This window comes from Manacus candei, unplaced genomic scaffold (assembly GCF_025592945.1).
Source record: "Manacus candei isolate 608988 ecotype Guabito, Panama unplaced genomic scaffold, ASM2559294v1 h1tg000150l, whole genome shotgun sequence".
Lineage (NCBI taxonomy): Eukaryota > Metazoa > Chordata > Aves > Passeriformes > Pipridae > Manacus > Manacus candei.
The window spans coordinates 66,995-139,083 of NW_026138198.1; the positions used below are offsets into that span (position 1 = coordinate 66,995).

At 46.8% G+C, this 72,089-nt stretch overlaps 1 long non-coding RNA gene across 1 annotated transcript; it reads left to right on the forward strand.

Annotated features, from left to right (window-relative positions):
• The first annotated feature begins 36,369 nt into the window (after positions 1 to 36,369).
• On the forward strand, positions 36,370 to 51,202 carry LOC127463138 (uncharacterized). Its single transcript, XR_007900673.1, has 3 exons — positions 36,370 to 36,689; positions 50,942 to 50,987; positions 51,108 to 51,202. It is a non-coding gene; the product is annotated as an uncharacterized LOC127463138 (long non-coding RNA).
• Positions 51,203 to 72,089: the final 20,887 nt, after the last annotated feature.

A 72,089-nucleotide genomic window follows, 5' to 3' on the forward strand; every position in this document is an offset into this window, starting at 1 on the left:
GGCCTGAAGCTGTTTCAGGGGAGGTTTAGGTTGGATATCAGGAAAAGGCTCTTCCCCTAGAGGGTGGTCGGGCACTGAACAGGCTCCCCAGGGCAGTGAGTATGGCCCCAAGGCTGCCAGAGCTCCAGGAGGGTTTAGAGGATCCTCTGGGGCACATGGTGTGACTCCTGGGGATAGTCCTGTGCAGGGCCAGGAGCTGGACTTGATGATCCTTGTGGGTCCCTTCCAACTCAGCATATTCTCTGATTCTGTATCCTTATCAATCAAAAGAATAATAGGCCATTGCAACTCACACAGTGGAGCAGAGCAGTCATACTGCCTACATGAGTCATTTCTAGTTGGTAATAGAGACTTTCTAGTTTCCCTTTCCACTGCTTGGATTGTAACAACACAAAAAATATTAAGAAATAAAGTAATTAAAGATAGAACAAAAAGATAAGCTTGAGAAAGAACAAAAGCAACTTTTTTTTTTCTATTTGTGCACATGCAGTTCCCCTCCCTCAGGTCTTGTCACAGTGTCCAGGATGAAGACCATGGGGATTACAGCCCAGATGTGCACAGGTATCAGAAGAACATAAAGGTCCCCATGAGTTCAGCACCAGTTGGGACCAGTATAAATTAATGCATCCTGGAGGAGATCAAGGTATGTATGTCCCTGATTGCTCCAGTTCTCTCTAGATGCTGTGGAATTGCTGGTGCCCTGCCTGGGAAGGGAACTCCAGGGCAGGGATATCACTCACAGGAAGTTCAGCTGAACCTGGAGGCATCACAGACAAGTTGAAGTCCAAGTGGGGAATATGATTGAAGCGAGCAACTTTCTTAGTGGGTTGGGGTCTCCATTAAAATCTGAATATATGTGTCTTCTCAGCTGTACTGCCCTCCTGAGGGCTGCAAGGGTGGGTTGGCTTCCACCCACAATTTAATCATCATATCCTTTTCAGGGTCTTTTCCAGGTCTAGGATTGCATTAGGTTTACAGGACCACCCACCACCACCTCCCCTTCAACTTGCTCCCATGGGGTACTTTTGCTCATCACACTCCTTTTGCCTTAGCAGGAGCAGGAGAACTTGGAGATGCCACAGCTCTGGAAACACAGACCACACAAACCCCATCTTTCAACCCTGAAGAGAAAGATGCACCAAGGAAGACTAAAGGAAGCCTTTTTGAGTGCTGAAGGTGGGAATGACATACACATGGGGACCCTGCTGGACCTTCCCCTGAGCCAGTGCCACCTTCCCAGGTGCTTCCTCAAGCCACAGGTGTCAAACATGGTATCTGGTAAAAGAAATTACCTTTTTTTCTGAATAACTTCTGGACAAGGTCACCATTTTTGAAACGGTGCATTTTTCTTCAAAGGACATTGGAAACCCGCTGATCTGTATTTTTATTTCCCCCCCCCCCTCCGTTTTCATTTTTTTCCTCTCATTCTCTTTTTTATTTCAGTTTTCTTTTTCCACTTCCAATGTCTGGATCCTCCAGTCCTCCCATTAAGTGGAAACGTTCCTTTGAGTGGGAAGCTGCAGGGATGTGTCTGGGTGAAGCCTCCCAGGGACGTCTGGCCCCGAGCTCGGTGGGAACAGACTCTCAGTCACTCAGAGCAGACTTTTTTTTTTTGTGTGGCAGTCACTGAAAAGTGCCTGGTATCTGCCTGTGCTGTTTCAAATGTAAGTCATTCAAAACATTCCCCGTGTTTTTTTTTTTTTTTTTTTTTTGCTCATAAAACTGCTGAAGTACATCCTGTACAGTGAACAAATTACTCAGCTTTAAGCAGATACTTATGCTAATTATCCATGGGAAACTGTTTCTGCCATTGTAGTTTTTCATCTGCTGGCATAATATTCGAAAGGTTTTATGTGGCGTTAACTATCAGCAGTAAAATCCCCCGAAAGTAACATGAGAAGGAAGAATCTGCTCTGCATACATTTATTTTCTTTAAATGTTCTTGATTTGCCATCTATGAGATGAAAGTGTTTACACTCAGCACTCCCTCCCCATCACTACAGCAGCGTCCTCCCCCTGCCTGCTCTTCCTTCAGTTTATTTACCAAAGAATATTCATATTTTGTAAATCCCAGGTATTTATTCCCTTGATTATTTTGGCATGGTGCATTTTGAGGATGTTTGCTTTGTTTTAAGCAAATCCTTTTTCTGCCTTTGAAAAGCAGAGCACTAGTAAAAACAAAGGCAACGGCAATATTTGTTAATGTAAGTCCACGCTCCTAAAATATTTATTCTTTTTTCATATGAAGAAGATTAAATGCTTGCAAAATTCTACAGACACATGCACATATTTGACCCAGAAGGACATCTCTTGGGATTTGTAACAGCAAATGTGTGTTGAACAAAACGTCTTGGCCCTGCACAAACTTACTTTGTGTTCTAAAAGCCAAAAACTTCATTTTAGCATGACCTTAGAAGAATAGTGATACTTTTAGTATTTCCTGGTATTTGGTGCAAGGAATGTTTTTATTTGAATGCAGATGTCATTTGGTTTACAGGAAGGATTTGGTAACATGTCCATGCCAGTACTGCACTTATCCCAAATTTCCTGCTATGGAGGAAGAACATATGTCAAAGCTCACTGTTTGTTAAATTGAAAAGATTCAGTACACCAGAAGCTTCTCTTCTAAACATTGTGACTTTGTGCAATTTACAGAATGTTCTATCTCCATTAAACAATAAACCCTTGACCTCTGGAGCTGGCTTTCAGGATCCTGCTATTTGAGAAGGTAGACATAATGGATGGCAATAATAAATGAAAAGTTCAAGAGGTTAAGAAAAACTGTTTAATTATTTCTCTAGAGCGTGGGCTGCAGAAGAATTGCATATCTGCCTTCTCTCTTGCAGAAACCCTGCAAGGAATGACTCCGGCAGTGCAGCTCGGGCAGGGTATAAAGCAGGTTGCTGGCCCTCAGCTGTGTTTATGAACAAACAGTCTCTGGATACTCTTCCATCCCTGAACCTTTCAGCTTTCTGTGAGTTAACTCCCTGCCAGCAGCGAGCCTGTGCCAGCCCCACAAACCTCAGCATCTGTTTTGCAAGGATCTTTTATTTGTTAGCATGTGAAAGCTATTGCTCATGTGTGCTTCCCAGCTGTGGTGGACTTGGGCTTGGTATCTTTAAAGAAATCTTTGCTTTATTTGGTTGTTAAACCCAGACACACACAAAGCAGCGTGTTCTCCCCCCCCCCCCATTATGTGAGCCTGTAATGCAACCTCTGCTAACAGGTCACCCTTCCCTGCCTTTCCTCTCTGGTAAAGTGAATTCAGGACAAACTTCATTATGACAAGAAAATCGGGAGGCTTTTCCTTCCTTTCCTTGAAGGGGCAGCTTTCTTTTTCACGCTCCTGTTTGGTTTCTGTCACAGTGTTTGCTGCATTCGATTACTACGGGCTTTATCATGGGACTGAAAGCCCTGAGCTAAAATCATCATCATCCAGTTATGCAAGTCACTGTACAAACACTCAGCGAGAGAAAGGCTGCTCCAAAAACAGCCACAGCAGGGCAAGGGGTGAGGGAGACACAGACCAGAGTCAAGCTCAAGCACACCCAGGGCAGAGCCCCAGAAAGGAGCTCTTGAGGTCCACCAGCCCTTGTCCACCTGCTGATGAACATTTCCTTCTCTTGGACATAGAATCACAGAATCCTAGAGTGGTTTGGGTGGGAAGGGACCTTAAAGCTCATTCAGTTCCACCCTCCTGCCATGTGCAGGGACATCTTCTACTAGATTTGGTTGCTCCAAGCCCTGTCCAACCTCACCTTGAACACTTCCAGGGATGGGGCAGCCACAGCTTCTCTGGGCAACCTGTGCCAGGGCCTCACCACCCTCACGGGGAAGGATTTTTTCTATGCCTCCTGTTGTGGTGCCTCTTGGAAGGTCTTCCTTGTACCTGGAGTGTGTCAGGGCACAGGTATGGGTTGGATGCAGTGGTAGGGTCACCCAAGGAGGAGTTGGACCCTCTCTGTCACTGGGACACAGAGCCCTGTCCTGCAGTGGGAGAGCCACCCTGGTGAATTTCCCCCACCTGATTCCAAATTTCCCCCACCTGATTCTGCTTTGGGATCAAGTTTACCATGCAAGATGTGGTTAGTGACATGATTTAGTGGTGGGCTCGGAACTACTGGGTTAAGTGTTGGATTCAATGACCTTAAAGATCTTTTCCAACCTAAATGATTCTATGATTCTATGCTTGGCCCCCTTTTTTATGTGTCTTGTGTGGCTCGAGGCTTCCTATGAGGGTGCTCTGGAAAAGGAAAGTCATCATTTAATGCTGGGGCCAGAAGATGAAGCAGACACTCCTTTGGGGTAAATCAGCTTGTATACATGATCTCCAAGATCCCAGATCAGTCTGTGTTGGCTAGAGAGTTGGCCAAGGGCTTTTTATGACAGCTTTTGAAAGGGTTTTAATAGCTTTTCACACTCACTTTCTCCATCTAAGTGCCTTGATCTGCAACTTATACTACCAGGAGTAATTTTCCCAACATGGGCCTGATGTAAGAAGAATGGCTTGACTGGGTTCTTCCTAAATAATGCCCCCCAAATCAGCTTTCCCTCTCTGCCTACTGTGTTGGATATGAAAGCATCCCAAACACAAGGCCCTGGTGTCCCCACAGCTCCGTCAAGAGGGTGGGAAACACGATATCAGGTTGTGACCCTGATTGGACCCTCTCTGTTTAAATAAACAGCCCAGGTTTCACGTAATGTTGTACTCCATCATAAACCCTGGAACAGCAACAGTGTGGGAACCACTCATGTGACTTCTGTGGGATAAGTCAACAAACAGAAGGAGCATTGGGCATTGGTGGCTCGTGCTGCAGGTTGGGTGGGACGTGATCTCAGTCTGACACCACGTGAGCAAAAGCGCTTTCCAGAGCCACCACCTGTAAAGCACAGAACAAAAAAAGCTTGGGATGGGAAATTCTTCAGGCCCAAAGTAAGTTCTAAGAAGAAGTACATGTGAACATCATTTGCAAGGATAAATATATGGTAAAATGGTCTAATGCTTATTGTGGAAACAGAGGGGATCATTCCCAAAATGTGTTTACCAGCAGTCTCCTTCTGCACCGCTGAAGTTGTGATGCAGCCTCCTGCCCAGGTTTGGGTTCTTTCCACAAGTGAGATGATTTTGGTCCATTAGCCATAGAGAGGCTGCAGCCATGGCCTGTAGATCATGGGAAAAACTCGAAAAAGTCCACGGAGTTCAGAGGTGTAGTGAAGTGAGAACATAGTCTGTGTTCTCACACAGTTTCTGCCACATCCTGGCAGAATCACCAAAGCAGAGGGATTTCTCCTCTCAGTCACAGTCCAGGAGTACGTGACATTTTCCTCACACTGGCTACTTCTACAAGGAGAAGGCCGTGGGATTTTGAGGTCAGTCTTCCTTGGTAAATTCCCCATCAGCTAATGACTAAAGTAACGATTCCCCACCCTGTCCCCTCCCTTCCCCTCATGGGTGTGGTGGGAGAACAGTCTCATTTCCACTCAAGAAGGTGTAAGGAGGAGCTTTGGCTCCTGGTAAAAGCTGTCCCTGCTTGACCTGGATGCCGGCAGTATCTGGCCCTTTGGCCTGGGGAGGTTCAAGGAAACTGAATGGGATCATGACCAGGTCCCTCCCTTGGATGCTGCTGGCCACACAAACTGGCAAGCCTCAGGCTGGGAAGCCTTCACTGCATCCTTCTCTGGGCACACTGAGTGTGTCTTGGCTCCAGGACAGCTCCACATCCAGCCGGCATCCTGCCAGTACCCGTCCAACCACAGCACAGTGCAGGCTTTGGGCCATGTTCAAACCACTCACTGCAGCCCCAGAGAGAGCTTCAGGCACCTGGGCTTGCAAATGACCCAAAGCCTTTCCACCTTTCCTTGTGGGTGATGTGTTCCATATCCACATTGCTCCTCTCTGGAGCGCCTTCGAGTGTCCCCACCTTTTCTGGAGCTGATTTGGCCTCATTATGTGATGTTCCTCTTCTATTTAAACACAAAACCCCAGCCAAAAAAAGGTTCTTCCTCATGGCGATGTCAGCAACTGCAGGCTCCCTGTCTCCAGATTTCCTTAGGCAGCTTTCCCACCATCACAGGCTGACAGGTACAAGCAAAACGAAGGGAGCAACTGGAGAAAGCCCTGAAGTCACTGGTCCATCCTGTAAGCAAATGGCACATATGAAGTCCCCTCTCGGGAGATTTTTATTTTACTTCCTTTTGGGGGAGGACATCCTGAAGTACACAAGGCACATGGCTGGGGCGGGATATGACTAATCCCCATGGGGTATTTTTGCTTCACACGGTGTGCCAGCAACGATGTCTCACTTCTGCAAAGCCACCCTTCATCCCCAGGCAGGGCAGACACAGACCCACCACCCTCATGGTTTTCTCTGCGTACCACTGAGGGGGGTAGTTTCTAAGGAATAGGTGGCACCATATCTTGGCAATTTGGTGACAGAGCAAACCAACCATGATGGCAAATTTTCTGCTCCTGTGAGTGCACAGAGAGATGACTGCTGGAGTCACCCCCTCCCCTGGAATTGTCCCTCATCATCTTTGCACAGCAGCATCAGGAGGGAGTTTTGGTGTCTTGCAGGTCTGCCAGAGGAACGAGGGGGACCTCATACAAACCTCTTAGGGACACCCTGGCCAGGAGAAAGCCAATGAAAATAATGACTCACTTGACCCCTCACAAGACAGCCAGCACCCAAAGTTTTCCACGCAGTTAAAAAACACCACGCACTGGCCTTGAATCATGTTGGCCATGCCAGACTCCCACCTGTTTATGTGGAAAACTTTATGCACCCAAAGCATTAAGTTTTTCAACATAATGTGTTGGGTGGATCAAGGTTTCCATGTGCTCCAGAGCTGTCAAAAACCAGTGCCTTAGTCAACACAGGACGATACAAGGAGGGCACAGAAAGTTTGAGTCTTCAGGAACTCATTTACAGTGGCTCTCTCATTCCTTAGGCACTCAAAGATCTCTCACCTCCTGCCCTTCAGTGCACAGAGTGCAGATTCAAACCAGCTCTGGAGGATGAAAGAAAAGCCCCACTCCTGCACTGATTTGCAGCTGTGCCCTGGGGGAGAGGCTGGACAGAGGTACCCCCTCAGAACTGAAATTGAGAGGATGGTGGGTACAAAACATGGCACATGTGACAAAATGGAGAGTGGACTTAGGTAACACTTTTGACTTTAGGATCTAAAAACAGAAGAGCAGGTGATCAGAAAGCCTCATTTGGAAAGAAGGTTGGACTTTGCACAAAATGTTTGCAGCAAAGGATAAAATATCCTCTCTCAGGAGAATTGCCCTTGTCCAGGACTAGTGCTGGCTGGTTTTAATCTAGGATGAGAGGCTTGTCTGAAGAAACTGAGAAAGGCACCTGGGCAAAGGCAACAGCTCTCCCAGGTGCTCTGGAGCCCATGAACACGGGACACGGTGCAACTTCCCAGCCAGCTCTTGGGCAAGGGTGTGGAGTGTCCTGATCCCAGATTTCCTTGCTGCTATTTGAATACTTGGCCCATGTTCTATCCCCTGAAAGCAGGGAGAATATAGCATTTCTTTTCCCTTTGTAGCAGCTTTTTATATATTTTTCCTTCAACCATGGAACTACAGAACTTCAGCCTGGGAGGGTCTCATCAGGTCTGTGGCTTGGACAGAGTCAGCATTGAAGTCAGATTAGTTTGCTCAGGATTTTTCCAGTCACATCTAGAGAACCTCCAGGTTTTCACTCTCTGGATTCCTGGCTGGTATTAAGTCCCCTTTTGAACTTTCACTTCTCAGGCTGAACAAGGTCTGATCCTTCTGCATTTCCTTATAGGGCATGTTCTGGTCCATCTTGGTGGCCAACTCCTAAACTCAGCCCAGTTTATCAGCATTTCCTTTGTACTGGGGAACCCAAGTCTAGACACTGCATCTCAGACAAGATCTAATGAGCCCCTGGGAAATGGGAATAATCACGGCCTCTCATCTGCTCGCTGTGCTCCTGGTGTACATTTCTCACATGTCACAATTTGCTATGGGTGTCTCAGCAAGCACTTAGGAAACCTCCTGGCCAGAATCACTTCCAATAGCAGAGTGCAGTCGCATTTCCCAAGCCCAGAGCAAGAAAACATCAAATAGTGATAATAAATAGCGATGTTATTTGGCTGAAAAAATACACGCCCCAATTCCTGTGATGAATTCTCTTGCTGGAGAAGCCACGCTGCGAAGGGCCGGGTGTCCTGGGGACAGTCACACTGAAGCAACGCAATTCTTCCTTGCTGAGTTCTCTTCTTGGAGGCTGCTGAGCTGAACTCTAAGCTGATGGAGGTCCTGGGGCTGCAGCGGTGAGTGACAGCTTTGTTAAGCTGTGATTGATGACTTTGCTACCAAATTCTGATTAATATTTCCTTCCAAACCCTCCTTGCCCTTGCAATATGCTGTCCATTAGCCCCTGCCAATATCTGCCTAGAATAACCTCCTGGCTGTGATAGGAGTTGTGTGATTATAGTTATCTAAGCGTGTGAATAATTGGGAGGTTATGCCATATTACATGCTTCATCAAGTCCTCTATTCAAGACTCAGGGAAACATTTGAAGTTCAACACTATGTCTCAATTATGCCTGAATTTCTGGCAAGGGAAAAAAAAACCACGTCCCATTAACGAAGCTGTCAAAAACACATTCTGCTTTAAATTTCCTGGGACAATTGGACAATGAAACTTGCTCACTCAATAAAGAGCTGCCTTCTCCTCACAGCATTAACAGACTCTTGAATTTATTGGATTTCTTTCTTGCTTAGGCTCTGAAATGAGATCTTGATAAAAAGGAGTTGTGCAGTAAATGAGTAAGTTCTGTAAACAATAAATTCTGTGCTGAAACATTTATCTCCAAACAGTCTATATGGAAAGCAGTGTTGTTCTGGTGGGGTATGGAATGAGTTTGTTCTGTGGTGATATTTGTAAATTATAAAAGAAATAAAGTAGGCCTGTTGTTGCAGTTCTGGTGCAATATGCTTGTTACTGAAAGTGAGACTTTATTCTCAAGTGTGCTCTGGAGGGCACAGCTTTGGCCTGGGACTCTGCCCCAGGCAGCTTTACACTTTAGGAACTTAATGGGGGACAAACCTATATGTATTCCAACAAGTTCCTTTGAAATTTCAGGAGCAAAGAGCAAAGGGTTATTACAAAGTTATAGTTGTCAGCACTGGACACCATCACAGGCTCTCCAAAGGAGAGCTGGAATTCTGGCTAGGAAGCCAGACTTCCAGCTGTTTTTTTCTCCCAGTGCTCACAGTCCTGTCTGCTGGCAGCTCCTGTGTGCTCTGCCAGGACAAGGGAAACTGGTACAAGCTGAGGTTCAGAGTGAGCAGATGCAGACTGAGAGCTGGATGGAGAGGTGTCCAAGAAGAGGTAGGAGGGGTAGGAAGTAGAAGGACAGCCATAACCATCACCTCTTCAGCTTGTTCTACCCCTATTTCCAGTGACAGACTGGTTTGGGACTGGGAAGTCACCACAGAGCTCGTTGTGGCAGAGGAAAATGGCATCATCAGACAACCTCCTTTTTTATTAAAGACAGCATTGAGGACTTTTTCCTTGCACAGTTTCTCCAAGAAGAGGAGGCCATCTGTATACCAGCTTCCTGCCAGTACATCAGGGTTGTGATTCTGTGCAGGGGAATTTTGTGTGCTGCTCCATCACAACAGAGACCGGGCAGGGACCTGTTCATGGCCATTCCTGTAAAGTAACACAGATGTTCTGTATAAAGTAGCACAGAACATCAGTGGTGCCAGAGTAGGAGTGGTGGGTTGTGCTTTATGCTCTTGCTCCATGTGTGCTGAGCAGGGGCCATCAGTCGTGGTAGCTCCCTAGTTCATGGCTGTGGAGGGATGGCTGTGCAATGCCAGGTCACCCATGAGATGGTGACAGAGCCACGCCTTGGGTTGCCCAGTGCATCAGGCAGCCCTGCTCCCCGGAATGGCACGACCAGGGACTTCTCCTCACAGCTGTTTTTTCCTGCTCTCGTGGTGGGAAAGCAGTCTGGCAGGCTCAGTGGCAAGGTGCACAACCATGAAGTCACTTTGGTGGGGACAGTAGCCATGTAGGTGGCAGTTGTTCCCCACCTTCCCTCCGCTTTGGGTCCTTCCCTTCCTCTCTTGGGGTGCTCCCTGTTGCAAATCCCACAGGGAACACCCCTTCTCCGGGCTGGCCATGCTGTGGCCATAGTGGTTCTTGCCATGCAAGCATGTGGGGAAAGACAAGGCAGGGAAAGGCTGTAGGAAAGTCATAGCAAGGTGAATGTATGAACACAGACCAAGTGTATTTATCTTTCCCGAAATATTGCAAAATACATCCAGACTTGGCCCACAGTGAAAGCACAAGCAGTGAAGAAATCTAAAGCGTGCAGATGCATTGCATACCAGCGTGGAAAAGTGACAGCAAGACAGGGCCAAAGCAGGCCAACCACACTCCCCTGGGAGTCTAGGAAATAAGTGAATCAAACAGGGCTTGGGGCCAAAACAGGCCAAAAAAAGGATCCCTTTAGGAATCCAGGAAATAGAATGAATCAAAGTGTGTTTGGGGCTGATACAGGCCAACCACAATCCCTCTGGAGTCCAGAAAATGAGTGTAAGTATTGTCCAGGCCAAGACAGGCTATTAAGCTTTCCCCCACCACAGGACAAGTCAGTTGTGAACTGAAGAAAGTGGGGCCATTCTGCTTTGCTATGAACAGGATCCCAAACTACATGTCAGCAGCCTTCTGCTTGCCCAGTTCCTCTTCTGATGCCTGGTGCCCCAGGATGCACAGCTGGTGCTTTGGGGTTGAGTCCCCTCCTGGCCAGGACTCTCCCTCTGTAAATTCTCTTTAGCTTTCCACAGTCCCTTTAATTGTACAGTCATCAAAGTTTCATATACTCTTTATAGTTTCATAGAATAAAGGTTCAAAGACTATTTTATTATAGAATATTTTATGATTTCATAGAATATTTTCTTTTTATAAAGCTTCATAGAATCATTAAAGTTGGAAAAGACCTCCAAGTTTATCAAGTCCAGCCTTTGACCCATCAACACTTTGTCAACCAGACCAGAACACTGAGTGCCTTGGACATCTCCAGGGATGGGGACTCCACCACCTCCCTGGGCAGCACATTCCAATGCCTGACCACCCTTTCTCTGAAGAAATTCTTCCGGATGTCCAACCCGAACCTCCCTTGGCACAGCTCAAGGCTGTGTCCTCTCATCCCATCAGCAGCATCCAGTGGTCCTGTGACCCTCGTTTTGCCTTTTCTGGGGTGTCCTGCATTTGGGCATCTCCAAATGAGGATTTTTTTTTTAAATATTTTTTTTCTCCTGGCAAAGAGTCACAGCCACAAACCATGGGGGGCCTCAGTGCCTTCCCTCAGAAGTTGTCACCGCTATCACTGAGGGGTCACAAAGGGAGTAAAACAAGAGGCCACTTCATCCATGAAGCAAATGGTGGGTAAATGGAGAATAAATCAAGGAAGGTACTGACAGTCTGCAGTCAGGCCCGGGGATTTACTGCTGCAGAAGTTTTATTAATAGAACTGTGGGTATATAGAAGGACTGTCTGTGACGGGCTGTGGCATAATTTAATGATCAGCAATGACAGAAAGCTGAGATAAGGATAACTGCAGTATCCGTATTAGCAATGTTTCCTCTCTGTGGTGGCTTAGCTCCCTCTGAAGGGCCACCAGAGATGAAGTAAATCATGGTTAACCTCACCTTGGGTGTCCCTGGTTCTGTGCCCCTCCATTAAAGCAGATTACTCCTTACTAGTGAGAAAAGCTTTAGATCCCAGCACCCACCTGAGGGTCACAGGCAGTGAATTGTCCCTTGGGCTGAAGAAGAGAGGGAGGAGGTCCACCAGGACAAACACCTCAGCACGGCCTTCAGAGGGAGAGATGACACCAGCCCAGGGCTGCAGCTCTGGAGAGTGGAGTGAAAAGAGACAAACACTGACAGTCAACATCTAAAATGGGGTTTTAAAGTAAGTGGCCTAATCTTAGTCACCCCTGAAGTCCATAAACAGCTCAGGCAATGACATGAGGAGTCTCCTGTGAGATGCTTGTTGTTAAAAATGCCACCATCACTTGCACTGGTTTTGCCAACCTCCAGAACAAAGAGGTTCCTTTGGTTCACAACATCCTTTACCTTCTTAAAAGGAACTGAGAACACAAATCTGGCACCACAGTGGTTACTCTCAGCCTTTTAGCTTTGGGTCAAATTGCTACTGAGTAGGGGAATTTCTGTAGTAGGACACAGAGATGGAAGCAGCAGCACAAATGTCCACTCTGTCCCAACCTTAGTTTATTAGTGTCTCTTCTCCTGATAGACTCACTGAACCAAAGTACAAAAGTCATTTCCCTCCCTGTCTCTCTGATGCTGCAGTAAGTGAATTGACCTGGAGCCTGTAACACAGCCTGTTAAAATAAGTTTCTGGAATTAACCTGAATTTCCTGGATTAAAAATGCAAATGCATCCAATGCAGCAAAATCACTGCAAATTCCTTTTTATTTGGTTGAGTGGTAGACACTCCCCAAAGTCTTCCCGGGGAAAGTCGAAAACCATGTGCGTGTTGTAATTAGATCTAAATGATTATGAAATTTTGGGAAATTGGTGTTTATGACACCTACTGAGGTGCACTTCCTCCTCCTGCTGAGAGACGACAACGCAGGAAAAAGACCAAGCCTAACTTGTCTGACCTCCCTCTGACCTACGACAGAATCACTCAAGACAATTTAACTTGAAAAAGTGATGGGCTCCCGGTTGTTTGTTGAACTGAAAAAACCACAAAAAACCATTTCACTTCCAAGTATTAATTTTCATTATTTTGCATCTTACTTTGGGGGAAAATTCAGAGTTATTTTGAAACCACAGGTGATATGACCCACTAAAAGCTGGGATTTAAGCATTGGTTTTTATGCAGCAGATGGATAAACTATCAGTCACTCGCCTGTAGGTGGAAAAATCTTTGCTTAAACCATTAACACTCCCTGGTGTAATACTACCTGTGTTAAGCAAAGGGAAATCTGTTTTCTTACTGTGATTTGATATTGGGAAATAACAGGAGGAGATAAGCTCTATAACAGCACTGGAAACGTGTCTGTGGTAATAAATGAGTCACGCAGCAAAGCTGTCCTTGCTGCACAGCCCACGTTGGCATAAGTCTGGCTCTTTCACAGGGGGCCTGGGGGCAAGACAGCCCTGGGACAGGTTGCAGACAGAAGGAAGAAAGGGAGAAGGCATTATATCTCATCATGTGGGCTTCCAACATCCCTCCCGCCATTTTCCCCACGATCCACGGAGGGATGCCCCAGTTAACGCAGCGACAGCGGAATTACATCTGGCTGCGGCTCTTGCACCCGCAGGTGCTCTCCCACATCACTACAAACAGCTCTGCTTCACAGCAGAAATTTTGTCCTTAGCTGCTCCCGTTCGTTTCCGCACGCTCCAAGTGTCCAGATCCAAGAGGGGGGATGGCTTCCAAGGCGAGGAAGCACAGATGTTGGGAAATCCAGGAAGGAGGCTCATCTAAGTATTTAAATATGCGGCTGCTTAAGTGTGTGGCTTACCCGTGGAAACTTGTGCTTCTGATAGGCCCCATCCAAGAGTCACTGAAGGCAAGGGAAAGGTGTCCCTGGAGTCAGATGAGGTGAAGCTGTACTTGCAGGAATAAGCGTTTATGCTCCCTTGAAATGAGGACCCTTAAAAAGCTGTTGCCCATCCATCCATCCATCCATCACGTGGCACTTGACTTCCACGTTGGTCCCAAGTTATTGGGTTCCATGATCCAAACACGTGCCTGTTTCAATGCTACTGGCTAATCTCACTGTTATTTTCTGGAAGAGATCTCTGTCTAGTAGCTAAGAGAAGGTTGGGGGGGTGTGGTGTGTGGGCTTCTCTTGTGAAGCTGCTCATGTGGACACAAACAGCAGAAGTTTCCATGAATGATGATGATGATGATGATGATAATGATTTTGGCCAAGGCTTCAATCCTTCCCACTCTGTGAAAGCCTGTGTAGTCCTGCCCTGGACATTTTATCTACTAGAGTGTCCACTGGCTATTTTCTATCTTATTCCTAGCTAACAAAGGTAAGGCTCCTTTTTACCTCTTCCAAGTCATGGGGAGGGGAGGACATGTAGAAAGGTCTTTATCATCTCTTGCCTCTTGACAAGTCTTCAGCAAAGACTGCAGAGGTCTGGAATAGCTTCTTAGAGCACCATGTAGTGATTTAAAACATAATTCCATCCACAAATTTAACAAGCTCCTTCTTGAATCTGAAAAGGAGCCTTTTGCCCTTGGTAACCCACAAGAAAATCATTCTGGCGTTGTATCTTTACAGAAAGAGAGAGAGAGGGGCCTCCCAGTCTCCTGTGGAAGCAGGACTAAACTTTTGAAGACTTCATTCACCTGCAGAGGTGAATGAAAAGACAGAAGGTTCTTTGACACTCCAGGTGGCCTTGGTATTCCTGGTGCTGTAGTTGGAAAGGCCAGAGGTTACACGCGTGTGGAAGGGTTCTACCCATCATTTCCCATGAGACCCCAAGCCTCTGCCCACCTCAGGCAAGATTCCTCCCTAAGATACACCTTGGAACCTCATGTCCAGGCCAGCTGTGATTTCTGGGCCAAGGCACAGTTTCCTCTTGTGTATGAAAACATTTCTTTTTCCCTCACCACTGAAACCCTCAGGTTTAGGATTTCTTCCAGCCTTTGTGGCCACCCAGGTACACAAAAGCCTGACTCCATGAGCAGCTAGTGGCCATGTGGATGTTCACCTTGTAGAACACCATGGGCTTTGAAGTGTTTTGTGCTGCAGGTCCCCACCAGTGCTGGTGACTCCAACCCATCACTGGGCACGCCAAGTGCCTGTGTCCCACGGGGCAGCCCAGGGTTTCACAGTTCAAGGAATGACCCAGTTCAGAGACCTTAATGCTCTGTGTGGTTAAGCACTCTCTCAGTCCTCACCAAACACTGGGGAAGACGTGCTTGCACTAGTGGGTACATTATTTCCTGAACGAGTGTGTATTTTTGCATTTCCTTTCTTTCCTTTTTCTCTTTTGCTCTTTTTCAACCGTGAAGGCCAAATCCACAACTGACATAAATCAGACATGCAGAGCCCAGACCAGTTTGTCCCAGATGAAGATCCTTGAGAGATTTAGGATCTCTGCTTCTCATTTGTGCAGGTTCTCAAAGTTCCTGACACAAAAACATTTTCCCAGACCTTTCTTGTGCAAGCAGGTGAATCCAGAGTTTTTGTGAGCCATCTGTCTCTACCATCCTTGTTTTTGATGCCATAAGTTGTTTATACGGTGAAACAGGGGCTGTAGAGAGCATTCTGACTCTCATCTCAGTGTGACATGTATGCTGTGCCTCTTGGAGGCTTTTTCTGAAACAGCCTACAAGTGTGAAGTCTTTTCTCTATTTCCCCCCTTTCCTCTTCTCTTCATCTGCTCCTGTTTTCAATCACAGACTGCCCAGGCAGCGTAGTGGTCAGGCTTAAAGACTTGCTAGAACTGGATTCAAGATTTATGAGAACTAGATGTAACCAGGCCTCTCCCAGAGGTTTGGGAAGAACAGCTGGAGTCTGGCACTTTCCATCATGACAAGGACTATTAAAAACTAAGAGCTGAACTGCAAAAAGCCGGGGGGCGGGGAGGGAATGTTTAGGCTTAAAATGCACAACAAGCGCCTGCAGTATCCAGTCCGTCTGCACAGGGGCCAATTCTGACAGCAAACGCCTCTCGCAGCTGCTGAGACTTGGGCTTATTTTAGAAACCACTTTAGAAACAAGAGGTTAAAAGAGAAGAGGGAGGGCGTGGGGGGTTTCAGGCTGCCTGTGTGCGATCCCCGGGTGCAGAGCCCTGACTGGCGGTTCCCATCCCGCACTGCCTGGAGGCCCTTTCGGCCGGGCCACCCCACCCAGGGCTGATGTAATGGATGTAATGCACCCCGGCCGGCTGTGTTTGTCGAGATCACCAAGGCGTGCGTGTGTCCGGCCTGCCCAAGCCAGGGCTGCAAAGCTGCTCCACGCGAGGAGGAGGAGGAGGAGGGAGGGAGGGGATGTCGGTGGTGCGGGGAAATTTGAAGGCTCTGAGCTCCTCCTGCCTGAGGGCTGCGTGTCCTTGGCACTCCCAGCCTGTCCTTACCCTCCATGCTCTCCATCCTTGTAGGGCCATCTCATTGTACAACCTGCCCCATGCCCAAGGACTGCTCAAGGGTCAGCCCCAGTTGGGGAAGGGCCTTGAGGGGAAACCGTGTGAGGAGCAGCTGAGGGCACTTGGTGTGTTCAGCTGGAGAAGAGGAGACTGAGGGGACACCCCACTGCAGTTACAACTTCCTTGTGAGGGGAAGAGGAGGGGCAGGCACTGAGCTCTGCTCTGTGGTGACCAGTGGCAGGACCCAAGGGAATGGCCTGAAGTTATATCAGGGGAGGTTTAGGTTGGATATTAGGAAAACATTCTTCCCCCAGAGGTTGGTTGAGTGCTGGAACAGGCTCCCCAGGGCAGTGGTCACAGCACCAAGCCTGACAGAGCTCAGGAAGTGTTTGGATGATCCCCTGGGGCACATGGTGTGACTCTTGTCTCTGTGTAGGGTCAGGAGTTGGACTCGATGATCCTTGGGAGTCCCTTCCTTCCAGCTCAGCATATTCTGTGATACTGATTCTGTGACTCATGGGCCTTAAACTGCTGTTACCTGGTTTGAAAACAGAAGTAGAATGGAAAACCTGGAAGGGAAATGGTGTCACTGCTGGAAAACTGTGAGGACCACTGGTGTTAAGTCTCCATGGCAGGTGCCTTGTGCCTTCACTGATGGCAAGGGGGGGATGTGTCAGCACAGCCAGACTGATCATATTAATTATTTATTTTCTAACCAGCACAACACAGATGACTATTTCAGACCTGAATTGCCCACTGACAGAGGTGTCAGTGTTGATTCATAAGAGATTCCACACCCCTTTCTCCTGTCTCCCATTTAAATACCTACAGCTTTGTGGGATGACTCCATATGAGGATGCTAGCAAAAAAAAGCAAGTTGGATTTACCTGCATTTCTACCTGCCTCTGATCAAGGCTGTTCCATGCTATAAAATAATATGTTTCTAATTTGCAAAGAAAAGAAACAGCCTCTCTTTATCTGCTTTGCTTGTCCTGCTCCACAGCTTTATCTGACAGAGAGCCACCAACAGTGAGACATCCCGATGTGGCCAAGATGAGGGGATCTGTGCCTTCTTTTTCTCTGGGGGTTTCACCTCCTATTTCAATGGGAATTCTAGTGGTTCTGGCTAGAGGAACACCCACCTTCATCCATTTATTTTGTTTCGTGCCAAATCGTGTTTCAAAGCTCTCTGTTAGTCCCAGACAGACGTCACAAACACCCAAAAGACTTCACAGGCTGACCTTGACATCTGTCTGGCTATCCATACCATCTATGGAGCATCCCTCTCTGTTGTTCTGCAATACTAATTGACATCCCACACCACCTCCTTGGATCCTTTTATCCCAAAACACAGGTACCATGAAGTCCATGACAGACTGGAGCTCCTGTTGGTGTGGAAAGCTCTGCTAGAGAGATGTGCTGCACAAACAGTTGAGTGTGTTACATTTCCAGGTATTTTCCATACAGGACCTTTCATGTCAGGCCACACACATCATTCCTTCTACCTGCTGAAGACATCCCAAGGGGAGGTTTTAATTCTCAAGCAGAGCCTCACGCTCTGGGGTCCAAAGCCAGCTAAGTAGGCACTTGTGCATTTAGGGCTGTGTGTCCCCCTTGTCCACTTGAGTGGGATCAGACATTTGGCTTGGCACAAACGTTGGTGGAGACAGGAAGGTCAAACCAACCTGCAGTTAATATCTAAGAAAACCAACCATGTGAAACATGGAAAACATGCTGATTCAAAAAAAAAAAAGGCAAAATAATCCAGGAATAGTCATGATGGCATCCTCAGAAGCTTCTTCAAGATGTCCCAGATGAGAAGAGGTTTGTGGTGGTTCACTTTGGTGTCAGAAGAAGATGTTAGTAAGCTTTTCCCCTGGTCACCTCAAGCTCCATGAAACAGGGTAGGAGCTCGTTACCTCCTTCCAGTCTGCATATCCAAAGCAAGAAAAGCAAGGCATCCAAAAGAGAGGGGACTTAAAAGGTAGCAGGAATACAAAAGCAAAACTAAATGAACCATAAATCACCACCTCCCAACCTCATATTAAAAAAATAGGGATAGTTGCACAGAAGACACCCTCAAGCAGGGGCTGGATGGTAGAAGAAAGGGAATTCAGCCTGCAAACGCCAAATAAATTAAAAAGACAAATCAAACTGCCACTCTCTAATGAGCGGCAAGACTGGCTCCCAGCTTGTCTCAGCTGAAGCCAGGTTGCCTCGGGAAAGTCTGGTGGATCTTTTGTGCACAAAGGCACCCATTTGACCCAGCAAATGTCCAGACATGGTGGTGGCATGGGCCCATCCTCCTTGGGGATGGCAGCACAGCTGCCTCTCCGCAGAGAGGTCATTTGGGATCCACATCTAGCAGCACAGGGTAGTCACAGACCAGGTTTCTCCTCACCCTAAATTAAGCTGAACTTGCTTTAGTACCCCTACCCAGGAAAGGTATCTCTGGTGAAAGCCACTTTCTCACCTCTCCAGAAAATATCAGTTTAGGAGTTTAAATTCCTCTTCCTACCCTGGGCTGCTCCCATCTTGGCAATGCTGGTCCGAGAGACTGAGACCACAACAGCATCTCCCAAAACAGAAAGAGAACAATACACATACCTGTATTTCTGAAATATACCTTTTCCTTTACAAAATATCCCTGCTCTGGGAGATTTTCTGATATCTTTTCAACACAGCTCTTCATAGAATGTGAAATAGAGCAAAGGGGCAAAGGTTGGTAAACAGTGGGAACATGATCATTATGAAGTTTTTTAAAAATGTTTGTTTCTGGTTGCTTTTTTTGCCCTCACCCTTTTTTTTTTTTTTAATGTTAATCAACATCTTTCCTTCAATTTTTCATTGTCTCTTAGCAACTGGACAGTTTTGATCACAGGCAGCTTGGATAAGGAGATAGAAAGTGATTTGGCAAACACGACATTCCAAAAAGGTGACCTTTTTCTGCTCTGAATTTTCAGTCTGGGCAAATCTCTTGGGAAAAATTACATCCAACACTGACCCCCAACTGTCCCATAATGCAACAACATGCAGGCAACAACCTTCCATTAGAAACCTCAATGCATTTATTGTTTCCCCTGCTCTTTAGGACTGCCCTCTGCTATGCACTGTGTGATGTGGAGCAGGAAGAGGGTCTCTGAGAGCTCATAACATCTGCAGAAGAGTGGGCACAGGTGTGTAACTGCTTCACACTTGTTCCTGCTCCGTGTGAGACATACAAGCAGGATTTGGGCCTCTGGAATTTCCCAGAAGTGGGATGTTATCGTACCAGGACTGCAGGCTCACAGCTCTGCCAAGACACAATAAAAAAGAGCTGTTTCATGGTGGAGGAATATGAGGAGCACATGTTTGGTCAAGCTGGTGGGCAACGTTGTTCCTTCACCTCCCAAGGCTGGCTGGGCTCTGGTATGCCCATAAAAACAGCCCCCACTCCCTCCCCTTGCTGCGGGGGCAACAGAAAACCTTGATTTCATCCCATGCAATTAAAACAAACGGTTGCCATATGTAAATATTTGTGTTGTTACCCATCTCGCTTCATCCATGGGGCTCCTAAAAACAAACAGCAAAATGCAGTCCTGGCCATTTAATTACAGTAGGGCCTGAGATGTTCTGCAGTCTGAGTGTCCTTGGTGCCTTCAGCAGCAGCCAAACCAGCAGGAACAGGAGGACAAGGGGATGCTAAGATGGGGCACTTCACAGGATCACAGAATCACAGGATATGCCAGGTTGGAAGGGACCCACAAGGATTATGGAAACCCCTGCACAGTCTTGATGGTTTTTGAATCAACACAGTGCTCATGGAGTGGTGCTGAACCTGCCCTCAGTGGTGTCTCATTGAGAAGACCCTCTCCTTGCAGCCTCCCCAGCTTTCTTGGGCTCCCACTGAGCGTGATGTGGGGACCATGTAAAAATTCATGCTCCAGAGATGGAAACCCCATGTCTGACCTCTGAACCATCCTCCCCAGTGATGTATCCAGAGCCCTGCTCCTCAACATGTTTCTACCACCTGCAGTTGTGAACTTCAGTGATCCCTGTGGGTCCCTTCCAACACAAGATATTCTGAGTACAGGGATACTCTCAGCCAAGGACAAATCCCTCATCCCCACCGAGCACCCAAGTGTTTTAGTGCTCATCCACACAGCTTGGACCCACAGGATTGGGTCCAAAGAGAGGAACATCAGGGCTAAAAACACCCCTGGATGCCTGTGCCTGTAACCTGTGTGACACCTATGTATGAGCTTCTCTATTATCCAGGTTTATTTCAGCTCAGCACAACATTACAAATTCAGGTCTACACTGTGCTTGTCTCCAGGGTTCTGACTTTTGGTATTTAGGAGCGAGGTGGATAATTATACAGGATTTTTTTCTTCCCCTGGGAAAAGACACAAAACCCAGATCATTTCTGGATTTCCTTGGTGTCTGTCCAAGCAGAAGTTAAAGCTCTCAAAGCAATTTCTGAAATCCCCCTTTAGATAACACAGCGGCTGAGTTTCAAGGTTATTCTCAAGGGTGTAATAGCAGTATTTCTTCTTTACTGCAATACCATGATCTGAAGCACAGTTTCAAGAAGCTTTAGGACAACTTTAAAACTGGAAAGTGTTTTGTTAAAAAAAAAAAAAGCACAACAAAAAAAAAAGAAAAAAAAAAGTCCAAACCACCCTGTTAATTCCAGTCTGCTTGCTTTGTGCTGTTTTGAATAAGATAGAAAGCAAACTGGGAAAATTTAATTTACACCAGGGAAAAAAAAAAAAAAGAATACTGTTATTCAAGAGAAAAAGAAAGTCTACCCTGATACTGTTCCACTTCAACAATTATTTGTAGCATATCCCATATATATGTATGGGGTATATATACACATTTATATATATAAATGTTTTTCCCCTCGGGGCTTTCCTTTTAAAGATTTTTGCCTTTTCACATGTGAACTGTAAACAGACTGACAGATGGAATTCTTTTGTATAAACTGTTTCAGATACACTATTCTTCCATGCCTATGTCAGTTGTTTACAGTATCAAAAAGCCACAGATACGCCTAAAAGTAAGGAAAGTTGGAATTTCTGCCAAACATTTGGATACCATCCATCCTCAGAGGCTTGTACCCTCACTGCACCGGGTGGTGCTGAGGAACTTCTCACTTAGAGGCATCTCCACAAGATGTGTGTCAGCAGGAGCCTGGGGGATCTTCAAAGAAAGGGCTGGGGAGGGAAAAGAGGGGCAGTTTTGCAGACTGCAGGCCCCCAAATTTGCTGCTGCCAGTGTCTACACTTGTTAATGAGTGTCTAATAGACTGGTGGCTGCTGGGCTGGTGGTGGGAACATCTGGAGCTCTCCACGTGGGTGGTGCATGATCCCCATGGCTTTTCTTTTTTTTTTTTTTTCTTATGTGTTTTCCCTCCTTGTTTTCCTGCCCTAAATGCCAGGCAAAGAGTCTAACCAGAATAACCATCGTGGCTGGGTACTCAGGGATCTCCATGACTGTGACCCCTGGCATAAGAGTCTTTATCTACCTACTTTGGGCCTTTAAAGTGTGCAAAAACCCACAGTCTTTGAACAGAGTCATCCCAAGGAGTTGTCTTCTAGGGAGGGCTTGTTAATTCAAGCTGTCTCAGCCAGCAAACTTCTCAGGACCAGCTGCCCTGGGTAATCCCCAGCCTCATGGAAAAGCCGTTCAGGCAAGACTTTCATCTTCTTTGAACTCCAGCCGTGGCACCTACCCTGGGAAAAGCTTCACCTGTGTGGACTTCAATCATTGAAAACACCTCCAAATCCTCTCTGCCACTTTTTTTTTTCCTCCAAACCATGCCATGGGTCTACATGGAAGAAGGGAAATGGCCACACATGTCCACCACCACTCTGGGCTGTTGTGCACCAGAGTTAGACACCACTTTTGGTGGCCTGTGGCTCACAAAGGTTGGAAGATCCCTCCAGGTCTGGCAGAGCTTTGCAAAAACAAGATGCTGTGGTGGTCTAAGAATCCATAGGTGGATGTGGGAGTATTCCCTGTGGGAGTGGTTGAATACCTGCTGCTAGAGAGCCATCTGAGAGAAGGTATGGAAAGAGTCACCTTGGGAGTGAAGGGGAAGTTTGTTGAGGATGCCTGTATCCATCAGGAAGACCATTGTGCCTTCCAGTCTGTGGGATTGGGAGAGCCTGAGAAGTCCAGTCAGCTTTCAGATGAAAAATCTTCCCCCAACGTGATAAAAAGAAAGGCCCCATGACAAAGAGAAAGGTGTGAGTTTTTGAGTTTCGGAAAATTAGAAAAAAGGGCCTCTGAATGCCAGTGTGTATAACTAGTCCCCATAAGGCTCCCCAGGGATTGTCTCAGGGGCTGACCCCCTTCTTTTCCCAGAAGACGTGGTTTGGCAAAGATCTGAGGTTTGTTTACCAGGACATTCATTCATTCATTCAAATTTGGAGCTCAAAAAGGTACCAGCAATAAACACTTTGAAAAATAAAATTTCATTAAAAAAACAACAACAAACCAAAGAAAACAACTTCCAACTGGCCAACACATCCCACCCCCGTGTTTGCCATCCAAAGTCAATCCCATGACCTCCATTGGATCGGTCAGGAGTTTGTCTGCAGGAACAGCAGCAATGCTCTGACTGGAGAGTTTGGATACAGCTCTGTCCTCTCCTGGCTGGAGTGCCCAAGCTTGTGGGCACCACCACAGATTGCCAGCTCAGCAGCTACCCAAACACGACAGGATGAAGGGCTTGGTCTGCTTGGGCAATCAGGAAATCTGCCCTCAACATTTACTGGACAGGTCCAGCATCTTCTGAAAGCTAATTCTTCGTGCCACTATAATTATGTACAGCCACATTTCCACGTTTCTAATGGGAAGAATACATTGTGATATTGGAAATACGGTGGCAGGAAATAAGGATGGGATCAAGAAATGCATGGAAAATTCAAGAACAGACCTGAGAACTTGATCTTTAGGTCTCCATCCTACAAGAAACCAAGTCTCTGCAGGCTTTCTCCAGTTCTCTGCACTACAAATGCTTCAGCACTGGCTCATCCTTTGCAAAGTCTGGATCTATCCTCCTTTTCCATTCAAATCCTCAGGTGGGAGTCCATCAGACCAGTCTTAAAGATTGTCCACTGTGGACTGTAAGCAGGATGGTAGGATACATCCTGGAGCATTCCTGGATCACAGTTGTGCTGCCCTGGTGAGAGAAGCCAGACAAGGCTGACTGCAAAGAGATGAACTCGGAGGATGGGAGGGAGCAAAGGAAGCTCAATAAGCAGATGGGGGAGCTATATTAATGGATCTGTGCTTTGCTGGAATATGGAGGAGTGACATGACTGTGCCAAGATCAGACTGGACTCTGGAGCTGAGCGAGTACCTTGTGGGTTGTCCCTTAAACAGAACCCACAACGAACCCACACTGACACAGGTTGCCCAGGGAAGCTGTGGCTGCCCCATCCCTGGAAGTGTTCAAGACCATGTTGGATGGGGTGGAAGGTGTCCCTGCCCTTGGAACAAGAGGATCTTTAAGGTCCATTCCAACCCAAACCATTCTGTGATTCCATTAATGATTCTCACCCTGTGTGATTAAACTGTTTCTTTGCACCTCCCCTTTGCAAGGGGGCCCATCAGCAGGTCCTGTCCCTCCTCCTCTGCTCACTGCTGGTGCTGCTGTGAAAAACACGCACACCCCAGCACCTTCCCAAAATACAGCTGAGATGGGAGCGAGGGATCTGGGGACTACACTGCAGGAAGGACGAGGGCATCACAGAAATCCCAGTTGTACAAACAGTCTCTCTGGAAACTGTGGCTCTGAGATGGAGAACACCAACACGAGGGGGTGTGAGGCTTTGCTGGCTCTCCCTGCCACACAGGCAGCACTCAGCTACTTGTCCAGGCAAGCACAGGCTCCTCTGGCTCCAGAGGAATAGGTCTGTTCTCCTCTGAGCTCGGACTGGAGCTGCTGCTCCTGAGGTCCATGTAGCCATGGTGAGCTCTGTGGTCATGTAAACATTACGCAACCACGAGCCCCCGCTGTCCAAGGGCAGCAGAGGCACCAATGGGCTCCTCCTCTCTGGATTGCTCTTCCTGGGGGAGTGCAGCACTCTGTGAAGTCATGACAGCAAACTCCAGAGATGCCGGTGAGCCTGTGGCATGCTCTGAATTATACTCACATTGCTGAGGGGATGGGTCACATTTTTGGGAATCCGCCCTGACCTCCTCTAGTGACGCTCTGACTTCCCGAGGATGGAGACATGGAACAAATAGATGCTTCTTGCCCAGCCTTCAGTTCCACTCGAGGAACTTTACAACACTGGGTGATTAACAAGCTCCTGAATGCTTGGAAATGGAGTGGACAGACCTCCTGGAGGTGTGGTGAGGACAAGGTGTGGGCAAGGGGGCAGGAAGCAGGAGGAGACAGTGCTCTGGATCTCCCCCACCACTTCTGAAGGTCAGCCTCTTGGACGCAACAGGACCATCCCCAGCACAAATCTCCTTGGTGTGTTCCTTGCCTTGAGGGCAACTTGGTTTGCAGGTAAGACCACAGCCTTGTCTGTGATGGGGAAAAACCTATGGATGTGTTATTTTCTGCACAAAAACTCACCTCCTCTGCTCGGAAAAAGGAAGAATCCTGTCCTGTAGCTAAATTTAAGACAGATCAGCTGATGGTCCCTCAACTATTTTGCCACCTACAAGTACCAAGTTATTAACTTTCACTCTGTAGTTTTCTTTGGAATTTCAGTTTAAAATATAGGAAGAAAAAAAACTGTACGTGGGCAGCTTTAGCCCCTTCCAAGGAGCTGCTGGTTGCTCTGGTGGGAAGCTTCTCAAACAAGCTGAGGGGAGGCAAAGCAAGGTGAAAACGACTTTGTTTGCCCATCTTCTTCCCCTGGCAGCTACCAGGAGGAGAGGGGAAGCTGCAGTAGAGCCATGGCCAGCTGGGTGGAGAGGGGCAGAGCATCATGTTGAAGGACAGAGCCTTCCCACAAGCTGGAGTTGGGCCTTCCTCTGCCTTCTGGACCCAGCGCAGCTCTGCAGACGGTTGAACAAACACAAAACACCCTGTGAGACACAGCCAGTGAGAGCTGGGAGTGCTCTTTGTGAAACAGGAGTACGATGGGCAGACCTTTTACCGCCTATTGGAAACAGATTTTTGCTTGACACACAAGCGCAAGAAGCGATTCCTCTGGAATGAGAGCCCTGACCAAGGCTGGGCGACAGAAAAGGCTTTCCAGAGAGTTGTGGGGAGGAAGGAAATCCACCCGTGGGACAGACGATATTGTCTTTTGTTTGACTTTGCAATGCTGGTCGTTGAATGCTTTTTTGATTTCACAAGAATTTCTGGGGTTTGTAAACTTTCTTCGGAGATTTTTTTTTCTGGGAAAAATGGAAACCGTGCTCAGTGTTCTCCTTTTCCAAACAAACCGCTCGACATTTTCATTCAAATAAAAATTTTCCACGGATAGCAATGAGTATTTCTTAACTGGTGTCACAAGCATGGCAGGCACCATGTTACAATCTAGATAAAATTTGTGTTTCAGCAGCAGGAACTCAGGTCAGAGCCCCTCACTGATGGACTCTGTGTAGCAAGAGACAACTTTGAGCTCTGAGGGCTTCACATTCAGAACAGAAACAACAAAAGGCAAGAGAAAAGAGAAAAATACTATAAATGTGCTTTAACAGATGGGCACTGAGGTGGCAAAAGATGAAGCGGTTCACTTGACGTCAGGATCATAGGAAAACTAAGCCAAAAAGAGGAACTGAATCCATCCCTCTTGGAAGTATCAGCACATATCTTTAACCACAGCCTATCCTTTCCCTCTGGTGCTATTGACTTTTGGTTGAGCCTTTACTCTTCTCTACAGGATGGCACTTGGTGCAGCACTATTTGCTGAGGATCAGATCCCTTACTGGAGTGGCTTTTGGCTGATTCATCGAGTTCATCACCTGGCACATGGGCATAATACATGATGCCTTCTTGTACTCATTGATCCCTCCTAGAGAGACCCAGAAGCTGGTGAAGCTTTGGTGTAGGAAATGCTGACAGAGATCTTAGGCTTGTCCACTGATACAGTAACAATAATAAGATTAGTAATAACAACAACAAGAACAACAGCAAAAGCAGACCTGGATCTCAGTGGCTTTCCCTGGCACCTGCATCCACAATTGGAGGGATCCTGCAGTGGATCAGAGCACCCATGGCAGTGTCACCTCTGCAGAGACAAGGAAAACGAGGAGTTTATCCATAATCTGGTAACCCAGGAAGATACTCAGGCTTGGTTTCATCCCACCTGGCAGGCTGGTGGAACACTGGCAACACTCCTTTGACCATAATGGAAAACATATACAACACATGACCAAAATCTGGAGATTTACATTCACTTTGCTTGCTGTGGCAGCACAAATCATGGGATGGCCAAAGCAGCTGAATTTCTTTGTTCCCCTGTGTTTCTTGCAGCTGATGGACAAGTTTCAAGGGTCAAATGCAGGGTCTGGTGATGGGGAAGAGCCACTTGCTGTGACCCCAGGAGCAGTGGATGCTTCTGGGAGGGAAGGGCTTGGGAAGCACGGTGGCAATGGGGCACATTGCCGAGCTCTGCTGGGCCTGGCGTGCAGAGAGGGCTGGGATTAGGGCTGGAACTCTCAGCATTTGGGCCATTGTGCAATGCTGGGCAGCTGGAGGGTTTCACTTTTCAGAGGGGAAAAGAAAATGTGAAAAACTAGAACCAGAAAACTCTTTTCTTCCCTCCTTTTTTTTTTTTCTTGGACCTATCCAGAGCTTTCCACAATGCTAGTGATTTAAAACAGGCCTGGAATATGAATGCAACCCTAATATTTCTACCTTACTCAGTTACATTGATGAGTCAAGAACCTGGCTGGGGCTGAAATGCAGCAATGTCTATGCACAGGCTATGGCTGAAATCTGCCCTTGCAAAGACACCTTGTCAGCCAGGGATGGATCCAGGATGTTAATAATGTTCTGTCCTTCTGGCTAATTCTGCAAGCATGGAAAAGAGAATATGAACCTAATTTAAAATCTAGACATGCCTTCGGCTCTGGGACAGAGAATACAAAGCTAATTTCAACAAAGGGTGAAGGGAGATGTAAGCGGGCACATCCTGTACTCTGTATCCAGGCTGAGTCTGGCCTTGGAGCTGATTTCTTGGGACATTCATGCCATTTTTAGGGGAGGTTGCATCCTGGCACAGGGGCTGAGAAGGGGAGCCAGTGTCTGGGGTGCAGGTGAAGCATCTTGAGTGCCGGACTCCCTCTCTGTCCAGAATTGGAGGCAGCAGCAGGGAGAGCTACTGGTGTCTCTTCACAGTTAAAAAGACATAAATGTGCTCTAAACCTAAGCAGGGAGCAGAGGAGTCCCACAGCCGAACAACTGCCCGGTGCTGGGAGCAGGCACTGGGCTTTGCTCTCTGCAGCCCAGCCAGAAACCCTTAAAACGGCCTCCTCTCCCTTTTCATCCCTGATCAACATCTTCTGCCTTCTCACAGTCTCCCCTCCTCCACCCCCCATGCCAAATAAATCTCCTTAGAGTTTAAATAAATGCTGTAGTGTCCTAAAAGTCTTGCAGACTTGGAGAGAGAGGAGGGAAAAAAAAAAAAAAAAAGAAAAGGTATTAAACCTGAAAGAGAAATAGTAGATGTGCATCTTCTTCCCTTTGGTCTCTCTGAAGGCTATTAAGTGATGCAGGGTGACTGTGGACAGGTACATGCAAATAATAGGATCAAGGCAGCAGTACAAAGGTTTGTCTCCCAATCTTAATGCAGGTGTGGGAGACACAAACCAGGTGGCTAAAAGGCTCCTTTGTTTGAAGCTGTCAGGAGGAGAAGCTGATAATCTCATGCCTCATCCCTAAACTCTCTTTCAGCCGTGTCAAGGCATCTCCTCACATCAGGAAGTCTGCAATGACATGGCTATGTGCTAAGCTCAGTTAATGTGGTCCGAGGTTTAAACACTTCAGGTTGAAAGTGGATAATTGGTGGTAGTGGATTTTAAAAGCTCACACAGGTGCCTTTGAAAAGAGGTCAGGAGTCAAGTGCATCTCTCCTATGAGAAATGGTGAGCCTTTCCTAAGGAGATCAAAATTCTTCCACGGAGAGCCCCAGGGCCTTGTAGGAACTGTTATTAATTTAGTTCTGTATGTTCCAAATAATGGAAAAACGATACCACATGTGTGCAGGCCGAGGAAACGGGGCACGTTCGCTCCGGATAGATAAGCTTTCACCTGGCAATCCCGGATCCTTAATTAAGTAATCCCCTCTCAGCCCGGGCAGGAGCAGCACAGGAGCTGCTGTCAGTGGGGGTCTCCTGAGCCAGAGGAGGCACTTGGTGCCAAGTGAGGCTGGGGATGGCATGACTTCAGCTCAAAGGGTGCCCGTGGGGGTGAGGACAGAACCTCAGAAAGCAACTGCCTGGGGGGGCTGGGGGGCTGTGAAGCCTCTCACCGGTATTTTCCAAGGAATCTGGGCACCCAGGGTGCACCTTTGCCCCCACGGGTTGCTGCAAAGCAAACACCACAATTACCTAAGCAAAGCACACCTTTTTAAAAGACAACTGTCCGTGCCATTTTCTCAAATTGTGCTTAATTAGCGCAAAGCTGGAGGAAATTAACGTCCAATTATTTTCTTACGGGCGGGTTTTTTTTCTCGTGTGTCGGCCGCAGGAGACAAACCTGCCCGAGCACGCAGCACATGAAAGAGGCTTTGGCCCACGGCAGATCGGGTTGCAAAGGCCCCTCACTCACACCCAGCAGAGCCCTGCACCTGCCCAGAGCTGGGGGGGAGTTTAACAGGGCCAATAAAGATGAAAATGGCATCGTTATTACTCCCGTTTGCATTAAAAGTGCAGTTTGCCCTGTGTTTGTGAGCGGTGACTGTTACCAGTTCCTAACTCCGCTGCCAGACTTCACCCATACCCACAGCTCCTTTGATTTGAAGGCCTTATTCTTTGCCTTTTTGGCTTGTGCATCACAAATACACGCACAGAAGGCAAGGTGTCACGTGAGAAAGAGCTTGTTTGAATTATGAGAGAGGACAAGGAATTTGCTCCCTGAAAATACTCAGATGAATTTGTTGATATATTTTGAATGGGATGATGGAGCATTTTTATCTATCCAGTCCTGCTGGCTGGATGCTTTGTGAGCAGGTGCTCATTTAGCCAACAAAGATGTTCAAATAAAATAGCTGTTCCCACCCTTCTTAAATTTTTGTGTCTGGTTGTGGCTGGGGACAATTTGGGAAAGATTACCACTGGTGAAAACATGTTATTTATTTGTTGTTGTTATTATTATTATTTGCAATAAACTTATTTGTGTGACAGTAGCAAGTCAGAGGGTCTGAACAGACACAGCAAAAAATATGGTCCCTCCTCCAGAAGCTTTAAATAACCACAATTCCCCATCCACTGAATGGTGGCTCAGAGCTCATCCATTTCATTTTAATTTTACACAGCATAGTTTGAAACTGAAAACTGGGGGGGGGGGGGGGGGGGGAAATGCAAATGAAGCTGTTACCTTTGCAGCATGGGAATTATGGAAACACTTCTTTTTGATTTAGTTTCTTCCCTGAGAAGCAATTAAATTAATGCTTTAATAGAATGGTTTGGGTTGGAAGAGGCTTTAAAGGTCACCTCATTGCAAACCTCTGCCATGGGCAGGGACACCTCCCACTAGCCCAGGTTGCTCCAAGCCCCATCCAACCTGGCCTTGGACACTTCCAGGGATGGGGCAGCCACAGCTTCTCTGGGCAACCTGTGCCAGGGCCTCACTCCCTCACAGCCAAGAATTCCTTCCCAGTATCCCATCTATCCCTGTCCTCTGTCACTGTGAAGCCATTCCCCCTCGGCCTGTCACTCCAGGTCTTGTCCAAAGTCCATCCCCAGCTCTCTTTTAATACAAGTTTCTCTCTTGGCAAAATGATCTTTCCTGAGAGGAACAAATATCTCATTCAAAGACATTTCCCAAGCTCTGGTTGTAAGGAAGTTAAGAACAGCACTTTCCCTTTTTTTATTGATATTGTTTGTTGGTGAAATGGCTTAATGGCTGCAGGGTCAGTTGACAGATAGGAGGTAACATTGTTCTTCTCCTCCAGCGAATGTAGGGTTTGGCATGACTTCAAAATAACCCTATTGTTTGTCATCTTCTCAAAATACACTATAAAACCCCTGTTAAAAGGAAAGATAACGTTTTCTAAGCATAAGTCAAGTGCCGGGTTGCCTTTTTTTTTTAAAGCTGCTTGATGAGAATTAATGGTGTTGGATCTCCTGTTTTAAACACATTTGGCCAGGTTTTCTGGAGGCACCTAATTTATCTTGAGGCTCTTTCATCTATTATCTAACTGTGAGCTTGTTCGTAGCTCATCAGCCATCCCCATTTTGACAGGGGGCCTTGTGATGAGCAGCCAACAGCGCGGAGTGTCGGGGCCGTGCGTATCTCTGGCAGGAAGGTGATGGGAAAAGTTTAACCTTCTGCCACTCCTCCCAGCACTCACCAGACCCAAAAATAGAGCCTTAGATCATTGTGTGTCCTGCAAAGCCCTTCGATGTGGTTCCTGCATCCCAGTGTCGAAGCAGATCCACGCCGGATCAGGTCCATTTAATGGGCAAATCGTATCCTTGGCCCCCTGAGAGAGATTGGGATGTTTGGGGAACTTCCTCTTATTGAGGAGGCAGAGAATTGCTTCGGCCAAGGCACAGACAGTGTCCATGGAGCCATCAGGAAAGACAACAAAGCAGCAGCAGTTTTGAAAAAAAACAAACAACCTTATCTAATAAGGGTGGGAAATAAAGAGCTTATGTAACAGAGCAGTTTTTCCGCAGTTCAGACCCCAGCAGGAATTATCTGGTGCATGATTCAGGACCATTGCAGATGTGCAGATTTTGGGCGTGAGCTCCGAACCCATTCTGGAATCAGCCAGAGGAGTTTTGCACAACACGGACGTCGCCTTCCTTTTTTCTGCTGTCAGCATCGATGTACGCGAGCGCTCGGAGCAGCAGCCACGGAGCTGCTGGAAAGTTTGTCACCATAACACTGGCTGTTTATGCTTTGTGTGGATGAAAAGAACAGCTTTCTTCAATTAGGCTTTGTGCTTCAGCTGGCAGGCGGGTGCCGATTGTCTGGAGCTCCACCTCCCCGCGCAGCTTCTCCCGGCGAGCCGAGGGATGCCACGCTGGTGATGGGTTCTGCTCACGGTGGGCAAAATGGGGCACATCCAGCTGGCAACAAAAAACACGTGGAGCCAGTTGTATTGACCGCTTCGGCCTGCTGGAACTTTTGAGTCACAGAATCACAGAATGGTTCGGGTTGGAAGCGATCTTGAAAGGCCACCTCATTCCACCCCCTGAAACGAGCAGGGTCTTCTTCGACTAGACCAGGATGCTCAGAGCCCTGTCCAATCTGACATTAAATGAGGCATCCACCAGCTCTCTGGGAAACCTCTGCCAGTGCCTCACCACCCTTAAAGCAAAATATTTCTTCCTTATACCTCATCTGTATCGACCCTCTCTTAGTTTGAAACCATCACCCCTTTTTTCTCTCCTTTCTTGATGCCTTTCCTCTTTAGTCCCTGCTCCATCCACCTGCAAGCAGTTGACACACTATGGAGAATCCTGCTGGTTCCTAACAAAGTGTTCTACCTCATTTTAAAGCCCTTGGTGGTGTAGGGCCAGCAGACTCTTTCCATTGACTCCAGCAAGTTTTGAGTAAGTTGCCTGGATACCTGGCTATGCAACAGAGCCCGTGTGACTGGCCGACAGATACCTCTTTAATAAGAAACAGTGCACGGGAAGGGAACTGCCTCGATACCAGTGTGGGTTTATAAGACACTGATTGCTCTGTGTCAGGCAGTTTTGCAGATTGAGAGAATTTGGAGGGGGTTTATGGCTTTTACCGGAAGCCGAGAGCAAAGCCATGGCAAGGAGTCAAAATGCAACACCCATGGCAGCCCTTCACAGGGAAAACTGACTTATAAAATAGGATCTAGAGAATTCTGGGATTTCGTCTTGGAACTCCTTTACAGTGAAATGTGTTTTCTGGGTCAAGCCATGACAGAGAAAAAGTGATGCGGAGATTTCCTGATGAATGAATGAATGATGATTTATAACAATTAAAACCAAGAGTACATCTTCACACCCAAGCAGGTACACATGCCACGCCAATAGCTCTCTGTTATTTGTCATCTCTCCTTTTCTATTTGCATTTTTTACCATAATCACCCTACAAAGGAAGGGATCACAGAGGTTATGGTTCCCTGTTCTACCTCCTGTCAGGGGTCCAGAGACCTCCAGAGTCACATTGTGACCTTGGGCTGTCACACAGCTGATCACCCTCTGCAGAAGCCAAAGATGGTCGTGGTGGCTGTTTGCATGTGCCAGAGAATCACCCATGGAGAACAGATGAATACCCAAGGAAATGTCACTGTGTGAGTAATCTGGTCTTCCAGGCCAGACTCCTACACGTCCCTGACCCATTCCTCCAGCACGTGCTGTGTGGGACCACAGAGCTCGGGTGGTAAAGCCTCACCTGCTGCACTCACAGCCTCCAACTTTAGGATTAAAACCCAGCCTAAGACATCTCCAGGGAGCGTGGTGGGGACTGTGCCCAAACTCAGCTGCCCAGGGGGCCATGTCCTTACTCAGATGCATCATGACCTGCCAAGCCTGAGCTGAGAGCCCATGGAAAGACAGGCATGAGGAAAAGCAAGGAGAAATAGGACAGGAAGCCTCACATGGGGGAAATGTCTCAATTAGAGAGAAACTAGGCTGTTTTCTTTCCTGCACATCTTCTGTGCTGACTCTCTTAGCAGGGCTCTACCCAGCTCGGAGAGGTCTGGGGTGGGTGAGCAGTGAGTGGTGTTGGTGCATGAGGAGGCAGCAAAATTGTGACTCAGAAGGGAGCACTACTAATTCATGGCACTTGGAGGTTAATTGTAAGTAATTTCCCCTGGAATAAACACAACCACCAACCCTGCGAGACCCTGCTCAGCCTTAAAAAAAAAGAACTGGTCTTCATGCTCTGAATTCAGACTCTGATTATTTAATTATTTTCTTTCAGACTCAAAATATATCTTAATAATAATCAAGGCAGAAACAATGGCCCATTCATGGGTGCACTCAGCTCTCCCTTGTCCTGGCTCCAAATGGGCACTGCTACTGAGAACTGCACTGACCCAAGGCTTGGCAGACTCAGGTGCAACACCCTTCTCTCCTGGGGATTTCCAGTCTAACCCTGAGCCAGGTAATTGGGCAGCTAAATCCCTTTAAAAGTCTGGGCCTTTTCCTCAGTTCCTCCACTGTAATTCCTCTTCTCACAGGTGGGTTGTGAGATTAAACACATGAAAGACTCCATGATGAGACCCATCTGACAGAGAGATCAGCAAACTTCCAAATAGTGGAGGGCAGCCGAGCTAGAAAATGCCTTAGATTTTTCTACCCGACAGCAGGATGGCCTTGTGGATAATTGATTTCCCCCTCGGAAGGCCTGAAGTATATTTTTAGGGAATGCAAACATTTTTATTTTCACTGCCTATTTTTCTTTCCTCCTCCTAAAAAAAAAAAAAAAAAAAAAAAATGAAGGCTTTTCCTACACAGGGGCCTGGCCAGCTGCTCTGAAAATTCGAGGAAATAAAAAAAAGCCTCATTAACTTCCCCAAAAGCCTTAATTGTCCCATTTATTTCGAGGCAGTAGGAAAGCCCATCTTTCAGTGGCTCCCTCGCCCTGCTTACAACTCACCGTAATCCTTTTCATAATCCCCAGGAATGCTGATCGCCCCGGCGGAGTTTGATTCTCCTTGCTGATGAATCGCAGGGTATTTTATATCCTCTTGTCACAAACCCCTTCTTCTTGCCTTTTACTCTTTCAGCAAGGAAAGTCACTTTTATGTTTTATGTTACCCCCACCACCAGCGGCTTTTTTCTCTTAGGTACACAAAAGCAAATGTTCTGGGAGCTCTTTAAAATACCTGAGAAACTGGTAGTAAATGAGTAATTTCCTGTTGTTCTAACCTTTTTTCTTTTTCAGCTGAGTAGTTATCTTAGCTTGCTATGTTAAGATACTTGCAGGATCTTCAGTGTTTGTGTGGATAAACATTATCTCAGCTCATTCCTGAGCTGATCAAACTGATTTTATAAACAGCCTTTCATAGCGGAAAAAAGGATTGGTTTGAGGGGGGTTTTTTTTCTTTTTTTTTTTCTTTTTTTTTTTTTTTTCCAGGAGTCCTCTGGATGGAAGTTTGGCGGATGCTGGCATGGGGGGGGAAAAAACTACTGTATGTGTGTTTGCATTGCAGTAACTGCAAATCTGTCCGTTCCAATCTTTTTCGAGTTAGCACACTGGGCAAACTAGGTGGTTTTGGAATGACCTCATCCCAGGATCTCGGCAGAGAACAGCCTGTGTGCACAGCAGAGTCTGGAATGCAAGTGGGACCTCATTCATAAACTTCCTTACCATTTCTTTACACTCAAAGGCAGGAATAGAGAGGAGCCAAGACAAGCAGGAATGGTGTTCCGGAGTGAACCAAATGGGAAAATATATAGATGCGCTTTTTTAGTTTTATTGTGTTATTGAATCAAGATACTTTTCACCATCTGCAGGAGGCTTTTGGTGGTAATACATTCATTCTCTTGGATTAGACCAGAAACTTTATTAAGCTTATTTCTTTTCTTTGTTTTAAAGTTATTTTGGTGACAACACCTCCATTTTTTTACCACCTGCCCTGTTTCTCTCAACATACACAGCTTGAAAAATGTGTTATGAGCAGGGGTGGCATGAAAACCATAGCTCAGAGGCCTTAACACAATTACAGAAGGTTTTTAATTAAAACTGTTGAAAAGCAAGGGGAGAAAAGCAATTAATTTTTGCATTTTTTGTGAAGAAAATCACCTGAAGTCTTCGTCATCCTGAACTAGGGAGGCAGGTTATTTGCCAGCTGTGAGCAGTAGGTATGGGCACATGAGCTTATCCTGCTGTGCTGGAGCGAGGATGAGGTACATTCAGACTGCAAAGTCTGGCTGGGACACTCCTGGTCTCTCCACCTGGATCCCTGGTGGCATTGGCCAGAGGTCACCAAACAAGGCACCGTCAAATCTGGGACACAGTATAATTTAGGCACATTTGGAGCTTCAGCCAGCTGTGAGCCCCACCATGCTAAGCAATAGTTTCACTGCTTTTAAGTCCCTCTTGTCAGCTTGGCAGCAAAAATTGGGCTGGATGATTATTGCAGTCATTGGAAGGATTTTCTGTGGTCTAATATAAGTGCAACCAAGGAACTCTGGCATGTGCCTCCAGCAACTTGGATTTCCAAGTGGTCTTACTTTTCAGTGCTGGACACTCCCAGGAGGCACTTAGTTTCCAAGGGAAGATGACAGTGGGTGTATTCAGTCCAACACAGCTGTAGGTACGGTACAAACATGCAATTAGAGACAGTTCCTGCCCTGGAGAGCTTGGAGTCTAAATAGACAAACAGATCATCTCCAGATGGAAGGGGCTTAGGTTGAGTTGGTGGGAGAGCGAGTGAGTGCGTGGCACTGCTGCTGCTGGATGCACACAGATGGTCAGAAGGAAAGGGGAGAGATAAGTGCCTCAGTTGTTGCATAAAGAGGGGGGAGCTCAGATTTCCTGCAAAGAGCCTGCAGGGGTGGGGTGAATACGTGGTGATTACTGCAGGGCTCATTATTGCAAAGGATGGGAAGAGCTGGAGGAGGGAGGAGAGGGGAGAAGGAAGGAAGTTCGTTCATAGCAGCTCCCTCTGAAATGCAGGGGAGATGCCAATACGTGGTGGTGAAGAATGGATGTGATTTAACTTTATTAGACACTTGGGAATTTGCTGTGGAAAGGAGGATTGATGGAGAGGGCATGAATTTTGGCCAGCCTGTAAATGAGGAGCGCAGTGGTGAAGAGCTTCTCCACCTCTCACCATCACCAACATGGAGAAGGGGACTCATGTCTCAAGACCAGTGGGTGGATTGCAGAGGGGGAATCACATGTTCATGGAGCAGAAATCCACCAAAGGGAACTACAGGCAGTCATCTCTGGCTCAGAAAGTCCCTGATCCACAAATATTAGGGAGCTGAGAAGGTTCTTAGGGGCCGTCGTATAAATCTCGTACCCTTCTGCAGGCTTGTAAAGGTTTTGGTCACTTCCAGAGAGAAGATATTGGACGAGTGAGACCTCTGGCCTGATCCACTGGATTGCTCTTGCAGTCCTGCTCCCTGTCATTTGCTCTGCCTGGGTCCCCTCAGCCTCCATTTTGAGGGAATGCAGCTGAAGTGAAGAAACCACCGGGTTGCCTGGGAAAACTTCTGAGTATTTATTTCATACCACAAGCACTGTAGGTGGCTGTAAGGTTCGGGAGGATGTAGATGAGAAGGATTTGTAGGGAAGTACTGAATTTCCAGTGGCCAGAACAATAAAGAATAATAAGAGAGAGGCACCTCTCCAAGCAGATGTAGGCCTTCACCAGAGTGGGACAAGGAGCAAAGCATCCACCAGCCATCAAATGCCACATGGATCTGTGCTAATTCCAGGAATTCACCACCAAACATGGGAAAACTACAGTATTTAACTTGGCAAGAGGTGAGCTGATTTAACTGGTATAGCAGAGATGTGGTTGGGCCACATAAATCAGTGGGCCACAAATTACACAGGAAATTTGGGTCTAGGGTTGAGGAAGGTGGGAAGATGAAGGAATTAAACCTGATACCATCTAAATATTGCTTCAGGGTAGAGATGACCTTGCTGTAAATCTTCTTGGGTTTCAAATTCCCTATAAAAAGTGCAGGAATACATGGGCAAGTCACCCTTTTCCAACTGATATCTGGTGACACAAAGAGCAGATTTGGAGCAGGCAGGATGAAAGACATGGGAGTAATCACAGCTGTTTGCATCAAAAGAAAATTATACTGAGGAAGGATGATTTGGATATGATGAATTCATCTAGCCAATCACCTACTCTTTAGCTGGGCTAACTTTCTAGCAGGAATATTAATGGGTTGAGGGTTCTCACAAGTTGCAGATGCAGTGAGACTCATGAACATGTTCACTGACAAAGTTACTGGCTCAACACATATTCCATGCCCAGGTACATGTAGAGTGCTCTGTAAGCACTTGGTCAGTACCAGCAAAATTTTTCTCTACCAGAAATGGGAGCTTTACCTATTTCTAAAGTTGGACTCACTGCCTTCAGACTTTGGTAAGTTGAATATTTTAGGCTAAGAAGGAATAATTATGGTCAACTAAGCCAGATTTTGCAAAGCAGAGGTTGTTTTGCAAAGCAGAGGTTGTAAAAACCAGTAAGGACAGAATGAAGGTGTAAAGAGCCTCCTTTGAAAAGGCATTCAGTGTCATTTAAAAAATCGGCATAACTGAAAATACATCACTCTAGGAAAATGGAAAATATCCACTCTCTGGTTTTGGTCAGAAACTTGTTTAGTTGCATTTTACAGCTAATGGATCGTCTTTTTGTTTGTTTGTTTGTTTCCTTGTTTGCTTTTCTTCTAGTATATTCAACTTTCCATCTAGCCCATAAACCTGTTCTGTCCAGTCTAGATTGAATATCCAACTGCCTTGTGATTTGACTAAGCTGAGCTAATTCTCATCAGATGATTTGAAACAACCTGATCCAACTTCTTCAGATACCTTGGCAGTTGCAAGCTGATCTCTACCTACTTGCAACTTGCCTGGGATCACTTCTGATAATTCAGATCATCTGTGATGCCTTTAGGGACTGGTCCAAGTTCTGCTAAACCAGCACAAAGGTTTGCCCTGATCTAACAGGCTTTGGACCAGCCTCTCCAAGACAGCAGGTCATATATCTGACTAAAGGTAAAAGGTTTTGGCTAAGCGCCTACAAAATGCATTGTAATACAAGCTGGGGATAATCAGAAGACAAATTTTGTGTATGTGCAAAGTATTAGTGCCCTTAATGATAAAATGCTCATGCCTGACATAATTTTTGGAAGAGACTTGGAAACAGCAGGCTCGAGCTACTTTTCACATGGGAATACCTTGCAGGTAGTAAAAAGCAGATGGAAAAGATCAGCATAAAGGGAATGAAGTGCTCTCCATGCTACAAACCCCAGGATCTGTGGATGTGAACTACTGCCACTTTGGTAATAACTGTCTGCCCCTAAACAGGTATCCTCACAACACAGGAAAAGCTTTTCCTGAGAGGAGAGGCCTTGCAGTGTGGAGCACGTTGAGGTGTCAGCTGAACCCATTCAGGCAGCAATCTGCTGGTCCTCCCTCAGGAGAGGACCACTCCACTCCTTCTCTTCCCTGAAAACCAGCACAATGCCAAGGACCACAGATCCGTGTGGTTCAGTCATCCGTGCAGCAGGACACAGCAAAGGCAACCTGGTGCCTGGCTGGTGTCCAAGGGGCATCATTCTCCCACCAGCTTTGGCAAGATCATGGGCAGGCACCTGAGCACACGGGGAGAGAAACAGTTTTGGTGTCCCCAGAACCTGCTCAGCTCTATCACACCACGAGGACTCATGCCTGGGTGATGCTGCAATGCAGGATGCACCTTTCCGAGCTGCAGGTCTAAAACCACAGAGTAATTCAGCCAAGAGAGCACCAGGACAGGAGGAAATTGTGGTGGAACACAGAAAAGGTCTGTCTGCATTGTGGCACTCGGTTCATGGTTTTGGCAGAGCCCTCTCTATCAGCAGCATTTCCTAATCACTAAACAGATGGGCTGAAAAATCACTTTGTGATACAGAATGGGCTGCGAGGAGAAGCATATTCTTAAACCAAGGTATAGGATGTTCAATCAGAGTTTTTTCAGAGGGCTGTCCTGTCTGGGGCCCAGCTGACCCAGCAAATGGTCTCCTTGTTCCTGGAGTGCATGTCCCCTGAAGAGCTCACATGTCCATCACAAAATGCTCCAGCCCTACTCTGCACCCCAGGAGAAGGTGGCAGAGAGTTGGTAACTGCCCCTCACCTGTAGTGTCACACCCTAGAGATGGGATGACAGTTAAAGTGGTTCTACACCTGTTATTTGATTTTCTTCATGCACCCAGCCAGCACAGACATGTTAAACTGACCTGTTCAGTGCACCAGTTCACACTTGGTGGCAGTGCAGGTTTCTGTCCTGTCCAATGTTATGGCACATTCCAGCAGCTCCAGCTAATTCAAGAACAAAACAATTAATTACAAATCTGAGCTTTTGTTACTGTTATTGCTTTTGATAGTGATGCCAATTTGAAAATCTTCAGTCCAGTTTGTGCCCAAGGTCATACTTGCTGAATTTCCCTTTCTCTCCTTGATGGGTTTCTTGTTTCATTCTTTTATTCACTGTGTTCCCATTTCTCCATTGTGCAAAATGCAGGGGGAAAAAAAAAAAGGAGATAAAAACGTAGAGAAACCAAAGAAAGTCTATCTCTGCTCCACTAAGGAAAGGCAAGGCCCTGAAGGATGTGGTGAGTCACCTCGGGTTGCCTCAGGACTTGAGAGCAAAACATCTCAGAACTTCTGCATCCTTCGGCTACAAAGTCCTTTCCCTTGGACCAGTCCTGGAATGATCTCATCTCCCAGGAATGCAACATCCTTCTTAGGAGCACGGTATGGATAAGTGACTGGGAACACCACGCTTGGGAAAACAAGGAGACCAGGGAGTTCTCAGAAAAGCTGGAACAGCTAGTGTTACACAGTGACATTATTCCCCCTTTTAGTTTATTTACAGATTTCTCAAAAAAAAAAAAAAAAAAAAAAAAAGCCAAAAAACCAAACCCCAGAAAGGTCTGATTTCCATATTGGTCCTGCAACTTCTTACTCAACATTGAAGGTTTGTGCTCTTTCTGATCATCCAGGCCTCTCCACATGCTCCTGCAGGAGCAGCCACACTCGAGGAATAACTATTCTGTCCGGTGTTTTTGCCATTCCAAGTCCCATTTAGTGTTGTGTAGGTGCCTGAATGCAATACCATAGCTGTTCCTTGCCTTCTTTTCATCTGTGTAGCATGCAGGATCAGCTGCTGTTTGACTTTATTAGATACACTTTGATCCTCCTTTGAACACCACAAAATCACACTGCATCTCAGGTGACTGTGACAATGATTGCAGGGACATTGTCCAAATGCTTCTTAGCTCTGCCAGCCCTGGGCTCGTGACCACTTCCCTGGGGAGCCTGGTCCAGTGCCCAACCACCCTCTGGGGGAAGAACCTTTTCCTAATATCTAATATTTTCCTAATATCTGGGTTACCCCCACCCCATCTCCAAGCTGTTTTCTCGGGTCCCTGTAGGCACGTGAGTTCAAGCGATTTTGGGTAGTTTTGGGCCAAAGTGCTTTTGTTCTTCACTGTGTGCAAGGAATCGGGACACTCAGACTTTGTGTGTTTTCCTAATGGACAGACTCCTAGAAGCTCTGCCCACCCAGGGAATGTGGCCTTTATGTGCCAATCTTCTGCAAAGGGAAACATCCTGCCAGTAAAACTGTGGCAGAAGAATTCATTGTTGGTACAGCCCAGCTCTCCTACTTGTCTGGGAGCACTGGAGACCTGAGTGGAGTCTTGCCCCTTGAGAGAACACACGCAGTACTAAATCACCTCCTCTACAAGGACGCACGGGGCAGACATGGGGGACTTAAGAAGGGAGCACAAAATATTTATGAGGTGTATAAGCAAAGCCTGAGCTTGGGTTGACCTTATCAATAATCAAACTCGCTGCCTGCAGACTCTGATCCCCACCTCACCTTCCACTGTGGTATTTATTTCCAAAGCTTTGGAAATCCCAGTCCTGAGGAAGACACACAGGAATACTCAAACTTCAGGGGTGTGGGATGATAGAACGAGGGGCTTTAACTGCCAGAGGGCAGAGTAAGATAAAATATTAGGATGATATTATTGACTGTGAGGGTGGTGAGGCCCTGGCACAGGTTGCCCAGAGAAGCTGTGGCTGCCCCATCCCTGGAAGTGTTCAAGGCCAGACTGGATGGGGCTTGGAGCAACCTGGTCTACTGGGAAGTGTTCAAGTTGGAACAAGATGATCTTTAAGGTCCCTTCCAACGCACACCATTCTATGTACCTTCCATCAGTGCTTCATGTTGCAGCTCCTCTTGTTTGCTGAAGATCTTTTGGATAGCACACATTGACCCTCAGCTCCTGGCTGGCAACTTTTTCTTCCTGACATCAAGGAATCAATCTGGAATAAGAATCCTGAAGTTTTATGGAGCTGTTGTGCTGATAGTTAACACGTGTGAGGTACTCACATGTTAGGACCGTGGGTCAGGAAAGCATCTTGACTGGGAAGAGAAACATCCTCAGATTTTGAAGTATTGTTAGTGTAAATACACACAATAAAGCAAAGAGGTCAGAAAAACCCACATGACAAACATCCAATAAATACTGGTGAACAGCAGGTCCTTTTGCAGAAAGAGAAACCAATTCAGAGGCAAGCAGACAGCTCAAAGTCATGAGCCGAGATAAACCCAACGCAGAAGTTGACCTGCCTTGATCACAACCCAAGGAAGACTTCTATCAGACGTATTTAAACAAATCCTTTTTGCAAGTTCTGACTTTTGTCAAGGGAAAAATATATTTTGCCCCTGAAAGAAAAAATCTTACAGTTCCTTCTAAACTCACCAGTAAATCAAGAAAAGCCAGAGATCTCAGCTTGGCAGCTGCTGGTCTTCATTCTTTTTGCTCAGCTGGAAGGAGGTCTAAGCTTTTGGGGGGCCTGTGCTCGTGCAAAGCAGCAGGACCAGAGCTGCACATGAGCCATACAATGCAGGGGCATTGCAGGAGGCAGATTGGCAGATTGGCACCCAAAGTGGGTGATATACCCAGGAGCCTCTCTCCTCATGCAGGATGTGATCTCTACCCATGGTCCCTCTGACCCACAAGCCAGGGACTAACCTTGCTCAGCAGCAGATTTCAATGTATTTTGATATAAATTCTGCCCCAGGGTAGACTGTGACACCCTCAGATGCTGTCATGGAGCCAGACCAGTTGCAGAGCAAGCTCCATGCCAGAACAGAAGTTCTCTCAATGCAAAGAGCCCAAAAGGTCAGTCAAGTCACAGAACCTTAAATCAAACCACCATGTTACTTCTTGGCTTCCACTGTGGAGACTGGCTCAGTGGAGTCAATGAGTGTGGAATGGAAGGTAATCATCTTTGCAGGTGGAATGAGTTTCTCCAGGCAGCAGAGCTAGTGTCTGCAAAAAAGTTTTCAGATACAGTCACATGAGTAATCTGTGTCACTTCTGGCCTGTATCAAGAATATTGTGACCAGCAGGATCAGAGCAGTGACTGTCCCCCTGTGCTGGACACTGGAAAGGCCTCACCGCAAATCCTGTGTCCAGTTCTGGGTCCTTAATGACAAGGAAGATGTCGAGGTGTTGGAGCAAGTCCAGAGAAGGGAATGGAGTTGGGGAAGAGTCTGGAGCACCAAGAGTGGCTGAGGGAGCTGGGAGACCTCAGCCTGGAGAAAAGGAGGCTCAAGGGGGACCTTCTGGCTCTGCAACTCTCTGACAGGAGGGTGGAGCCGAGGGGGTATTGGGCTCTGCTCCCAGGGAACAAGGGACAGGACAAGAAGAAAAAGCCTCAAGTTGCACCAGAGGAGGTTCAGGTTGGACACCAGAAAGAATTTCTTCACAGAAAGGGTTGTTAAATTTTGGAAGGGGCTGTGCAGGGCAGTGGTGGAGTCCCCATCCCTGGAGGTGTCCAAGGAATGACTGGATGTGCACTCAGTGCTCTGGGCTGGGGGACAAGGTGGGGAGCGGGCACAGATTGGACTCGATGGTCTTGGAGATCTTTTCCAACCTCCATGATTCTGTAATTCTGTGAAATAATCACCACTGAAACACAGAAGTGGAAGAGCAACAGCACAACCCTGCCTTGTATCAGCACAAAGTCACCACCATGGTCACAACCACGCACCCTGACCTCAGGTGGGCGAGGGCCACATCGATCCCACCCCCTGCCATTTGGGGGATGTGACCACTGGCACTAATACTCTACCCTCCTGGGCAGAGTTGCATCTTTCCAAGACTATCCCAGGCTCCTGTTTGCCCACCCCATGGCTCCTCCCCAGTAGGGCACATTCAGACTGCGAAAGGATCCTCCGCAGGGTGTGATTTTATGAGGGTCAGGCGCTACCCTCGAGCAAACTTCCGCTGCCTCCGTCTGAAGTTCACAGCTATAAATAGGGTCTTTCATAAGGCAGTGCCTGCAGAAGTCCTGGCACAAACAGCGTGTAACACTCTGAATGAGCAGGGTTTGATGGGAAGAGCCCGCTGCCCGCCTGCCTTGGCAAACTCCACAGCCCTGTTTGGGTTTGAACACTCAGATATCCAGCAGAATGAGCTGTTACCCTGGCTGAGGCCATTCCAGCTTATTTCATAAGTGACTTAGACAGATGTTTTAAGGATTTATGTAAGGTTGGCTGAAGTCAAACACAGGTGTAAGAGATGAAAGGGGAATGGGAAAAATGCACCGTGATGATCATTTTTCCATTTCTCTATTTTTTTTTCCCCTGGCTGTTGATTCTAGTGCCCTTTCCATGCAATGTCTGTGCTGTGAGTCACGGAGGAAAAAAAAAAAAAAAGGCAAAACTATTTTTATTTACTACCAGTAAGGAATGAGGTTTTACACAAAGCTGAGCTGAAGCTGTGCTCTCTTCTCCTGTTTCAGCCTTCCAGATTATTTTTGCTCTACTACAGCTGCTTTTTGCTCACAAGATGTGCTGAGCAGACATTGCCACTCTGAGGAAGGGGAGAAAATTAAAGATGTAGAAGCTCACTGCAGCCTGCACATTATTTCCTTTCCCAGGATGTAGTACATGAGCCTCACGCCTGCCTGTGCCAGCCTGGCTTCTGGATATTTCCAGTGGTTATGGAATAAGCTTTCACATCTTTTTTGTGTGGTTCTGGTGCTCACCAAGGTGGGTCAACACAAAGCAACCATGTTGTGGTTCTTTAAGAGTCTTCATGCATCACTTCTAACCTTCCCCAGAATTTTGCCTGTGCGGAGAAAGTACCACCTCAACCAGGTTTTCTGTCCCAACACAATTTGGCACCCACCAAGGGAAGTTTGGTGCAGAGGGATAGAGAGGAAAAAGCTTTTGGAGCCCTTGGGTAGACTGGAGTGGGTGTCTTGCAGCATCCCTCTCCAAGGCAATGTGTATCCCTGTGCTGCTGGCACCTGTCTGAGCAGGGCTTGTAGGATAAACACAGCCCAGCCCACTGCTTTTCCAAACAACGTGGAGTATCTCATCCCAGCCTGCTCATGGGCTCTCTGTTGACTCTAAAATTGCCTTGGGATTAGGCCTTAAAATAGCACTCACAAACCCCCTGCAGGCATCTGTGATCCCATCTGAAAAACAATTACTCCCTCCCAGCTTTCCAGGTGCATGAGTCAGTGATCCTTGGTGTGCTATGGGCACATCTTGGGCACAGTTCAGGTCTGGAGACCTGAAGTGGTGATGGGTATTTCTAGGGGATATTTTGGTGTCTCATCTATCAAACTATACCCAGAAGGCAAAGGTATCCCTGGAATACACCAGGAGAGAGAGGAGGGTGAACCCTCCCTGTGTTATTTGGGAGCATCAAAAGGGTGTCTTTAGCCCTGGATGTCCGAGGGACAGTATCTGCCATGTTCCAACCCCCATTTATTTATTGCCTCTTTGTGTTTTGCATTCTCCCCTTCACATAAAAATGTGATGATGCAAAACTAAAGAAGGGAGCCGGAGAGAACATTGGTCCTGGAAACGCTTGCAGGAGAAGCGAGGGGGAAGAAAGCACAACTTGTGGGCAAATCCACAGGAGTCATTCTCCCTCGTTAATTATGGAGCCCGAAACCCACAGGTAAAGGCAGAGCATCCCCATCCATCACTGCTGGCAGGGAGGGACGCGAGGCACCGGCTCACGCAGCCCGTTGAAGGTCACTGGCGGAGGCGGCGGCAGCGCCAGGAGCTGAGCTCACATCTCCCGGCTCCCCAGCCAGTCCCTGACCCACAGGGCCATTTTTTCCTCTCCGTTCTGCCTCATTAGCACCAGTAAGCACTTCTGTCATCAGGGACACGCACACTCTGGTGGGGAGTGTAACAGAAATGCCTATTAATACATGAAATAATACTTTCCAGTTTTCAAGGCTCTCTGTGGCGGCCGCTCAGCAGCCCTGGCTGAGTCAGGCTCTTTTATTTACACCCTCAGCCCTGCCAAACCTGTTGTTTGCCATCGCCTGGGCTTGTCCAGGGACATACCCGGCTGCTGAAGAATTGCCTGGAGCTGGCCATGCGTGGAGCCCCAGATGGGGACCCGGGAGACAGAGATGCCGGCGGTGGAGCAGGCATGGGAGGAATAGCGGGAAAGGGGCCCGGGGCTGGGCTGTTCGCATGGGGGGAGAGGGGCAGCTTTATAACAAATGTTTTGTATTAGCCCTGGGAGTCTCCAGCCCCAAGCTGGGGATCCATCTGCAGGCACAGAGCTGGGCCGGGCACTCGCCCGGCGCGTCCCGGAGTTATTGCTTCATTCTCCTCACAACAATGTCACACAACGGGACGTGTTTTATGGGGACATTAATCCACGCAGCAATGGACCTACTGCATCTCACCACCCGAGGTGTGCATTAGCTGCCTCTATAACATATACCCCAGTGGGTTTTATTGCTGTTGCAGCACAAATCCTGGGGTTTAGAGCCTTTTAAAACTCTTCTGTTAAGATCTGCTCTGCCAGGTCCCACTCCAGAGGGTGGTGGAAAAAACCCAAACCTCCTCACTCTTATCCCATCTCTCAGTTGAGAGTCAGCTGGGTCTTTGGAGACATCAGAGCTGTTCTCCTGTCTTTCCCATAAGAAAGCAAGGATAACAAAGGGATTTGGTATGTTCTTCCTTCTTTTCTATTCATGCTACAGCTATTCAGATAGTGCAACGAGTTCATCTTGCTGGCCAGGACTCCCAGTGCCACATCTAAGACCTCCCTGCCACCGAGACCTGAGTTGCCATCACCTTTTGCATCCCTGAGAGTCAGCTGGGAGCTGCTCCCCCCTGTATCTCTAGTCCTTGCTGAATCTATTCCTACAAGGAATAGAAAGGGAGAGAAAGAACGCTCTGCTCTTGTGAGGTATTTGTATTGTCAAGACAGAAAAGGAAAAACCCCAGAGCAAATGTTCTGGCTGAGCAGTCCACTTGAGATCTGCCTCCCCAGCCTATTTCATTTCCTGTTCACCAAACTCCCTCCATCCATTGAGTGAGGACCAGACAGACTCCAGTGTTTGCCTCCCAAGGGCCTCATTTTGCCCTTCCATGCCCAGCTCTCTCCTTTTGGGAAGGGTACACACTGTGACCACAGGAGACTGTGTTTCAGCTGCCTCACACTCTTCCCATGCTTGCCCTACACACCCATGCCCATCCCCTGCTTTCTGGTGTGAGCGTTCCCTCACACCAGAGACCTCTCTGCGGAAAAGTAATTTCCTTGCCGAGGACCAAATTGCATTAACTCCTTAATCCTGCACATCTTGACCCAGCTGCCACTCTTGAAAAGCTCCCCACTTAGCATTTGACAGGAATGTCAGCAACTTGGATGCTTAATGAAACCAGGGAAGGGCTTGTCACTCTAACAAGGCCGATGGCTAAATGCCCTGTCCCTCTGCGCTCCAGGGAATGCTGCCCTCTCCCTGCAGTGGGGGCAATAGTGGCATAAGCCAAGGGATAATTTGTAAATACAGAAGAAAGACTTGGTGTTAGAGAGGTGAGTTTGGAGGATTTGTTGATGCCCCATCCCTGGAAGTGTTCAAGGCCAGACTGGATGGGGCTTGGAGCAACCTGGTCTAGTGGAAGGTGTCCCTGTCCATCACAGAGGGGTGAAACTATGTGGCCTTTAAGGTCCCTTCCAAACCCAAAGCATTCTGTGATTCAGTGATTTGACCACTCTGGACTTCCCAGATGGTCAGCACAGACTTTTGGGATCATGCCATCACACTAACAACAGCAGTAATGGAGATGATAACAGTTTGCTTTGAGTCCTCTATGACAAACACTGGCATTAATTCTTGGCAATTCTTTGTCACACTGCAGGAAAGCTTTAAGAAACAAAATGGTTACCCATTAAACAAATCACCTGGTGATCCTGAGAGCAGAGCCTTCTTCCTGGGACGAGCACTAACTCTTATCCCAATATTTACCTTTAGGCTGGTGGCCACTCGGCTCAGAGAGGCCAACTCAAATTTTCAGAAAGCCATGAATTTTAGGACTATGTTTTTCATGTTTATGAGAACGCCACGGCCCCAGATTAAATGTCTCTTGGGCAGTGTCCAAATTCTTTTTTCTTCATTGGACTTCCCATCTTGGAAGGACTGGGATTCAGTGACCACACATGAGGTCTCCAGTAGTTTTGGGAAGGTGACCAGCCCAGATGGGGGATTATGTTTTGTACCACCATCCCCAGTACTGGTGACTACTGCTAAAGTGGTGGCAAGAGATCTCAAAAAAAGGGACATTTTGGAGTAGGAGCAAGAGGCAAGACAAACTCACCAGCTCCAGCTTGCATGGCTGACTGAGAACAGAACTTCCACTGGCATTTTATTTGAGACATTAATACAAACACTTTTTCTCCACACAAACGCACTGGGTTTGCAAAAGTCAGTTCATGAGGAGCTTTCTTGAGCATGGAATCTGGATTCAGCCAAATATTGCCTCTCTGCCGTTCCCCCATCAGTTTTAAGAGATGTTGTTTGAGGATCCCGTCGCACAGAGAGAATGTGAAACACATCTGACGCCTGAAAGCTTTCGTCAGGGTTTCCTCCAGATGCCAGTAAGCCGGGGTCTGTATTTAACTCTTATTTAACAATACTCCTGTGGAGATGAGCAGCACAGATCTTTTCCCATCCATTCTTGAAGGAGGTGTAATTGCCAGCGTCATGGAGAGATGTCCCACCAGCTTATGAGTACATGCTACAGAGGGAACCTCAGTACAATAGTATTCAAGGAATGAGAACATTTCTCCCACTGCTGCCCCTTGGGATGCAGAGGAGTCACCATACAAAATGCAATTCTTTTCTGGCTGGAAAAAAAACAACCCTGAGCAACTGCAAGACAATAGATGGGCCCCATTGTCTCTCCTCGCTTTCAGGAGACATGTGTGGCAGATATGTGAGGCTTTTCTTGCTACACACTGAACTGGCAGTGGCACAGAGAGCTGGATTCTCCTCTGCTTCATGTCCAAGTACAGTTTTGGAAGCTGAAATCTCCCTTTAGCTGTGAACAATTAGTGAAGGCCACCTTGCTGTGCTGCTGGGTTAATGGAGATGTGTGTGCTTATCTGTTTTGGTTATCGGGGTTAGAGTTCCTCTCCCTCATGGAAAACGCATTGACAAAGCAGAAAGGAAATGAAACTGCTGTTGAATGATGAAGCTTTGCATGTTTAGTGGTGGGTTTGGCAGCGCTGAGCTGATGGTTGGACTCGGTGATCTTCGGGGCCTTTTCCAACCTTAACAATTCCATGATTCTGTGCTTCCCACTGTTTTAGTTTTGGTCCCTGGCCTTGCGCAACGACTGGGAAGATGACACTGTCCTGGCATCCAAATAGTCTCACATGAGCCCTCTCACATGCATCCCACTCTCAAATGGCCACAACCATCCACTTTGCCCTTCAGTATTTTGCCAAGTTTTCTTAATACAGGCCAGAAAAACTGAAGGGAAAAATAGCTCCCAAGAGCTCAATCCTGCTCAGCAAGTGTGTCTCTGGTTTCTAAAGTAAAGAAAACCTCCAAGAAGCAGGATAAAATGAGGAGAGTTACTTCCAAATTCCAGACAAGAAGACACTTCAGGCTTTGAGGTACAATAAAAGCTGTTACAGTATATTTAACAGGGAACAGGCTTGTAGAAGACCACCAGTACCAGGGTTGCGAGACTGAGAGTTGGGTTATCTTTTCAAAAACCTTTTTCATCTAGGCTTTTCAGTGTTCAACACTGAGGACTTTTCAATTCTATTGGTCACCTTGGATAAATCCTTCTCCAGGCCTTGAACAGTGGGAGAAAAAAGGATGAATCTGAATTAAGGAGACTTCTAACCTTTCATTGCAGGGGAAAGGTCCCATCTTCACCCTCATAGAGCAAATAGTGTCAGACCAGTGACCACCTACTCACCCCACTGGGAGGTGGAGAAAGGAAGGTCACATGAGAGATGTGTTTTTGGAGCACCTTCAGGCCTGGTGGTGGTGGGGTGTACTGAGACCCTAAACCAAGCAGAATCTAAACCTTTGCAAGACAGAGAGAAGATTTTCCCAAGCCCTAAGGCTTTCAGCATTTTCCAGCATGGCCCAAAACCAAGGCCATCCCAACACATCATCAAAGACCTTTGGTGCAAGAAGCACCAAGAGGGTGGAGTCACCTTTGCTCTATTACTGGCAGGTTTCTACCTCTTGCCAAAGCCTGGCTTGGTACCAGGGAGTTGAGCCCAAGGATACTTTGCTCCAGGGCTGGTTGTGACTGAAGCTGCATCTCAAACCACACGAGCTGGAGCCCAGCATCATTCAAAGCCCAGGTTTGGCTGGGCTGTGCTTCAAGAACAAAAGCCACTGCTCCTTGTTGTGCTTCCTGCAGAACGTGGCTGCTCGTGCAGTGCATGGGATCCATGGGATGTAGAGGTGGATTTGTGGGCCACTTGTCTGTGGAGGAAGGGCTGTGTAGTTTTTGTTTAGTCTAGTTATAAATGCCATACCTTATATATCCTTCACCATTTCCTCGTAAGACTGCTTCTCTAATGGAGATCTGCACCAGGAAACTCTTGTGGCTAGACAGCCAAAATTTTACCTTCTTCACTTTCAGCCCTTCCTTATAACGCTGTAATTCCTCAGGATTTATGTCATTCCAATATTTGTTTCATTCTCCCCCAGTTGCTGCTGGCCAAACCAGTGATATTTCATTTATTTTAATCTTTCTTCCAGAAATTCCATTTTTCCAAGCTGAACCTTGGTGCCTTTTTTTTTTTCCCCCGATGTTCATCTCATTTGCCAAGGAAAGGCTGTTGCATTATATCCAAAGTGAAAATTCTTTTATTGGTGTGGGGCACTGGGCCTAAAAGAAGAACCTGTCTTAAGCAGAGCTGAACAACCACCTTGCCTTTTAACTTTGATAACTGTGACATAATAACTGAAACTGCTGGATCTGTCTAGTTTCTAAAAAAGAAAAAATAATTAAATCGAGAGATCTGGGTTTTTTGGTATTGCAGAAACTGCTCATGTATAAGCACCAGCAGTGTCATGTAACACAGACAAATTACTGGTTTGTGTGGAACAACTAGAAGGTCTTTTTTTTTTTTTCAGGAACACGTAGATCAGTTACATGTATTCTCTACTCATTGCCATTTATAATTTTGTGCATAAGGAATTTAAGCTTTGAGTTGTGCTGCCCTTTGTGGAGGGAAACACTTGGCTGAATAAATCCGAGAAACTGTTAGATCAGACCCGCAGCAGGCAATTACTAAATATTGAGGGAAATTGCTTCATACATCAGTTGATACATCATGTTATAATTATTCTAACATTAAAGGGAGAAAGATCAGTTTGGATAGGTGTGCAGCCACACTAATAAATTATTTTTGGGTGCTTCCTACTCCATTTTCTTAGGGGATAAGATTCCTCCTTGAATTTTGCTTAAAAATTGGTCAGCAGATCTATGCCTGCAAAATATTTGACTGGTGAAAGAGAAGGGGAAAGTCAAGTGCTGGTTATGCTCTTCAGGATTCTTAAAAATCACCAAGTTACTTAGAGAATTCGAAGAGATAAAGAGTTTGCAAACATCTCCATAAAACTGTGATTTTCTTTGTATGGGTAATTTTGCTCACTGGGAACAGAATTTTCTGTAAGATATATTTTTTTTCTGTAAGCAGAATGTTTTAATCTAGTCTTGACAGTGTTGGGAAAAAAATGAAACAGGTAAGACAGTATAATATAGGTCTGTTTTAAGACACAAAAAATATGTCTTCTAACCCATTTTTAAAATGAGTTTTACTTTTTTTGAGGAATATTACAACTCTTTTTTTTTTTTTTTTTCAGAAAGAGAGATCAGTCAGGAAATCTCACATTATGTTTTTGAGAAGCAGGATCAGCTTTCCTGGACAGACACTCCTCAGAAAACTGTACTGACAAGAAAGGACAGTAATGACCGTTGCATTGCAATAAAACAAATTAAATGCATTTATCTTTTCTCCTGTAAATAAGATGTTGTGACTTTTTTGAATAGTTTAACTACACCGAGGTGAATATACTTGTTAAGGAGGAAGAACTGATTACTCCACAACAGGCAAAGGAGATACCTTGCCAGAGAGGTTCCTGGTTCCTGGTGCAGCATAACTGGAGTGGAGGTGTGATAAGGGACCTCAGAATTTCCCCTGGTGGTGGCTCAGGGTGGGAGATGTGTGCGCAGCTCCTGAGCACTGCTTTCCATGTCTGCCCAGAGCCATGTGTCTGATTTTCCATCTCTTTCACCCTTGGGAATGGAGCCATTTATCCTCTTGCTGCAGAAGGCTCCACAGCCCTTCCCTCCGGAGGAAGGAGCCCAACACACAGCCCCTGCCCAGCCCTTGCAAACTTCCCCTGGCCCCTTATCCCAGACCACAGTTTCCCCCCTCATCTTCCTGGCCCTCCCCACAGCCCTGTTCCCTTTCATGTCCCGTTTGTCCTCCCTCATGGGCTACCTTTGATTTTCAAATGCTCATATTCCAGTCCCTCCTTCTCTGGTGGAAACTTTAACAAATGCACCAACATCTGCTATAGTTAGTCATCACACTTAATGTACAGGATATTCCAGCTGGCTCCACTCTCCTTTTATTATGTATTGGAAAGAGGTTTCATCTGTGCTCCTCTGGCTTGGCCAGACACACGCCCAGACTCACCTCCACGTGGTGTGGACACAGCTGGGGTTCCACGGGGTGTCCCTTGGCCACCTGCCCACGGCATCCCCCAGTCCAGCACCCCACTGCACCCCAAAGTGGGACATGTTTGGGTTGTAGGGTCCTTCTCTGAGGAGATGTGATGTCCCATGAAGGCAGCCTGACCTTGAGCAGCTGGTAGGTAGAGAGACACCCACCGCTCAAGCAATTCCTGACGGCTGGAGAGATGATCCCGTGCCCTTGCTACCTTCTGCAGAGCTCCAAATCAGCAGCCTGCATGGCAAGGCCTCCTGGTTTGTTCTTGGGTGTGGAAGCATGTGATGCCTGCAGGGTCTCCAAGAAAACCATTAAAAGATTGTGTTTGCAGGAAATCAGTCCCTTTCCAAACCTGAGGGCAGAGCGACCACCCTTGACCCAGGGAAGGTGTTCAACTCCTTGGCAGGAGGGACCTGAAATGGTAGAAACCCAAGCCCAAACCCTTCACCTCATGGAAAACATGAGCCAGAATGACCTCAGACACCATCACAAGGGCTTCCTCCACAGCAGACTGAAAACACAAAGGCTGCACAACTGCACTGTTTGAAGTTGGGGTTGTCTGGAACACCAGGCAGGTGAGGGAAGTTGGGAGGAGATGGCACTGAGAAGAGTTCTGGGGGGAAGCAGAGCCAGCCTCAAGGAATAAATAAATATCTGCAATCAAAAAAAATAACTAAAAAGAAAAAATGTATGAAAAATCTGGCATTTGGGTAAAAAAAATACGTATGTCCTACCCTTTTTCTTCCAGTAAATGTCTATCAATTTTCTTACAGCACAGTGGCCTTCAGGCACGTTAAGTGTGGGCATGAATTTTGTTCCGAAAAATACGTTACAAAACAAAGTCGTCCTGAGATTATTGCACAAAATGAAAGTTAAAACATGAAAGGGGGACCGAGGCTTTAAAGACTTCAAGGTGCACGTCCTGACGTGGCGGCCTGGCTGGGGAGAGGGCGACTGCAGAGCGTTTGAATGACGTTACTCACATCAGGTGTGCCGTGAAGAAAAACACAACAGAAACACGCTGAGGCCATGAATACCCCAAAAAACGGCCTTGTGGCTGACTTCACACATGATCTGTGTCCTCAGGAGTTTTCCATTTAATTCCCTTTGCAGGACAAGCGGTTTATTTGGTTTCCTAGATAAATATGGACCCACGTCATTGCACTTGTTCCCCCGACAACACTTCACAAAAGGAGCATTTTTCTCGAGTGTTTGATCGTCTTCAGAAAAGAAATAGCAGATGGCCAACACAGTTGTCTGTTTTCTCTAATTGTAGGTGAAATTCCCGGGTCAGGAGGATTTCCAGCTGCTAATGCATTTTCCTCATTTTGGTGTGAAATCAGTTAAGGGTAGAAACTGTGCTGCTAAACTCCGAGGCCTGCCTCGGTTTTGGGGCCTTTTGGTAACTGTTATTCTGGGTAAATAAAACCTGTGTTTTTCAGGAGATTTGGTGGCAAATCTGTAAATTCCTGCTAAAAAACTTGGTGAGTTGTGTTTACTTTCATTGCCTGACAATTTCCCATCTCCTTCAGAGACCAGATGGTTACCAGCACTACTGTGAGGGGGGAGAGGCCCCTCAGGTTGCCCAGGTTGCCCAGAGAAGCTGTGGCCATCCCTGGATCCCTGGAAGTGTTCAAGGCCAAGTTGGACAGGGCTTGGAGCAACCTGGTCTACTGGAAGGTGTCCCTGCCCATGGCAGGGGGTGGAATGAGATGAGCTCTAAGGACTCTTACAACATAAACCATTCCAGAATTCTATGATATTAAAAATCAAAGATAAGGGTGATCTAAAAGTGACATCTTTAGTTCCCAGACAAAATTAAACCTGTTGCAAAATGAGCAGACAAGAGACAGAATCACAGAATTGTTTAGACTGGCAAAGACTTTAAAGACAATCAAGTCCAGCCATCATTGCAGCACCACCAGCATGTTCACAATTAAACCATGTCTCCAGCTGCCACATCCGCACAGTTTTTGAACATTTCCAGGGATGGTGACTCAAATACTGCCCTGAGCAGTCTGTTTCAATGCTTTACATCCCTTTCCATGAAGAATTTTTCCCTAATATCCAATCCAAACCTCCCATCTTGCAACTTGAGGGTGTTTCATCCTGTCTCTGTTCCCTGGGAGCAGAGCCTGACTCCCACCTGGCTCCACCCTCCTGTCAGGGAGTTGCAGAGAGTGAGAAGGTCACCCCTGAACCTCCTTTTCTTCAGGTTAAACTATGTTGTGGGGTCCCCATGAAGTCTGGGATCACATCCTGGATCTGTGCTGGGCTTTGGGGTGCAATGCAGGGGTACAAAGGAGGGGTTTCTTGGCTGAGCTCAGGGTGAGATGTACAGAACAGAGCTGGAAGAAAATCCATTTCTTTATTTTATAAAACTGAGACTGTGGAATAACAAAATGATGGAGCTTATCTATGTGATCGATGAGAAAGAAATCCAAGTGGAATCCATTTAAGGTTAAGTTTGGTACTTTCCATTTGAAATATTGACAGTAAGTGGAGGAGTCATTCCTTTAAAGAGAGTGACATCATCACAAATGGAGCTGGTGATGCGCTTCATAAATTTCCCTGGTGACAGACAATGTCTTCTAGGAAATGGAGGATGTTCAAGGAAGCCATAAATAACTCCTGCACCTCTGCAACCGCAAAGTTTGACATGACAAAATACAAAAGAATCCAGAGAAAATCATTGGGAAACGGCTGATTTACCCATGAAGAATGTTAGATACTGCTTCAAAAGAGTAGAAAGCATTTGAAACACATCGTGGCAGAGCAGATCTCCCAACACATTGCTGGGAATTCAAAAGTGAGATTCACTTCCATGTGGCTAAAAAGATATGGGAAAATAAAGAGGACTCCACCAGAGGAAAGACACATCTTTTCCTGAACTGATTTGTATTGTAAATGTTGTCTGATACTTTGGTAAATGTCTGACAATCATACAGTTTATTTTGGAGAATTTAGGAAATTATTAATTCAGGTGTGCTACAGTAGTGTCTCGAGTGACTTGATGTACTTCATTTCATTTACTGCTTGAATTTGGTGCTGGAATGTGCAAATAAATGCAAGGGGAGTTTTATCTTTTAGGTAATTTCATGCTTGAAATAGGTTACTGACTAAATGGAGCCAAAGTGTACATATTTTTAAAAAATAACCTCAATACACTTAGTCTGCTAGAGTATCACTGCCTAAACTCTGGTATGTGGTAGAACAAATCCCAAATATATGGAGATTTTCAATTTCCTTAAAAAAATAGCAAGTTGATATGGTACACAGTAGAGCAAAACCCAAGTACACAAAGATTTTCAATTTGCTTGAAAAAGTAGGAAATTGATAAAATGTGTGATAAATGTTGCAGTGAATCTGCAAAAACACAGGTTGACTTTAGCCTTGCTCCTCTCTAAAAACAAACATTAAATCTCTTATACAAGGACACTGTGCTTATTTAAAAATAAAAAAAGGCTGCAAAACTTAGCACTGCATCGTAAATTTCTTCTTTTAGGAAAAACAACCCAGCGAGGCCTGGAACAGGGACAAACCCACGCAGGTTTGGACTAGATGACCTAAAAAATGCCTTCCAACCCAAACCATTCTATTCTAAGTTCAGAGGGGCAGTGACTGAAATGGGCTCAGCCTTTTGCTGGTGTAAATCAGGGTAAAGCTGCTGATCTGCACCAGCTCCTGCCTCCTTCCTGCGCTGCCATTGTCTGAGTGGACACGCTGTAATTTGACCCAGCATGTTACTGTAATTAAAAAAATACACAAATGACAGAATTTGACTCAAACCCCACCATCCTTCATGGTTTACATTTCCTACGGAGGGAGTTAACTGGTAAGATGTACATGTTTATTGGTTTCCTTCTTTGTGCTTTTACAAGTATTTTTCTCTTTGATGATCTAAACCATATGTCGAGGTACTTTGGCGGATTATTTTATCAGTTCCTCTGCAGTATGAGAGAAATACCAGGGCAGAGCCCATAGGTTTGCACACATCCACGCCACTAAATCATCCCTTGTTCCCGAGCAGCCAAGCTGCCATATTGATAAATAGTCTGTGTCACATTAATTTAATTCTGAATCACTCTGAGACATCGTTTTGTTGCAAATATAAATTTTGTGGTGTAATGGAATGTGTTAAGCCTTTAACAAATGAACATTTAATGGCCGCTCATAAAAAAACATAAATAATCTGGAATAAAATTAGCAGGATTGGTAATGAGCAGATGGAGCAGCATGGCCTGGCCCCAATTCCCGGGAGGCAGGGACAGGTGGGAGCAGCATCCACGTTTGCTCCTTCCCTTTGGTGCCTTTGACTGGGCTATAAATGCCTGAACTTGACATAAAAACCTAAAAATTTTAAAAAATAAGCTGTTGCACCAGTTTTGGTAATGACATGGAAAAATACCTGTCCTTCCCTCTATTCCTCTTTACTTTTACTTTACTATGTTGTATATTATTATATATTATATTACTATTTATTATGTTGTTATATATTATTATATATTATATTATTATATATTATTATAATGCATTATAATATATTATGGTTTTGTATTATTATATTATTACCTAGGGATATGGTTTAGTGTTGAACTTGGCAGTGCTGGGTTAGTGGTTGGACTCACTGATCTTAGAGGTCTTTTCCACCCTAAAGGATTCATGATCCATGACATGATTCCATGTCACCTTTCATTTATTCCCTTCAATTAGTAGCTGAACTCCATTGATGTCCCATACTCAGAAAAAAAATAATTTTCTCATTATATATAAATATATATATATGTATTTTCTCTTTTTTTCATTGAACCACTTCTATAAAATTTTTTAATTTTTCTTTTTTTATTGAAGTCTTGCAGGCAGTACCTGTTGGAGGCAGCGACTTTCCAAGCTCTTCCAGCCTCACTGGACTCATCCACACACCATTTTTTGGGGAAGCCGCAACCTCAGAGCGCAGGAATGGGGATCCGTTAGTCCCCGGGTCAACTCGAGGGCAAGATGTTAAGCACAAAAGTGTTGCATGATTAGTGGCAGTCACTGGAAAGAAGTTTTAGTATCTGTGACTATAGGCAGTGTGTGGACTTCAGCCAAAAGGCTCTCTTTAAATATCCGAAAGTATCCCTAAAATTGCAAGCCTTGGGAGACCACGGCACTCCACAGTCTGCCAAGAAAAACAACACGTAGAGCATAAATCTGAAACAATCACTTATTCCAGCCACGAAGGGACCAAACGACAAAACACTTACCTAAATGCTTTTTATTTGCGTTAACATTTATTCAGGAACGATCCGAAAGCCTCAGTCACTTTGCCTTTACATGTGTGTGAATCCTAAGGGCTCCTGCACGGCTCCTGGGTGGGAATTCCCATCTCTAGGGTGGTGGGGTTAATCAGACTAATTGCCTATGGGGACACGAAAAAGGGGGCATAAAAAGGGACATAAAACCACCCCACGTGCCCTTGGTTTCTCTGCTACTTCTCTTCCCTTCACACCAGGGCTGGCAATTTGCTTGTGCTTTAAGTAATTCCCTGGCATTATCCTGAACATCTGAATGCAGAGGGGACCCCTCCTGGTTTTTAATTTATAATGGTCAAAATTCACATGTGTTTTAATTGGAAATCACCCCGGTTCTGCTTCCAGCCTCTGTGCTTATGGTACTGTCGTGCTCTGCACCAACCTGGCCAGAAAGGTGGTCCTAGTCCTGGTCCTGGTGAATACCCCCCGGCTCCCGCTCTAGGTTTTCCTTCCTGGAAGCATGGGGTGGTGATATGTTCTCAAGAACCCCACTGTAAATCAGCGAATCTCTCTCCCAAGGATTTGCTCACGATTTGAAAATCTGACTTGAAACAATCGCCTTTCCCCCAGGGCACCATATGCAACTTCAATATATTAGTGGCGAAGGAAAATATGCTGCGCTTGGCGTTTACAATTCCCACTCTAATTTACCAGACAGGTGTTTCTGAGGAACAGCTCATCTGGCAAGAAGAAGGAGGGTCACTGGGTTGGGCCTTTTTTTTCTTTTTTCCCCTCCCTCTTAATTACATTAAGGGGGGAAGACTTGCAAACAGCTGGTAGAAGGAATTGCTCAGGGGAATGCTGTCCCCCACATTAACTGATGCAGGGGAGAGGGTTAGGAGAAGATGGCAGTGCTTGCTCGGAATTTCAGCCAAAATTCCTGATTTTGTAGGAAACAGCTCCCTGATTATCAGAGGTGACCAGTGAACCAGACTGCCAGGACCCTGGCTCTGGAGAGAATCAGGATCTTGCCTTTCCCCTGGAAAAATTGCCCTTTTATTGAGACTTTCTCCAGGATAAGTAACAACTTTGCTGGTCCTGAAACTTGTGACTTGCATTCCTGCCAGCCAGCCAGAAATTTCTCCCTTAGAGAGAAAAAAAACCAAAAAAAAAATTAATCTAAACTAAATGAATCCTGTTCTGAGAGCTAAATATGGTCAGGACATCTGTGACCTCCCCCGACTTCACCCTGGCTGAGCGAGGACAATAGCTGCCATGTGCCACCCTTTGTTGTTGAGCCTGGAAAAGATTTCTAATCCCAGAATAACGCAGGCGTGCACCCATGCACGTAGGCACACACACAAACACACAAACACACACACACACACACACACACACACACACACACACACACACACACACGAGCGCTGCTAAACTTGCACTTCTCATCCCAAAGGGAAGAGTTGGCAGCAGGGACTGCCCTCGCAGCGCTGGAGGGATGAAAGAGCCCCCCCCCTCTTGCTCCATAAAACCCGTTGTGTACACAAGGGGTTTTCTTTCGTCTACAGATGTCCGTTCCTAGTGTTACAAGGTGCAAATTCCGAGGTTCGGCAGGCGCTGGGAGCTGTGTTCTCGTGTTGAAATGCCGGTATGTGGTCCGCGTGGCTCTGATCTCCAGAGTTTCCTAGCATGACATCTTTCATCATCATCATCAAGCCGGAGGACTCAGATACATGTGGCCACCAGATTCCCCTCCAGCGTGAAGACGGGCCGCATCCTTTAACTCCCCTCTTTCCCCCGTTACAGGCCACACTTAAAAGCCACTCTTTCCCGGCTTCACGGGATACCTGGAATCACAGCGCCGAGCCAAGAAAGTCCTCTAAATAAGGGCACATGCCAAAAGGAGAGTGCTGGGGCCAGCAATGCTCTAACCTCTCCCTGCCCCTCTTTGAAGAGGATGGGTGAGGGTCACCCAGCAAGCCCCTGCTGCTCGGCTCATCTTGCCCAATGTCAGGAAACAGTGGCCTTTTCCTTCATTTTTGTTGGAAGGAAGTGGTTAACTCTTCCTTCACCGCCCCATGATGGGATTCATTTGCAAAATGCACTCTTCAGTCAAGAGCAAGGAGACCACAGAGATGGCTTGTGTGGGAGGGAACCGGGCTTGGTGGGAAGCCTGCGGAGAATGGCCACGACCGCCCGCAGCGGAGGACCCCCTACCATGGATACTCCCTGTTAAAGCCATCCCGGCCACCCCACTGCTCCTGGTCCCACAGGTGCAGGGATCCCTGTGTGGGAGATCTCCCTCAAGGGCTATCACTTGCATTCAGTGGATGTTTCTGATTCACATCAAAGTGGAAGCTGCAGCAAGCGTGCGTCAAGTCAGCTTTGGCAAATCTCATGGCACTCCCTTCCCCCCCCCCCGCCTTTTTTTCTTTTTCCCTTCCTTTTTCTTGTTGCTGCTCAGCCCTGCAGAATGTAATTAGAAAATGAGCCATTTATAAAACAAATGTTTCCGGGAGAAACTCCCCTGAACACCCGTGTCATAAAATTATTGAACACAGCGTCTGAGAGTGCTCAGGATTCAAAATTTCCTCGGGGCTCACCCCTATCCATTATTCTGTCGCTGCTTCAACTGGGCGGTGACACTTTACTGGCGGCACCCTGTTCCCCTCCGAAAGAAATTGGCCTTTTGGCTGTTCTCTTAAACCAACACTCTGCTCCCTTGGTGTCCTCCTCCATCTGCTAAAACCATGGTGGGGATGCCATGAGCCTGGTTTATCTCTCACTCCCCTTCCCAGCACATCCAAGGGGACAGAGAGGGATGACGTCCCCCCACCCCAAGTGCCGGTGGCATTTTCAGGGCTGAGCAAAGCAGCGTGAGTTCCACAGCTGGGATGTGCCCTCCTGTTAAAAATGCTCACGGCTTTTGCTCAAGGCAAACACTCTGGGCTGGAACATCCCGTATTTCACCCTCCGCTGGGACCGGTTTTGCCCAGCGACTCAGTTCCCACCGGAGCACCATATAACTCGCCAGACTTTCCAACACACTCCAAAAAGTGCTTTGAGATCCCTGCCAGCTCCCTCTCTGGTCTCCTGGCGTGGTCCAAGAGGCAGATATTAATCTTAACAGCTATAGGCTGGCCGGACCCTGGTTGCCTAAGAGATTCTCCCTGAATTTATTTATTTGGATTTATACAAAAGAGCATAAAAACGAACACTCCTCCCAGACTCCAGGCTCACCAGCCATAAATTACAAAAACAACTACAATGAAACCACCCACAGTACCTCCCGCCCCTGACAGGACTGTTTTCCTCCAACAGCCAGCTCTGCAGCAGCAGTGTCCAGCTTCTCCACACGCCTCAGCATTCCTGTGTGGAGATGTCGACTGCAGGTGGCCCAAGGATCGGTGCTTTGGGAAGCCCTGTCCTTGTTCCTTCTTCAGAGCTGCTGCTGGGGTAGCACTTCTTTAAGAAGTAGAAGAAGCAGTTGATGTGATTTCCAGCAGAGAGGATGGTTCCCTGGCACTTTTAAAAGTCCACATGGACAAAGCTAGAGGGAATTCACACAGGGCAAGGTTGGCCAGAGAGACCTCAAGAGGTCTAATCCCTGCAGGTCTCCTCACCCACCTAATCTGTCCAGACTCATGGCTCAATAACTCGTTCTTGAAAGCCTCCGATGATGGAGTTTCCACCTCCTCCCACACAAGGAATCCCAGTTCTCACCCTTGGAAAATGTTTCCCAAAGTCTGACCTCAGTCACCCTTGCCCTTAGCCTAATCATTTTATGTGCTTGCCCCAGCAGACATGGAGGACTGCTTCCTATCTCCTATCCAGTGGAGAAATCCAAAATACTTGAAGGCTGTTATCATGTCTTCTCTCCGTTTTCTCCTCTCTAGACTAAACAACCCCAAATTTTTCTGTGTCTCCTTGCAGGTCGTGTTTTCTAGGGCTCTGTTCCTCTTTGTTCTTCTCCTCTGGAGCCTCTCCAAGGACTCCGCATCTTTTCTCAAGTGTGGTGCCAAAAGCTGGATTCAATATCCAGCCGAGGCCTTCCTGGAGCTGTGTGGAGCAGATGGATAACATTGCATGTCTTCCTGCACAGCACTGCAAGCCTGATGTCTGTTCTGCTCACAAAAGGCAGAGCACTGCTGACTCCTCTTCAGCCTGTGACAAACTGTGCCCTCCTCCAGTGCCCTGAGCCCCAGACAGGGTCTTTTCTTATCAGCAGGGTCCTCTCTGATTGAAGGTTATTTGGCTTTGCTTTACAGCTCTTTTTGCTGCTCATGCTGAGTTTTGGCACTTTTAGCAATGTAGGAGCAATCCCTTGAGGTCTGAGTGCCCTGGGGCCATGTTCCTGCTAAGGGAAGGAAGACAACCTATAGCTCCTTAAGCATAATGCCATGGGTTCACATTCTCACATTCCTTGGAGCAGTCTGGTCTAGTGGAAGGCATCCCTGTCAATGGCAGGAGGTTGGAATAAAAGATGGTCTTCAAGGTCCCTTCCATTCCAAACAAGTCTGAGATTCTATGATTTTGCTTCAAAACCCCAAAAGTTTTGATGCAAGAAGGTAAGAATTTCTCCCAGGCCTTGTCTCCTTCCCGGGTGCAGCTGTACCCTAATGCCAGAGAGGTGCTATGGATGCCATGTTTACTTGATTTTTGAGGTCATGCTCATCCAGCCCATTTTCCACACCATGCCAGCACATCTTAAGGGTTACCTTCAACCCCGGGATGTGAAGACCCCTTGGATCCTGCTTGTTCTTCCTTGCAAACTTGTCCTTGCCTTAGACATCTGCCAACAATAGAACATGGAAAGAGGAGCGATGGGATGGTCACCAGTGGGTGAAAACCCTGATCTCCAGGCCCAGATGCCCAGGCAAGTTCCCACCTGGGACCAGGAGACACAATGAAGTTCATGTTGTGCCTGTTTTTAAGGTCTGAGCTGAAGGTGTGACAGGGTGCATCAGCTCCAGGAGAACACATGGTCTAGAAAATCATAGATTCATAGAATCTTTTAGGTTGGAAAATACCTCTAAGATCATCGACTCCAACACATGATCTGCTAAAATGAAGTGTAATAAGATCACAGGGTAACTTGGGCTGGAAGGAGCACTATTAGGAGGTCTCTAATCCAACCTCTGAGCTTAGCTCAGGTTGCTCAAGCTTTATCTAGTCATTCTGAGAAACTTCCAAGCATGGAGTCTACCCAGCCTTTTTGGGTCACCTGTTCCAGTGGCTGACTGTCCTCACCAAGGAAAAGGTTTTTCTATATATCCAGAAATTATAGTTACAGATTACACTTGGTGTATTCCCTGTGTGCATTTGTCCAGTCCTAAAACCCAGACACAGGCCTAAACCAATCCTAAGACCTTAGTTACAGCTTTACTGCTCCTTCTGTTGTCACTTTTATCCAGAGCATAGTCACAGAGTGGGATTTAGTGATGGATGGGGATGTGCATGGTGCAGTAGGACCCAGCACAAGCAGAAGGATGAAGCAAAGACAGTGCACTGAAGGCAGCTGGTGAACCTCAGCTACTGTGTGGGGCTACCCCTCAAATGCAGCCTTGTGCCTTTGGAGCTGAAGCCACCTCGTTGGTAGGTGTTGGTGCACGTTCTTGCACAGTGGGGTCTGTCCTGGAGGGGGTCCTCAGATACTGGGGCCCTGAGCAGCCTAATCTAGTGAGCGACTTAATCTACTGGGTGACATCCTGACCATGGTGGGGGGATTGAAACTGGGTGATATTTATCGTCCCTTCCAAGACAGCCATTCTGGGATTCTATGATATTGCTGAGATTTCAGAAAATATGCAGTCTCAAACAGAGATCCAGGCTGAAGTGGAAGTTGCAGGTGGAGTAACACCATTACAGAGATGTTGGACTCATCCCAAGCCCCAGGAGCTAGGGTCAGAAAAATCAGAATTAAATTGAAATGGGAAAGAAATCCAAACCAGCCCAGGGTGTGTTCATTCAGGATATTCTTTCTTTAACTCTGCCCTACAGTCAAGAAATAATGACGCAGTTATAACTCGAGCATGGTTATGTTTGTAGCCCTTGATTAGATTCAACTAATTAGATTCGGCAAAGGTTTTTCTTTCACTCTTCTCTTTTCCTCTATGGTCTTTCAAGTTACAGTGTTATTTTGGGTGGGTGAAGGCTGCCAAGCAGCTAACAAACTAACCAGCAAATTCTCAGAGAGATCATCTTATTCTGCCGTGTGCTGTTCCCAGTGCACCAGGGAGGTGGAGCAGGGGCAGAAACAGCTGGACTGCAGCCAGGCTTAATGATGGACCCAGGAAAACCACAGCTCTGACAGTGCAGGGGAGCTGGTGAATTACTTGGGGTTGGTTTTTTTCAGAAACACGCTGCTAAGTGAGATTATGATCTGTTTCTGGTACCAGAGTCCAAGGACTAAAGGGCTGGAAATGCCAGTCCCACTGAATCCAAATGCAGAAACCACCTTACTCTGACAGACTAGGGTGTAAACTGGCAAACAAAATGTTGTCCACAAGATAGGAAGGAAGGTGGTACTGTCTCAGGAAAGCCTCTTAAGCAAGTGTGGCTGAACTCTGTATTCAAGAGAAAAGCAAAGTTCAGGAGAAAATAAAAACACCTCAGTGTTTTGCTGTAACTGATCAAAGACATCTGGAAGCTTTAGAAGAAAACCCAGCAAGTTGCTGCAACTGATAAAAAAAGATTAGTGCAGAGCAATTTTCTTGGAGAGAGCCAGGAAACTGCAGAATACCAGACAAAGGGATCCACCCTGAAGTGTCCTGTCCATGCCCGTGACTGACTCCAACAAAGCACAGAATATCCTGAGTTGGAAGGGACCCACAAGGATCATCCAGTCCAACTCCTGGCCCTGCACAGGACACCCCAACAATCCCACCCTGTCCCTGAGAGCGTTGTCCAAACACTCCTGGAGCCCTGGGAGCCTTGGGGCTGTGACCACTGCCTGTTCAGTGCCCCACCACCTTCTGGTTGGATCTGATTGGAAACTGCTCCAGCACAGAGCCCAAAGCCAAATGCTAAGGAAAGTTAGGACACCCCTTTGGAACTGTAGGGCTGCTTAATACACTGAATGTCACAGCAACAGCTGTCCATGCTAGATCAATAATTCAGCAGGGATGGTGGCCATCAATGCAAGATAAACTAATTACGGGAGGCAGGAACAAGTTGAAGGGACAGAAATTGAGCTCCCTGGTCTCACTGAAAAGTGCAACAGCCACAAGGTTTCACCTGAGGACTCAATGGAAGAAATGTCACATTTGCTGAAAGGCCAGCTGAGGTTTTGGAGAATGGAGCCCATCAAGACCTCCAGACGTAGGAGTGGGGCTGAAAGGGTGAAGTCAGCAGGGACAGAAAGGGGAGAGAAGCCAGCCTTGCCAAGGAAATTCCAGGAGCAGTGATGGCAACAGCAGCACTGGCTCCAGCTCCCTCAGCTACTTTTTTAAGATGGGAAAGGAGGAAAAGGGAGGGAAGATGCCCTCAGAAGAAGGAAAGGCTTGGCACTGATGGGGCTGTGGACTCCTCAGATTTATTGCAGCAGGTGTAGCAGTGTGGGTGTAGAAACTTGGCCTTATAATGTCTGAGGATTCTTTTTAGATGGATCCAGGGCTTAGGCCCTTCCCACCTCTCAGACTTGCACCCCTTGCAGGTATGAAATGACCTGGACAATTTTTATCTCTGCTGGCCACACCTGTGACACAGCTCTGCATTCACCTGCATTACAGGGCACTCTGAAATCTGTAAGGGGTGTCATGCCAGCCAGGGGGACCAGACTGTCACCTCTGTCAGGCCAGGATGGCCACCTTTCCCACCCCTCTGACCAGCACAAGTATCTCTGACTTGCATCTGTGGTGGTCCTCACAGGCTCCCTGTACAATCTTCAGAGAGAAATGGGCAAATCAAAAGTATCTTTTCCCCTTTTGCAGCAGAAGATGTTGTTTGGATGCAGCCCTGGGATCACTTACTTCTGCCCACCAGCTCCATAGGCAGACTGAGAGGAGTGGATGTTACCTTGCTACTAAAATTACACTTCCTCAACATAAACTACCATATACAAAATCAAGTCCAGTTCCCTGAAACTGTGACACTCACTCAAACCCCAATATTTTTTAAAAAACCTATTTTCTATTCTTACTATTTTCTGAGTCTTGAAGGTGATTTCAGGTTTAACACCAATTTTGAGAAAAGCTTTTTTAGCACTGAAATTCTCAGTCACTTGACTCCAAGAACTGGGATATAAAAAATACCACAAAGTTTGCATTAAAGTCCTGTGAGTGGGTAGTTCTGCCCCTCTTTAGGCTTTGCTCAGAGCAGTCAACATCAGATCTGCATTCCTAAAAATATCAGAAAAGTTAAAGCACTCCTCAAGAGCATTTAGGAGGAAATGCTTCATCCTTCTGCAAAATATGGACAAGACAGTCCATGCTTTCTCCAACCTGCTCCTCTGTGAAAAAGCCCTCTCTGCCAAGGCAGCAGTTGGCACATCAGCATCAGCAAAACCTCCAGCAAGGACCTTGTGCCAAGGTGTGCATCTGAAATCGTCCTGAAGGGAATTTTGGCAGCGAGCTGAGACCACTGTCCTGGGTGACATCTGCCATGGGTGAAGAACTCCTTGATTCCCCTAGATCATAATACATCTCATGATCAGATAAATAAAGATGAAATGGATTTAGGTGCTGGCTTGAGGGCAAAATGCATTAATATTTGTGGACATGATGTCATGGCTGCCCCATCCCTGAAAGTGTTCAAGGCCAGGTTGGATGGGTCTGGTGGAATGTGCCCCTGTCCATAGCAGGGAGTTGGAATTAGATGGTCTGTAAGGTCCCTTTTAACCCAAACCATTTTGGGATTCCATGATTCTGTGATTTCCACACCCAGCCTTACTCCAAGTGTAGCAACGGAGAGATGAAGCTGGCTTTGATTAATTGAGCTGATTTTCCCAGAAAGAGCAGTGAGGGGGGTCTCTCAGCCAGGACCAGCCACAGGGGGACCCACGGGTGCTGCCTGGATGAGAGGGTAAATGCAAACAAGAGGCGTCACACATTCTTCTGTGCATCCCTCACCTACAGCTGGGCTCAGAGAGGAGGTGTCCAGCTTGCCACTGAAAGGAAGGGTGTGTTAGTGCAGCATCCCAGCTCCCACATGAGCCATCCCAGAGCCAAACTACTGTTTGATTAATCAGCCCTTCAGTCCAGCTCCCTGCCTCCCTCCGCATGCAACGAGCATGATCCGAACAGCAACAGGCCTTCCAGGGCTGGCTTGGGCAGCTCCCGATAGCGCTGTTTGTACAGCTTCCCAACAGAGACAATGTGGGTTTTATTAAATGATCCCATTAGTGTTTCTCCATGTTGTCATTGCAGACTTCAAACGATGATTTATGTTGGCTCGCAGGTCTTTGTCCTCGCCGCGAGCAGCATCCAAGGACAAAGTGTTCCGGGATGGGACAGTGGGAGTCCTGCTGCTCCGACTGTGCCCGAGGGCTGCTCCCCTGGGGAACAGGGGGGACCTCTGACCATCCAGGGACAGCAACAGGAGCTGCAGGGCCACCTGGGATGATGCTCTGTGCTGCAGCGTGGTGTTGGTCTCCCACATGGATGGTTTAAAGGGAGAACTGCACAGCCACGGGCAAGTGTTTAACCTCTTTGAAGTGGCACAGCTCCTTTTATCCCAGGAAAATTGCACCTGTTTTTCACATGCTGGCTCTTACCCCTAAGATTTACATTTATACTGCCAGGCTGTTTTTCCCCCTGTCTTGCCATTTTTCCACCCCTCACTGATTTTATCCCCAAACCAATTTTGCCCATTTTGCACATAAGCCGGTTTTCACCTCAGGAGTGAAGCAAATAATCCACTCAGAGAAGAAAACATGGTCATGGAGTGGAGGACTGTTCTCTTTGGGACCTACAAGCCGCAGACATCCACACTTGGCCAAGGTAAGACGTGGCAATGCCAGGAATGACTGAGCAGTCAGTATGGATGGAGCCAGGGCGGGTATATTCCCCAGGCAATTCTTTACATGTGCTTCAAGAGGTGTAAAAAATGCAAAGCCCATTGTCTTCAAAGTACTCCCCTGTGCTCAGGTTGTGGGAAAGAGGCAATCCTGAGATATATCTTCCCATACTAATATTGTGAAGAGGTTCAAACCTCCTCCCTCACACACATGTAAGGTCACTGACACCACTGTAAAACAGAGCTTTCAAGTTTTTTGAGCCTAGACTGTGACTTCCCCATGTTATTGTCAGCACCTGCACACACCAAACATTTCTGTGCCCAAAACCACACTACTGAGAACTGCAGAGTGATGCTGGGGGCTTGGGGGGGAGCTTGTGCAGAACAGTGAAAGTGCAGCACAGTTTCTTGCATATTTTGCTTCAAAAATCATCACAAGCTGGAAGCAAAAGGCAGACCTAGACCAAACAAAAGTGCGTCTTGTTATCATTCACAACTAAGTCTAAGATCTTGCACCATCAGGGAGCTTTCCTTACCAGGCTTTGGAAAGATCACACCTCTGGGCTACAACTCTTCCTGTGCTTCTTATTTTTCTTTGTTGGCTTATTAACCTCCTCAGACCTTTAGATTATCAAGCCATCTCTGGCCAGCCAGGACTTGACATCTGTAGCCCTGCAACAAACCCTGGAGCAAACTCCAGGAGCTCATAGCAATGGCGAGACCAGCTCTCCAAGCATTGGCTTGTGAGGACTGGAGGAGGGTTGTCACGATGCACAGCAGGTCACCTTGGAGAGGACAGTCACCAGCACACAGCTGCTGTCCTCGCCCTCTGTGCTGTCCTCACAACTGGGTGCAAGAATGAGGGTGCAAAATTTGGCAGCAGTAACAACAAAACCAAATATTCTCAGCTTTCCTTCCTCCTCAGGGTGAAGGCTGCTTGTACCTACTTTGCAGCACCATCTAAAATACAATCAAACCATCAGATTTTTTACCACTCCGGTGGGAAATGATGGTATGAAAGCTCAAGTCTCAGATGTCCACATGGATATGGCTGAGTGGGGATGAACCATAGAATCCCAGAAAGGTTTGGGTTGGAAGGGACCTTAAAGCCCATCTTGTTACAACCCCCTGCCATGGGCAAGGACACCTTCCACTAGACCAGGTTGCTCCAAGACCTGTCCTACCTGGCCTTGAACACTTCCAGGGATGGGGGATCCACAGTTTCTCTGGGCAACCTATTCCAAGGTCTGTATCCCAAAAGGTCACAGAGGTGTCTGCATGGACTTTGCAGGTGAACCCCTCACTTGGGCAAGGATATGAGCTCTCCTCCATGGAGTTTTGCAGGGAGATGTTTCCCTCAAGCATAAAGAGGGGATATATATTACTATATATTACTAGGGGCTAGCAAACCCCCTAAAACAGTAAAATACAGCTGAAGGGAAGAATATATTGGGAAGGGAATCATATGGCTGGCTGAGAATTGCAGGGCTTTGAAAGGGGATGGGGCGGGACAGGAAGAACATTCCTTCCTCACTACAAACGCCTTGGGCCACTTGGGAAACATCCGACAGAGCCGCCCGCTCACACCCTGGGGCCGGCAGGGACGGTCCCGCTCCCCCCGGCAGATGCGGAGCCGCGGAGCCGCAGGCTCGTCCGAGACCACCACCAGAGATGGAGAGGGATGAGGTGCCCGGAAAGAGGCAGCCTGAGCCCCAGATGCTCCGGCTGGAAGTGCACTGGGAGCAGGTGGCTGCACGCAGCAGGCTCACCTTGTCTGGAGCTCGGAGCTGCTCGGCTGCGTGCATGGAAAAGGAGGGAGAGGGGAGCGCGTTGCCGCAGGAGTGCGTTTTGCATTTCCATGGGGTGCTCACTTCCAGCTTTCCCGAGAAGAAGTGCAGTTGCTTCGTGCTTTAACTTCAAACAGGGCTTTACTGTGGGGCACAGAGGATTGGCACCGACCTCAGGGAAGGTCTCCTTTCCACCACCTTGTTCCTCATTTCTCTGCCACTGCCTCTTCTCTGTCGTACTTTTTAATGAGGTTGTCTATTCTTCCCCAAATTTCTGAATTACTGTCAAAAGCAGGGTTTGTGGATACATGGAAGTGAAGATTTAAACGCCTCCTGTGCATCTCCATGATAACAAAGCCACCACTCGAGACTTCAAGGCCACCCCAAGTGACCACAAGAGAATAACAACTGCTGAATCAGCTCCTGCTCCCCACATAAGCAGCACGACCCTCTACACTGACTTCTACAGACACCCAAAACAGGGAAGCCAGCCCTGCTCCCACACTGCTGCATTCAATGCCACCAAAACTGGCGCCAGGATAGACCCCGTCCTGCAGTGGGCTCTTTTTTTGTTCTTATTTACAAAGGGCTGGCTTTTCCTTTTGATAATTATCAACCACCCTTTGAAGTCATTTGTCTCCACACATGTTTGCTGCTGCTTTGAGACATGTTTTTGTCCCAAACTGCTGAGGACACCCATGAAGAATCATGGCAGGGAAGCAATCCTGCTGCCTCCTCCCTGGCACAAAAGTACACTGGAAAGATCTCTGCTCTTTCCCAGCTGGGACTAAACTCCCGAGTGCTGGCAGAGCTTGTCTCTTGCAGGTGTGATATTGAGTGGGCTCTTCTTGTGGAGAAACTCTTAATGTCCTCAGCCCAAGGAGATCCTGAGGGGGGCAAAGAGTCTGATTGCAGCAGGGATGGGAGCAGGGTTTCATGGATCAACACCACCTGGGGCCGGGCTGGGTCCAGCATCCCCAGAACTCAGCCTTTCCCATGCCTGGAAACAGCCACTGCAGAAGGTGCAACAACCCACAGTGGGCATGCAGGCAGAGCACATCTCACCTTGGCAGGCAACAGGTAGGGAGGAGAATTCCCCCTTTCTTTTCTCTTCCCAATGAGAAAGGAAGATCTTTGGAGCTGGTGGGAGAGGTGTGATAGTTTAAATCAACATATTGCTGTTAGCACTGCAGAAACCTGCCCTGCACATTACCTGGTAAACAAACCGTGCTCTGAGAAAGAGAGGCCTGTTTATAAAAGCTCCTCTCGACATTTGCCTCCTCAAACATGGCAAAACATGTGCTAGAAATAGATGCATGAATGATCGAGTCTGTTTTGAGTCTCCTCTCTTCAACAACCAAGGAAATCCCTATGTACAAACATTTAAACTGGAACATCTGGAGCGCAGTAATTTTATCTTGAAGATCCACATCAAACAAACCTGCAGCTCAGCCCAAAAAGATATACAAATACTTCCCCAAGGAGACCCCAGCCTTACCACTCGGGTGCCAGGAGACCTGTGATTTAAAAGAAAGATAATTCAGCATCTCTTTATCCACGCCTGACAAGTATTCCTTCGGAGGGCATTAGCATGAAATTATCGCTCTTAATCAAACCCAAAGTAAAAGAGATTTGTTTCAATTATTCGACGCAGGCCTTGAAATACCTGTTTTGAAATTTATAACCCAGAGAACCCTATGCATCATTTGCAGGCAGAGCTTTTACCCGAGAAATTTCACTTTGGTTACACTTTTTCTGTACAGCTGAACTGCTAAAATAAGCGCCCAGCCATATATAGCACAGTACGTTGGCACTCACAGCGGTGGGGAACGACTGGATTCAATTTTCCATGGAAGATGACAATTAAAATTGCTTTCTTTGGTATATCCCATCCTTTCTGTTGTTTTTTCTGTGCTCTCCAAGCACAGAGTAAATTTAGGACTCCGAGCTCCTTTTCCTTCAAAATCTCACTTCCAGTTTCCATCTTATTAAAGACATGACTTAACTTTAATGTGTGTAACATAAACGGTATCGTAAAGAGGAAGAATTAAAACAGCATGGGAACACTGGTAGTTTCAAGAGGGGGGAAATGGCACAGCTTATTTCCTTTTGGGTTGTTGTTGTTTATCCAGTGGATAAACCTTGGCGTTCCTGCTCCTACCGAATGCTTCGCCTGCCTTGCAATAATTGGGAATTCCACGTTTTGCAAAGCCATTATATTATATCCACAAATAATCCATCTTGTCAAGTCCATCTCGTCCGTCGAAGATAAAGTTGGAGCTGAGTCACTGCAGACATCTGGAGAAGGTTCATTACTTGTAATTGCGAGCCCCTCTGTTAATGCACCCCATGAGAAAGGAGCTGACAGGCTGCATATTTCTGCAAACTGTTCCCAGAAAGAACCAATTTCCTGACTTCCATGTGGTGTCAATAATATAGGCATGAGATGGAGCAGTGCTTATGAAATATTAAATCTGCTTACAGGACCCAGCTATAAGCAAATTCAGACCACCTGGGAGATGGAGGTTTGCGCCAGGTATGTAGAGTTTGGCACTCACCTGGTACATGAGACCGATGGGTTTTAATCTACACATTTTGGCTTATTTACCACAAAACTTCCTGACAGTAGTGGAGGGGGGAGGGAAGAAAAAGGCAGAGGGTGGAGGGGGTAAAACACATTTCTTCACGTTTAGGACTCAAACCTTTCAAATCACTGACATTATTAAATTTACTATCACAAGCAGCCAGAGATCTTATTATTCATCGTCAGGAAAAAAAAAAAAAAGGCTGATATTTCATGGCTTTTGAGTTAGATCATTTTGGTTCATGCCAATGAAAACAAAGCATTAGTGTTTTGATGTTTCAATATAATGATTTAATTCTCTCATTGATATTAGAACCCAGAAACACAACAAACATGAAGACCCCTTCAAAATCCTTGAGTCGGAGCAAAGGCTCTTAAATCACTTCAGCACTCCGACCTCCTGTTTCACAGTATATATTTTATGCCAGGGACTCTGGAAAGAGGGGGTCCTTCCCAAACGTGCAGCATGACAGTGCTAACCTGCTTTTGGAGAGCTCGCCTGTGTAAATTGAAAAACATCTGGGCTCTTTTTGCTGGCAAAAGCAGCAGTT